This window comes from Sapajus apella, unplaced genomic scaffold (assembly GCF_009761245.1).
Source record: "Sapajus apella isolate SASKATOON/1434 unplaced genomic scaffold, GSC_monkey_1.0 scaffold115, whole genome shotgun sequence".
NCBI classification, from domain to species: Eukaryota; Metazoa; Chordata; class Mammalia; order Primates; family Cebidae; genus Sapajus; species Sapajus apella.
This window is the reverse complement of record NW_022437055.1, coordinates 5,477,054-5,549,142: the sequence shown is the minus strand read 5'-3', so window position 1 is coordinate 5,549,142 and position 72,089 is coordinate 5,477,054. Positions and strand designations below refer to the sequence as shown.

Here is a 72,089-nt window from a genome sequence, read left to right as displayed (position 1 = left end):
TTCTGTTTGTGTCCCTGACCCAGCTGTAGAATGGACACCACAATACTAGGACCTCTGTCATTGAATTTTTTGTATCAATGATAGGCATGCCCTTTCTTAGCCCAGTGCTTGGCACATAAAAGCACTCGACATAAATTAGAATAAACATAATTCAGTGCAGGGATGTGTTCCACCCCAGCAAACCTTCTCAGTTGTTATGGACTCACACCACCAAACGCAAATGCCTTCACATGCCTGAGTGTCCACTCAGTGCCAGACTCTGGAGCAGGCGTTTAGGATACAAAAGTGAATGCATTAAACGTGGCTTCTGCCCTCCCACAGGCAACACATATATGACTCCTCACTTGGCTTCAAACACATGCCCGTTTGGGAAACAAAATCAAATTTACCCTCAAATCAGGAAGATCCACTGCTATGGGAAATATAAAAAGAGAATCTGTTGCACATTCACATGGCATCCACATAAGAGAAATTCCAAAGGCGTCTGGGGAAATGCAAGAGTAAGACAGCCTCTCAGGGGTCCTCCCTACTTACACCATAACCACACTGGACAGCAGAGTTGGGGCGCGAGTCGATGCAAGTCCAGCACATGCAGACTCAAAGATTCCCGGAGCCACAAGGTGGCGCCGCCCTGAGCATGCTGAGCCCTTCTGAGCCCCTGAGGCCTCAGACAACGGGTTGGGATGGAGCGTGCGCCCCTACGGGCAGGCCTCCGGTGGGGTTGGGATGGAGGGTGCACCCCTACGGGCAGGCCTCCGGTGGGGTTGGGATGGAGGGTGCATCCCTATGAGCAGGCCTCCAGTGGGGGAAGGGATAAGTTAGGTACCTTCCAAGAGCTTCAGTTGCTGCGCCCTCTCTGCAGCCGAGACGGTCTTCCTCCTGAAGAAGGCAAGAGCCTTGGAAATCAGCTGGAGCATTGTCTTGTCGACGGGGCAGCCTGGATACTAAGTGACACTAGGTGTGAGGCCTACCCCCGTCCAGGTCTCTGCCTTCCAGCCACACTCCAAACACAGCAGCTGCTCAGGTGCCGTGCCTCCTCCTCCAGGCAACCCAACCTCTCACTCAGAGACTCTCACTCCAGCCACTGGGGGGCTTCCGCCGGAAGAGTTCTAACTTGCTCTGCGCAGATGCCCAGATCATCCAGTCAATGGGGGCATAGTGCTCTTGTGAAAGCCAATAAGATGCAACAGGCTGCTGGGTGGGACTTCATGGCTCCTCCCACTATAGGCAAAGCCCAAAATGCAATAGCAAGCAGAAAGTAGCTTTGCGTCAGACCCTTTTGTGCACTTCATTGGGTAAAAGGTCTCATCTGCGGAGTTCTGCAAGAAAGGCCTTGCGTCTGGCTTGAAAGATGGAGCAGCAACCTGCCCCTAGACTGGAGGCATGCTCCTAGGATCTGGCTCCCCAGATATCCAGCCCCCACTCCTCACTACCTCAGGGTCCTTTTCTCTGGGACCTCACCTCTAGTCCCCAACAGCCCCAGCTCCTTTTATGTACTACATCCTACAAAGAATTCAGTGGTCAACTCTAAGCAAGGGCCTTCTGTTCAGTGTTAAATAATACCATAGATATTGTGGAAAGGCCAAATTTTCATATCCACTTTGGCCTCAAAACATAGGCTAAGCCCAGCTCTGCTTAGGAGCTGGGGCTGACTGTGGCTATACAGAAAAGCACTCATTGTGCTCAAGAGTGACACTTTTTGAGTCATGCAGCCAGGTGTGGTGGCTCATGCCTATAATTCCAGCACTTTGGGAGGCTGAAGTGGGAGGATCACTTGAGGCCAGGAGTGAGGCCAATATGGAAAGACTCCATTTCTACAAAAAAAAAAAAATTATAAAATTTTTATTTTAAATTTATTTAAAATTTTATTTTTTAATAATTTAGCTAATTAGCTAGGTGTGGTGGTGAATGCTTGTAATCTGAGCTACTCCAGAGGTTGAGGAGAGAGGATTGCCTGAGTCCAGGAGTTCAAGGTTACAGTGAACTATGATTGCATCAAAAATTGAGTCATTGAATTGACTTGGAGATGAGGATGGCTAACTGAGCAGGGTCAGGTGGCGGAGCGCCAGGCAGGGAGTTTGGATTCCATCAGTACTATTTTCTTTGGGGGTTTTAACCTTCCTTATGCAGATTCAAGTGACTTCAATGTGCCCCCAAGGCTGTGGAACACTTTTAAAGGCAGGTCAACCACTTCCCAAAGCCCACCAATAAGGTAATGTAGTGGGTATTATTCTTCCAATGCAACCTTGGCTATTCAGGGGCTCTCCATGGTCTTAGGATCTAAGACAGAGCCCTGAATCAGCCTACCTGCCCCTTTTTCTCACCATCATCCATCCTGCATTTCAGGCAGCTGCTTACTTCCTGGGTTCTCCTTCCACACCTGGAACTCCCACTCCAAGTGCCCTATCTTGCCCTCATATACTCACCCTTTGGCAAAGCATAGGCTCTCCCTCCAGAAATTCCTGGCCAGTCAAGCACTCAGGACACTAGGAGATATCCTGTGGTGAAAGAGAGTGGAAGCATTTACCCATCTGTGATCCTCCTTTTCAAAGAACAGGCCCTACAGCCTCACTCTCCAATGCCCCCAACACTCCCTTGTCATGGATGTCTTCTCAACCTGGAGATTCCAGCTTCTTAGTTCTCCTAGGCTGTTGGCTGCCAGAGTCTCATCTCCAGTACTACTCTTCTGGACCATCCTCACCACCCACTGCACCTTGGCCTTATCAGATATATCACTTACCAGCCTGCCCTCTGAGGACCCTCTATGCCTCATCAGCCATCAAATCCCTTAAAAACCCTCCCAATTCTGTTCAGGTACAATCACATAAGCTACTTTTGCCTGTATATTTTGTTGCATGTATTTTAGTGTCATATATGAGAAACTATTGCCTAATCCAAAGTCACCAACAGTTACTACTATGTTTTCTTCTAAGAGTTTTGTAATTTTAGCTCTTTCATCAATTTTGACTTAATATCATATATGTCACTGTGGAAGGAAAATAAAGTAAAATAAAAATAAAGTTTTAAATAATAAGTATAACCTAGGTAGTAGTTAACATTAAGTAAAGGTCATTTAAAATTGTACAAAAGGATATGGAATTTGAATAGTCTTTCCTGGCATAGCTAAGAAGTTGCAGCTGTGAGTTTATCTCACATTCCAGGCTTCCAGGCTAAGTTAAAAACTGTATTTAGAGGTAAAGCAGACCCAGCACAGCCTTTGCCTCCCTTCTTACCCAGTTGTAAGTTGTTAGGTCAAGATAACTACGTAGAAAAATGTATATTTCCCAAGGTTAAAACTTGTCACAGGTCAATAATTTACTGTCTTTGTCTAAAACCTGTCTAAACCCACCTCATATCGCATATAAGCTAAGCTGCCTTCTTTGTTGGGGTTGGCAGCCATTAAGGTGTGAGCCTGCTGCCAGCCCAGGTGCCCAAATAACAGTTCTCTTCAGTCTCCATTGGTCTCTTTGTCTTCTTTGGCTGAAATTTTGCTACAACATTCTGGGGAACCAGCCAGGAGAGAGAGACAACGGGCTTACTGTTTTTGCCTGTGGGGCTTAGGCCTGGAGGTTGAGGTGAGGCCCGGTCCCTAGGCGCACCAATGGGAGACCTTTCCCGAGACAAGGGCTTGGCTCTCCCACATCCTGAGGCCCTACCCCTACCGGTGCAACAGGAACCTGGAAAGAGACCACAAGACAACTTCCCGCACAGCACACTCCAAGAATCATGGTAAGAAAAGAGGGCCCTACAGACAAAGAGAGGCTGTTGTAGAGGACAGATACAAATCCTGTCTTTTTAGGTGGGTGAGGGACTGATCATCCCTCAAAAGGGTTGTCTATTGGCCTGAACCAGAAAGTGGCTGAGGGCGGTGAGGAAAGGACCTCAACAATTCAGGTGAGATTCAACCCTAAAGCCAGGGTAAGAGCAGCAGGGTAGAGCCTGTTGAGGCAGGCTCTCAAAGAGAAAGAGAAACCATAAAGCCACCAATGTGAGTGAATCTAAGCTGACAGAGTGGCAAGTGCAGTGAGGTAAAGTTTGCTGACAGGGTGGCAAGGGCAGTTTGCCACCCCAGTGTGTGGGTGTGTGTTACCCCACCCAGGACACGAGAGAGGCTCATTTCTTCTGATGAGGAGTCCTGGGGCAGGGGAGGTGTATGAAAGTGCATGAAACAAATGGCTCCAGGAGGAGCCAACACGGGGGAGTGTAGTGTGGAGCTGCAGGTTCATTGGAGGGGACCATACACTCCAAGCAAAGTGTGGGACTGACCAGGACTATGGGCAAACGTCCTTTGGGACTACCACATACAGCTGAAGGAGGTGCCCCCACAATCTAGGGTACTGTAGGGGGAGTAACGAACTCTCCAATGCCAATTGGCATCTAAAACACTCCCTCAAGGGATGCGGTCTAATCAGTCTGAAGCAAAGGTGTGTAATTGTGTGCTGTGAGGGTGGACAAGAGAGAAGTAAATCAAAATGGGAAACAACAAGTCAAAGCTTCCCCCTACTCCTTTGAAGTGTATGCTAAACAATTTCAAAAGAGGCTTTTCAGGGGAATATGGTGTAAAGTTGTCCCCTCAGAGGTTAAGGACACTTTGTGAGCCTGAGTGGCCAGCCTTTGGAGTTGGCTGGCAGCCAGAGGGTACTCTTGATGGTTAAATTACTGGCCGAGTTTTTGAAGTAATAATAGGGATATCAGGCTAGTCCAGGCATCCAGATCAATTCCCGTACATTGCCTCTTGGTTGAGTATTATCCAGACATGGACCAAGTGGCTTGGCCCATGCATGGTTGAATATTGTAAAACTCTGGTTGCCCATGGAGGGCCAAAGGAAGTCAGAAAACCTGTAATACAAGGAATCCCAAGAGAAACAAAATTCCAAGGGAGCCCAGAGAACTCTATTTTACAAGCTCCCCCAGAGAAGTCAGAGGCACCTCCTCCCTATGCCCCCATATACCCTTCCCAAGCAAGCCTCAGACATGAAGAGGGGCAAATGTCTTTTGAGGAAACAAGTTCAGAAAGTAGCAGGGTTTAAGTATTGCCTTGGAGGGAGGAAATCTTACTCCTGCCATCCAAGTTAAAAGGGGAGAGGCAAAATAAGGAAACAGAGTGTCTTCAGTCTGGCCACCCATGCGCTGCAAATGCCACTCAGAGAGACTTGGGCTCAAATTTATCTTGATGAACCAGGCCAGGTGAGAGGAGGGAAACAGTCTACTCCTACTTGCCCTTCTCTACCACTGATCTTTTAAACTGGAAATATCACAACCCTTCATATACAGAAAAGCCTCAGTCAATAATTGATACAATAAGATCAATTTTTCTAACTTATAATCCTACATGGGCAGATTGTCAGCAGCTGCTTGTAGCACTATTTAGTACAGAAGAGAGACACAGAGTAGTGCAAGCAGCTCTCCGCTGGTTAGAAATCAATGTGCCTGAGGACACAAATGACCCGCGACACTATGCAAAAGCCCACTTTCCTGATACTGACCCAAATTGGGACCCTAATGACCCTGATCAATTTGAACGTTTACAAAGATATAGGGAAGTGCTCCTGAATGGAAGTCATGAGGGAGAAAACCAATGAATATAGGAAAATTTGGGAAGTCCTACAAAAGACTGAGGAGAGTCCTAGCCAGTTTTATGAAAGACTCTCTGAGGCTTACAGGCTTTATACTCCTTTTGACCCTGAGGCTGCTAAAAATCAAAGAATGGTAAGTACCGCTTTTGTTAGTCCCAGAGCAACATGAGGCAGAAGCTTCATTAGTTAGAAGAGATGGATGGCAAGAATGCCACTGAGCTAATATCAGTAGCTACTCAAGTGTTGATAAACTGAGATCAGGAAGAGGAAAAGAAGGGAAAGCAAAAACTAAAAGATGAAGCTGAGGTAATGGCTGCAGCACAGGCTAAAGTACTAGTTGATTCCCTAGCTAGTAGGGAAAATAACTTTGGAAGACGGCAAGGACATGACCGCAGCTGGGGCTGAGAAAGAGATCAGAATGAAGCAAGAGGCCAATTCAAACTGGGAAAAAACCAGTGTGCAATTTGCAAGAAATAAGGATATTGGAAAAAGGATTGCCCTAACAAGGACAAAATTAATACCCAGGCACAGTGGGTAAAAGAGGGAGCTCAGTCTGAACATGTGTCGATGACTAATAGGCAAATGTCTAATAGCCCATGTCTTAGGAACTGATAGTCCTTATGTTTTAAAGTCAACTTTAAAACTGGCTTAGCCAAAACTGAAAACTATACAGGCTGAGACAGATTGGGCTCCATCTCTCTAGGCCCCCAGGAGCCCATGATTAATGTGAATGTGGGTGGCCAGCAAATAAACTTTATTGTTGACATAGGTGCTAAGCATTCAGTAGTACCCACTTCGGTCACTAACTAAAAACTATGCTACAATTATTGGGGCCACTGGAATATCAGAAAGAAGGCCTTTTCGTAGCTCAAAAAAATGTAAAATTGCCAGTCAGAAAATTCAGCATGAATTATTATGCTTACCCGACTGCCCAGTGCCTCTCTTAGATAAAGACCTACTCCAAAAATTACAGGCACAAATCTCCTCTACTCCCCAAGAAAATGTAACTTTAAGCCTACGTCAACCTAAAGCTATGCTACTAACCCTCACTCATGCAAAAGCTGAGGAATAGAGGCTATTTGTTCCATCAAAACAACTTCCCTACCTGTACCCAGCAAGTAAAGTGGATAGGCTAATCATTAAGTTTCCTGGAGTCTGGGCAGAAAACAACTTGCTCAGGCTAGCAGTTAACCAGGCACCAGTCTTTGTGGAGCTGCTCCCAGGAACTTCCCCAGTACGGGTCCACCAATACCCAACTTCTACGGATGCCATCATAGGCATCTGGGAACATATAGAGCAGCTTTATAAACACGGAATTCTTGTAAAGCATAGTCACCATGGAACACACCTCTCTTACCAGTACAGAAGCCATCTGGTGAATACAGGCCAGTACAGGACTTCCACGCAGTTAACCAAGTTGTAGTCACAATCTATCCAGTAGTACCTAACCCATATGCCTTGTTTGGAGAAATTCCTGCCAGTGCTACTTGGTTTACATGCTTAGACCTAAAAGATGCTTTCTTTTGTCTTAGACTAGCTCCCACAACTCAGCCCATGTTTGCCTTCCCCTGGAGAGAAAGCCAGTATAGTTGGACTTGACTCCCTCAAGGATTCAAAAATTCCCCTACTTAAGGAGGCCCTAGCCTCAGACCTCAGTGCTTTTGTTCCACCTAACAATAAGTGCATTCTCCTTGAGTACATGGATAACCTTTTATTTGCAGCCCCTACTAAAGAAAGTTGCCAACAGGGCACAGAAGATCTCCTCCACCTTCTGTGGAAGGCTGGGAATAAAGTTTCACCAAAAAAGGCTGGCGTTTTTTGCAAAGGCTTAGGTATTTGGGTTTTATAATAAGCCAACAGAAAAGAGAGCTCGGTAGTGAACAAAAATGAGCTGTGTGTGCACTTCCTACCCCAACCACATGGCGAAAAATCAGAGAATTTTTAGGAGCAGCCAGCTTCTGTCACATTTGAATTCCAAATTTCTTGCTCATAGCAAAACCCCTATATAAAGCCACTAAGGTAAGGGAGAAGAAGCCCCTCTTGTGGGAAACAAATCAGGCAAAGGCTTTCAAGGAAATAAAAAGGGCATTCATTCAAGGCCCGGCCTTAGGACTCCCTAACCTAACTAAGCCTTTCTTCTTATATGTAAATAAAAAAAGGAACAGCTGTGGGAGTCTTAATGCGAATGCCAGGGTCATGGCACCAGCCCGTGGCATATCTAGCCAAACAACTGAACTCTGTGGCACTGGGCTGGCGCCATTGCTTCAAAGCAGTAGTGGCCACAGCCCTGCTGGCTCAAAAAGCCAGCACGTTAACTTTAGGACAAAAATTAATTATCCGAGTACCACACACCGTAATTACCCTGCTAGACCAAAGAGGACACCACTGGCTGTCTAACCCAAGAATAGCTAGATACCAAAGGCTCTTATGTAAAAACCCTAACATAGTTGTGAAAACAGTAAACACCTTAAATCCAACCACATTGCTACCCATAGAAGAGCTCAAAATACCCTCTGAACACTATTGCACAGATGTGGTGAATAAGGTATTCTCAAGCCGAAAAGATTTAACCAACCAGCCTCTAAACAATTCAGATACAAATTACTTCACAGATGGCAGCACTTATGTTTCAGAGGGAATCTGTGGAGCAGGATGTGCTTGCAGTAACATATAACTTTGGGCCCAGTGGAGGCTCAGTAGTAGAGGCACAGCCCTTGCCTGCAGGAACATCAGCACAAAAGGCCGAGCTAATTGCTTTAACAAGAGCCTTGTTGCTAGCAAAAGGAAAAATAGTTAAAATCTATACTGACTCTAATATGCTTTTGCTACGCTGCATGTCCATGAAGCCATATAAAAAAAAAAAAAGAGGGCTCCTCACAGCAGAGGGAAAAGAAAAAAAACAAGGAAGAAATTTCACAACTTTTAGATGCAGTATGGGCACCAGAAAAGGTAGCTGTCATGCACTGTAAGGGACATCAGGCAGGTGGATCCTATGAACCTAGAGGAAATAAAAAAGCAGATAGGGAAGCTAAGTGAGCTGCTATAACAGCTCCCCAACCACGGAACAAAATTTTAGAAATGCCTCTCCTCCCAGAACCTCTACCTGTGGAAAAGCCAAATTATTTCTCTAGTGGAAAAGCCTTGTTTGCTCAGGAAGCAGGACACTATATAAAAGGGGGTTGGTGGCAATTCTCGGATGGGAGGCTGGCCATCCCTGACATAATGACTCCTAAGTTTGTGATGCAATTTCATGCCGGAACACACATGAGAAAAACAGCTTTGGAGGCTTTAATAGGGCAGCATTTTTATGTGCCACGTCTCACTGCTGTAACTTGTACAGTACATGAGAAGTGTTTAACCTGTGCACAAAACAACCCACAGCAAGGGCCAGTTCGACCCCCAGGAGTTCAAGAAGTAGGAGCAACCCCATGTGAAAACTTGCTTGTAGACTTTATCAAAATGCCCCGAGCAGGGGGTTATTGATATATGTTAGTGTTTCTACCTACTCTGGGTGGGTAGAAGCCTTCCCCACTTACACCAAAAGGGCCAGGGAAGTGACTAGAGCATTATTAAAAGACATTATTCCTAAATTTGGGCTGCCCCTGACTCTCGGGTCTGACAATGGGCCAGCTTTTATAGCCGAGGTTGTCCAAAGCATTTCTCAGCTACTAAAAATTAATTGAAAGTTACATACTGCCTACCGCCCCCCAGAGCTCAGGGAAGGTGGAGCACATGAATCAGACATAAAAACAGCTGTTAAGAAAATTCTGCTAAGAGACCCATTTACGGTGGAATCAGGTTGTGCCCATGGTCCTACTCTGAATCAGGTTGCACTCCAACCAGACAAACTGGGTACTCACCTTATGAAATTCTGCTCAGGAGACCACCTCTCCTCATTACCCAAATAAAAGGTGACCTCAAAGAAATAGGAGAACTAACGTTAAGAAAACAAATGAAGGCCTTAGGTACAGCCATGAAAGAAGTACAAAGTTGGGTGCAAGAAAGATTGCCGGTAAACCTAACTACCCAGTCCACCCGTACCAACCTGGAGACTGTCTGAGTTAAAAAGTGAAACCCAACCACCTTAGGACCCATCTGGGACAGGCCCTTTATTGTAATCTTATCTACCCCCACTGCTGTTAAAGTTGCTGAAGTTGTTCCTTGGATTCATCACAATCAGTTAAAGCCAGCTGCTGCCCAGGACGCGTGGACCAGTCAGCCAAACCCTGACCAACCCACCAAACTAACCTTGAAACAGGTTGCAAACAATGACAAAACTCAAACCAGCCCGACCTCAGATGCAACCAATGCCGGAGAATCATCAAGCACTGCTCTAGTCACACAACCAGAAGCTGAGTAGTCAATGCATGGCCAAAGCTTAAGGAATCCCTACTGAATAAGGAAATGTGAAATAAAAATTTAAGTTTTGTTTTTATTCTAGCAATATCAACTATCTTGTTGCTGTGTTGTCATTGTTCCAAAGCTTTGCTCCCAGGAAAAGGCACTCCTGGCCTAGCCTTAGTATAAAATGTTGCCTTTCATTTTAATCATGTTAGCCCTTATGGCAAACTTAAAAAGGGCAGAAGCTTTGGATGGATGGCCTATGTGTACCACACTACATGGGTAGGAGATACACAAGTTAAAACCTTTATGTACCAAACCCATTATAATTGTGAAGGGATTCCCCTGGGAACTTGTGTATATAACCAAACTACTTATTCAATCTGTCATCTTGGTGATGATCAGCCTATAACCAAATTCCAGGGAGCAGGGGAGGCTCAGCTCCCCTGCTAGGATGTTCTCTTCCAGGCCATTGGTCTCTCACCCAAGAATGGGAGAGGGGACCACACTGGGTGTTGTGAGCAATTAAGTAAATATCAGACCCCAAAGAGTTTTGCGGAAAGTGATTTATTTAGGCAGAGAAAGAGAAAAAGGAGAGTGAAGAAGATGAGAGAGAGAAGCTTCCACATCTTGTGGAAAGGGATCCAGACATGGAGTCTGCACCGATGAGAGAAACCAGGACTTTTAACCTGGGAGGAATTCCTGCCCCCTTCAGGGTTTCTGGGCCTATGAAAGGAATTCCTTTTAACTTCTGCTGGAGTGACTGATCTCTGATTATTTCCCGCATGCTCGAAAGTTAAACAAAGACCTCTAATACCCGGAAGGAGAGGTGGTGGGGAGGTATGGCGCTGGGAAGTTCTTGCCTTTGAAACTATGCCCCCTTGTGAACCCAGGAAGAGAATACATTCCCTCAAGCCCTACGTCTGCTATGACCCCAAACTTCTACCTGGGACTTGGTTCATGCTTCATGATAAGTCTGGAAAAAAAACTCTCTACAATCCACTTGGGTACCCTCCTCTCATAAGCACAGTGTGTATCTATATTTAAACGCCTGCCAGATAACAAGAATGCTCCTCAAAACTAAGGTAATAGCAGTGAACCCAATCTGCTTTATGGAGTATTGTCCACATGTGCTTCTCATGCTTGTTACATTCTTAATTCATAAAAAAAAAAAAAGCTTAAATGTATTCAGTTTAACCCCATACTGGATTAGTGATGCCTCGTAGCCTCAGGACATATACTTCTCCAGAAACCTCTCCATAGAATGGTATAACTATGACAGTTGTTCAATAGGAAGTTCTTGTAGCCTCACTGAATTCAGTATTTCAAATCCAAGCTCATCCAACTGGACAATAGGCACTGAAGTCCCAATCGGGTACAGTGATGCAACCACAGAAGAAGAGGCAAATCCTGAACTAAATAAATTAGGCATTAAATATTCCTGGGTACAAGCTACAAATAACACTGTATATTTTTACATTATCAAAAAGATCCAAGCTCAAAAACCCCAGCAGTGATTTAGAATTTTCAAATCATTCAGTAAAGGTATTAACCAAGTAATCCCTAACCCCTCATTTGGCACCAAAAACCTGTTTGCACAGTTAGTCGAGCATATAGCAGGAAATCTAGGAGTTACCTCATGTTATGTATGTGGAGGAACTGACATGGGAGGTACGTGGCCTTGGGAGGCGAAAGAATTGCTTCCCCCAACTATATTTTAATTCTCTCTTCCACAGATGCTCCAGAATTAACCCCTACTGGCTCCTTAAATTAAGTACTTGGCTCTTAAAAACTATCATAGGAAGATACTGCATAGCTCGTTGGGGGGCCACCTATACACATTCTGTAGGTGAATTAGCTTGTTTAGGACAACAGTATTACAGTGAAACTGTAGAAAAGCTTTATGGCAAAGGGAAAGTAGGAAAAGTAAAGGCAGCTCAAAACCATGTCGTCTTAACCCATTTTCTCAATTCCCTTCTTTAAACCACTCATGGTACCAACTAGAAGCACCAAGCACATGGCAAGCGCCTGCAGGCCTCCATTGGATCTGCGCTTGATGAGTGTACCTGTGGTTGCCAGCAAAATGGACAGGAGCTTGTTTATTAGGTATTATTGGACCATTATTCTTTCTGTTACCCTTAAAACAAGGAAAAACTTTAGGATAACCTATTTATGATGAGCCTAAAAATAGGAACAAATGAGCAGTAGACTTAGAATATACAAATAGGAGGCTGGAAAGATATGGATTGACCTCCAGAGAGAATAATTATTATGCCCAGCCATCTAGGCGCAAGATGGATCTTGGGGATATCGTACTCCCATCTATTTGATTAACTGTATCATCAGGTTACAAGCAGTATTAGAAATTATAACTAATGAAACACCTAAAGCTCTAAATTTGTTAGCTGTACAATCTACACAAATGAGAAATGCAATTTATCAAAACAGACTGGCACTAGACTATCTGTGGCTTCAGAAGGAGGAGAGTGTGGTAAATTTAACTTAACTGTTGTTTAGAGATTGATGACAATGGACAGGCAGTTATGGAAATCACTGCCAAAATTAGAAAATTAGCCCATGTTCCAGTCTAAACCTGGAAAGGTTGGACAAGACTCTCTTTTTGGTGCATGGTTCTCATCTTTTGGCGGAGTTAAGACCCTCACAGGGAGTGTAAAATTTATATTAGGTGACTGTCTAATACTCCCTGTTTATTGCCTCTCCTGTTTAAAAGTATACAATCCACTATGGAGGCAATGGTGATGAGACACACCACCTCCCAAAGAATGGCACTAAGGATTGGCCATTACCCACAGAAGAACGCTCATCTCATGAAAAGGCTGAAAGTTATGAAACTAACATAGGTCTTCTATAAGGCATTTTCCTTTCCCATGCCTCCCCCTCTTTACTTTCTATGTGGCTCATAAACACAGATGTATGAGAATGAAGGAGAGAGGCTAGGCCTTAAACATCACCTGTAAAATAACTTGCTAAGGTGTAATCTAGCTCCTACCCGGACGCAGACAAACGGCGCAATGAAAGACTCTAACTTCTGACTGACTTACTCGTGCTTTTCTCTAAAGGAAAGGCCAAAGATCATGCCCCCCGGGTGGATGGCTGGTTAGTCAATGATGGGTAAGATTTCCTGAAAGATGGGAACAACCTAAGACAGGCCACAGCTGCGAGGAGGCCGACAGAGGCTAAAGTCAAGCCAAGAGCCAGTCTGCTCGCACAAAGTAAACAAGCAACACTAGAAGCAAATACGCTGGCAAGGTAACTTCCTAGGCAAACAAGTAAGTTGCCTATAACGGGACTTAAAACTCTCTCCTACTATCCTAGCATCCTGTGTATAAAAGGAAGAAAGTAAAAAAAAGAAAGCTTTAAAAAAAAAAAAAAAAAGAAAGAAAGCTTTTAGAATGTGGAAGGAAAATAAAACAAAATAAAATAAAAATAAAGTTTTAAATAATAAGTATAACCTAGGTAGTAGTTAACATTAAGTAAAGGTCATTTAAAGTTATACAAAAGGATAAGGAATTTGAATAGTCTCTCCCGGCATAGCTAACAAGTTGCAGCTGCAAGCTTATCTCACATTCCAGGCTAAGTTATAAGCTGTATTTAGAAGTAAAGCAGACCCAGCACAGCCCTCTCCTCCCAAAATAAGGCACCCAAGCATATCTCTGTACCTGCATCCCACGAGCATATTTCTGTAATTCCTATTTTGCTTGCCCAGCTGCAAGTTGTTAGGTCAAGATAACTACATAGAAAAATGTATATTTCCCAAGGTTAAAACTTGTCACAGGTCAATAATTTACTGTCTTTGTCTAAAAGCAGCATCCTGTCTTGTTTTCCAGCCTCTTGTTGCATATAAGCTAAGCTGCCTTCTTTGTTGGGGTTGGCAGCCATTAAGGCGTGAGCCTGCCGCCAGCTCAGGCGCCTGAATAAAAGTTCTCTTTGGTCTCCATTGGTCTCTTTGTCTTCTTTGGCTGAAGTTTTGCTGCAACATCATGAGATAGAGGTCAACTTTATTCTTATGCATGTGGGTATACAGTTGTCCCGGATGATTTGTTAAAAAGATTGTTCTATCCCCATTGAATGGTCTTGATATTCTTATAGAAAATTAGTTGACCTTAGATATATGGTTTTATTTCTGGAATCTCAATTCTATTCTATTATTCTATACATCTATTCTTTTGCCCCATGGTCTTCATTACAATACTTTGTATTAAACGTTGTCAGGTAATAGTGATAGCACTGGTGGTGAGATTCTCTTCTGTGTCCCAAGCACTGTGTCTTTGTGTTGGCAGTGGTTGCAATGGGCTGCAATGGGTGGCCTGCAGCCCAGTAGGTGGTACTTGCAGGTTGGAGCCAGCTGAAATGGTAGTGATAAGGAGTTTACATCTAACCTCCTTCCCCTGTTCGAAGTGCTTGGGTGTCCCAGGTAATGGGTTGGATTGTGGAACCCCCAGGCCCCTGGATCCTACACTCTGTCTCAGAAGTTGGAGGCAAAGCCTGGCAGAGAGAGACGCTGGACAAGCTTGTGCTCAGGCACCCCAGTGATAAGTATATGCACCAGCCATGACAGGGAGTGGGGTAACCTTCAGGCCCCTGATGAAATGCTTGGGCGAGGAGCAACCAGTGCTGAGGTCCTGCCACAAAAAGGATGGGGCTGGTCTCAGTGGTCACAGCTTTGGCTGGTGAGTGGAGGACTTGTGTCCCTGTCATGCTCCAGTCCTAGGGGGCTCCCTCCACCATCCCAGCTGTCACAACCAACCCAGTTGCTGAGTCAGCCCTACCTAGCCAACAACTCAGCCTCAGGCTGTAGGAGTCACTGCCCAGCTCAAGACCAAGACTTCCAGGCAACTCTTATCCTGCCCAGGCTCCAGGGGAGGTGCCTGGTTCCAGCACCAGTGGCTGCAGCCCATGTCACATTCACTTTTTAGTCCTGGTTTCAGGAGCCCAACCCCACTCACACCTCAGTTCTACAAGCAGCAGCCCAAGTTTCCCTATTACCTCAGACTGGCACCACTGGTACCCAGGATATTCATAATCAGTTAAGATCTAGGATCAAGAATAGTATCTTGCTGTAGCTGCTTAGGTCTCAGGAAGGCCATGGGACCCAGGACTTGTTCTTTGCCTGTGAGGTAGGTCAGCAGGATTTGTTTTCTGAGCACCAGTCACAACTCTGCTAAACAAAACAAGAGCTGACCAAAACAGAATGCAGCAAAGAAACTGGCCCAAACCAGATAAAACCAAGATGGTGATGAAAGCCACCTTTGGTTGTCCTCACTGCTCATTATATACTAATTATAATATATTAGCATGATAAAAGAAACTCCTACCAGCACCATCACAGTTTACAAATGCTGTGACAACCCCCAGAAGTTACCTTATGTGGCATAAAAGGGAAGGAACCCTTGGCTCCTGGAACTCCCTGCCTCTTTTCCAGAAAATTCATAAATAACCTGCCCCTCGTTCAGCATATAATTAAGGAGTAGTTATAAATACAGCTAGCCAGTAATACATAAGTGCTACTCTGCCTATGGGGTAATCCTGCTCAGTATTTGGAGCAGCTATTTTTCTATACTCTATTTCTTAAATAAGCTTTCTTTCACTTTACTCTGTCAGTTCACTCTTGAGTTCTTTCCTGCATGAAGTCAAGAACTCTCCCAGGCTAAGCCTCAATTTTGGGGTTTATCTGCATCATCTGGAGTAGTTCCTTCTTAGAGTCTCCCAGCCACTCCTTAAGTTAAATTAAGTGCTTGGAAGGATCAAGGCTCTCCAGTGACCTGGATTGTAGGATTTCCCAGTAGGAATGCAATGGGGAATCCATTCCCCAGTATGGGAGAGGGTGAGTGTCTTTTTGCAGTGGGCTGCAGTGGAATCACTCCCAGTTTTCATCATCACAGTTTTTCCCAAATTGATCTATAGACTGAACACAATCTCCATCAAAATTTAAATTTTTTTGCAGAAATTGAGTTTAGCATGCCAATACATTATAATTAGCATATGATTAGCATATAATTATCATAAGTGGAGTCACTCCCAGTTCCCTGATGGTACCAGCCACACAAGCTGGCTGTTTGTCTTCTCCTTCCTAGATTTTGGTGTTTCCTTTCACTTTTCTGTTGAACTCCTATGTTCCCTCTTAGATAATGTATTCAAAATTTGGTTTTCTACATACTATTTTGGTTCTTCTAAGTGGATGAGGTATGCTTGAAATGCTTCGAGTCAGCCATCTTGAAAACTTAAGCCAGAAAAATATTTGTTAAATGAATGAGTTACTGTCTCAGCTTGCTACACTAAAGTGTGAACTTCTTAAGAACAGTCACTCAACTGATTTTGTCTTCTGAGTACTCAAACTTTGTTCTGCTTTTTCAAGATTGCTTTGGCTATTTTGAGTCCCTCATATTTCTGTATAAATTTAAGGATTAGCTCAATGTCTACAAAAAGAAATTCGGAATTTTGATGGAGATTATGTTCAATCTATAGATCAATTTGGGAACTATTGTGTTGATGAAAAGAGTCAAAATCTGTAAAACTTTTGAAGAGATTTATTCTGAGCCAAATATGAGTGACCATGGCTTCAAATACAGCCCCAGGAGATCCCAAGAACATGTGCCCAAGGTGGCCAGGGTACAGCTTGGTTTTACACATTGTAGGGAGGCATAAGACATCGATCAATACATGTAAGATGTATGCTGGTTTGGTTTGGAAAGACAGGACAACTGGAAGTGAGGGCTTCCGGGTCATCGATGAATTCAAAGATTTTCTGACTAGCAATTAGTTGAAAGGACTTATCTAAACACCTGGAATCAGTAGAAAAGAGTGTCTGGATTAAGACAAGGGGATTAAGAGAAGGGTTATGGAGACCAAGGTTCGGATTATGCAGATGAAGCCTCTCCAGGTAGCAGGCTTCAGAGAGAACAGATTATAAATGTTATTTTACAACATTTATAAAAGGTGCCAGACACTTAGTTAATTCTCTCCTGGATTTGGAAAAAGACCTGGAAAGAGAAGATGATTCCCTACGGAATGCAGATTTTCCCCACAAGAGACACCTTTGCAGGGCCATTTCAAAATATGTCAAAGAAATCTATTTGGGGGTAAAATACTTTTATTTCTTTCAGGGCCTGCTATCTGTCATATTGGTATTTTATTACTACAAAGAGTCTGTTTTGTCAGCCTTAATGTCTCTGTTTTAATGTTAATGCTGATCACCTGTGCCTGAATTACAAAGGTAGGAAGGTTCAATGAGGCATATCCAACCACCCATTTCTATCATGGCCTGAACTGGTATTTCAGGTTTATTTTAGAATGCCCTTAGCTGAGAGGAAGGTTTCATTTCGTTATTTGTGGGGTCTTAGAATTTGATTTTTGGTTTATATTCTCCCCCTCTGGCCAAGATTTGCCAGAGGCAACCTCGATGGCTGCCAAACTTTTATTTTGTCCCATAGCATCGCCAGGGTGGCATGACTGCCTGCCCCAGGCCTATCCTGTCTATCCATAGGTCCCCTGTGGCCAAGGGACTTAGAGCCCATTTAAATGTTCTAGGCCAGATGGAAATGGAGGTGGACAGGCATTCATCAACCCTTAAAATTCATCAAGCAATATAAAAAGCAACAAACAAAAAGTCAAAAATGAGGTTACAAAGCAGACTTGTCTGTAACTTCTATGTTAGCTACCATAATCTTGGTTTTAATTACAGACTTGTAGCAATTAGCTATATAAAACATAAGCATTGTTAAAACCTTTTAAGCTAAAGAATTTAGAGGCTTTTGTTGTGCTACGATGCTCTTTGCGGTCTTTTGAATAGTTTGTCCTAGGGTGGCTGATTAAAATTTTGTAATATATATATATCTGCATAAATCTCATACCTGAGAGTATTATATCTAGGATGTCTTGTCACTAGATATGTTTATAGCCTCTTAGTAATTTTCTTTTAATTCTATAGGAACCAGGAAATTAATTATGGTTGGGATGGTTGAAAAGGCGCCATGTAATAACCCAAGGGACAAAGTCCCTTATTTTTACTAGCTGTTCAGGCATTTGTGTGCTTATCCTTGATTTGAAGGAGCTGAACTAATTTTGTCCATCAAAATCGGCCCTTACATTCTCAAGCACCCACCTCTTCCAAAATAGTCCCTGGATCTAGAGGGAGGCACTGGGCTTGAAAGGTTTTAGCAGCAGAGCATTTGCAGTACAAAACAGATCAGGTCCAGTGGGATTCCAAATGAGGGAGATTCACATCTCTAGTCTTTGGAAGACCATGATTCTGGTTTTCTTAGAGGTAAAACAAGGAGAGATAAATAACATTAGTAATTCAACAATCAAAAGAGAATTTTTGTGTCAGAACAGAAAGAAAAACCTATTCCATTAGGACACCAACTGAAAACACTATGAAGAAAATCATAGCTTGATTAATCTTTGGAGGATTATTATAGCCAAGAAATAATTCCTCACTCAATCTGCACTCAAAAACAGAAGTCAGGGCTGGAATCTAGTCACAGATATGTTATAGTTTTCCTTTGAAATATGATTTCTCTCTTTCTAGCCCTCCTTTACTAAAGAGAAATTATACTAAGAGCAATTCGTGTGCAAAATAAGTTTTATTACTATAGTTGACCTGATTATTTGCATAAAGTGCAGCAAAAATGGATTGGCCAAACAGGCTCTTTTCAGGTTGGCTTTGCTGGAACTTCACCTAAAAATATGTTATTCTAGTCAAAGCCTTGGTAAAATAACCAGTGTCTCCAACTGTGTCTTGTTTCTATAGAAAGGACTCTTACTAAACTTATGAAAATAACTATACTGCCATAAAATCAGAATACTAATGAATAATTTCCAGGTTTGATAACTGAGATGGAGAGAAAGATAAATTTTGCTCACAAAGACATAGTTTACCCAATTATTTTCTTTTCTAACCAGAGCAACAGGATAAAAATGACTGAGGGAAAGGTAGATGATAAAAACAATAAACAAGTAAAACATATAGTATATTAGAAGATAATAAATATTATGGGGAAAATATGACAGGGCACAAACAAGAGTGCTAGGACAGGTGAAAAGTTATATTTTAGAATAGAGGAATCAGAGTAGGCTTTATCAGGAAAGCAATAGTTGGGCAACGACTTGAAGGAAGTTGGAGAGGTAGCAAGCTAGATATATGGGGTAATGAAATAGTCTCTGCAAGGATCATGACAGTGAGAGAAGGCTAGCATGCCTGAGTCCATCTTGCTTCTAGTGTCATAGCCTGGCTGTCCTCATTCATTCTTGGGTGTAGGCCAAGCTAACCATGGAAGGAGCTTAATTTATAGTTTAACTTTGAAGCAAGGATGAAAATAGTCCCTCCCTAAAACTGACCCCCTCCTTGTTTGGGGACTAAAACTATCTTTGCAAAACTAATGAAATGTACAAGATTAGGATTATGGGAGGTGCCTAAATTCTGCTAAAATGCAGGCATAATTAAATGATAACCAGGCATTGTTCCCTAGCTTGCTTTTCTATAATTCCTTACTGCTCAGGAGTCATGCTACCAGGGGTCACAAAATTTGTGACTTCCACAAATGCTCCTGTAGATAACATCACTGTTGTAGAACCTAAAATTGGCCTTTTGAGATGTTTTTCAGACTTTTTCATTCTGGTGAACAACCAACTCACCCACTCTACCCAGACGTATGACTCATGACTCAATCAGTCCTATGGTCCCCACCCAGAGGCAGACTCAGTGCACAAGGACCGTTTTCCACACCTCTATGATTTTAGCTCCAAAAAATCAGCAGTACCTCTTCCCTACCCTGCCTCCTGCCAAAGGATTCATAAAAATCTTAGCCCCTGAGTTCTCAGGGAGGTTGATTTGAGCAATTACTCTCTTCTACCCACTTGGCTAGCTCTGTAATTATTAAACTCTTTCTTTACTGCAGTACCACTGTCTCACTGTATTGGTTTTATCTGTGCAGCAAGAAAGAACAATTCATCAGATAATTACAGTAAGAGCTATCAGCATGAACAATTCAAAGCATGCCCTTTAGGATCCTATAAAAGACAAAAGAAGCCCCCAAGACTGATGGTTTTAGCTAGGCTTATAATACAACAAAAATCAATATTATGGTCAGAAAGATACAAAACTGTCATTCTTTAAAGATAAGATTTTCTACTCAGCGCAGAAGAACCAGATATAAACCAATGTAATTAATTAGAGAATTTAGCAAGAATCCTAGATATAAAAATCAATGCAAAAACCAATTTTATAGCTGGACGTGGTGGCAGGCATCTGTAATCCCAGCTACTCGGGAGGCTGAGGCAGAATTGCTTGAACCCGGGAGATGGAGGTTGTAATGAGCCGAGATCGTGCCACTGCACTTCAGCCTGGGAGACAGAGTGAGACTTTATCTTAAAAAAAAAAAAAAAAGCCAATTTTATTTCTACCATCAGTTAGAGATGTCATTTTTTAAATGTAGGGTTTAAAATTACATTAAAAGAACACACAATTCAATAGATAAATGGGCAGAAGACTTGAAAGAAGCAGTTTTTAGAGGAAGAAACCAAATTGCTAAAAGATACTGAAAAGATACTCAACTTCACTGGTAATTAGAAGAATGTAAATTAAAATCACACAATGACATACCAATTCAAATCTGCCTGGCAAATATTTAAATCTTTTTATATCAACAATAGGGGAGGATGTGGTGATGAAACTCTTACCTACTGATTGAAGGTATATAATTGCTGCAGATACTTTGGAAAGCAAGTTGAAATTAGCTAGTGTGTGTTGAAGATACACATTTTGACTAAGGATTCCACTCCAGGGTCTATATCATAAAGAAACTCTTGCACATGTGCAGACATGTACAAGCATGTTCTCATCAGCACTACATATGCTAGCAAAGCACTGGAAATAACCTAAATGTTCACCAACAGCCTGGTTCCTAGAACAGTGCCTGGCATACAGTAGGCACCCATTAACTATAGTAAGAGAATTCATAAAATGGCACGCTATTCAGCCTTCCGCTCAAAGTGGTCCAACATCACAACATTTATTCTTGCCTTTCCTTCTTGCTTATGCATAATTTATTTTTCTGGCAGTGAAAAATCTGGCTTCCAGCATCTTGTGTATGTACTATCATTTTACCAAAATAGTGATTTGCCATAGATCTCATCCTATTTCTTACTTTGTTCCCTCTGCACATTTTTAAAGATCTATCCATGTTGCTGTATACCTGGTCTCTTGCTTCCGACTACTGTAGAGTATTATCTCATTGTATGTATCCACCTGTCTTACTAGCATGCATCTTTCTTTGCAGAAAAAAAAATATACATATATATATAATCTCCAAGAAGGGCTTAAGCAAAGACTTCATCAACAACCACTAGGGAGACTCTATCTCAGTGCCTTCACAATCACTGTTCCCTCAGTGTGGATTTCCTCTGGCTTTTTTCTCTGTGGTTGTTTCCTTCCCATCAGCAATTTGAGGGCAAAGGTTTTATTGTTATTGTTCTCTGTCATGCCTATAGGCCCTAGAAAAACTCCTGCCAGATAGTCAGTACTCAATTAATACTTGAAGAATAATTGAGGGAGAGAAAGGTAAGGCAGCTGGCAATTCCAGGAGACCCACAGAAAGAGTCTGGTTTCAAGGTGAGTCAGACCAAATCAGAATATTTCACTTCCCTCTTTCTAAACACTATTTGTCTTTACTTATGATAATGTTACAAATGGCTCTAAACATAAGGGGTGTTTCTCAGAAGACACGAGATCTCATTTCAACTCTGCCTCTTCCTGGTTTTGTGACCTGTTGACAGGGCTCAGGCTGTGGCAACAACTTGTAGGTGAATCACTTGATAATTTAAGGTTTGCGTAGTAAAATGGTGTTCCTAAAGCTACAAAAGCTCTTCTGCCAATAAATATTTTACTAATGTTTAGACAAACATTTCTCCAAACTTATAATAGCGATGCTTTAGATGACATATACTATTAAGTGTATTATTCATTATGATTTAATGAATGAAAGAAAAGTTCCCAAACAGCAGAAAAAGAAATCATTAACGAATTGATTAATGTAGTTATATCTTACTATTTTTCCCTCCATTCTTTATCTTTTATGCCTAAATTTTGGAGGAGGGGGCAATTAGCCCCCCCCCTCTCTCTCCCTCTCTCTCTCTCGCATGTACACGCACACACACACCATAGTTTTAGTCATACTGGGTCCACAAATTTTTATCCTTTTTTCCCTTAGCATTAAATCACCAGCAATTTCTCATACTTTACAAAAGGACATTTAAATGGCTTTGTAATTAACCTTCAAGTGGATGCATTGATATTTCTTGAACTATTATCCACTACATGGATGTGCAGGTTATTTTCAACTCATTGTTCTTATAAATGACTCCAGTTAATCTCCTAGTACATGTTCTATAGTACTCTGTAATTTTCTTTCATGGAACTCTTCATAACTTGAAATAATCATCTTTTTCATGTGTATCCTTTAAGTAATCAGCTCAATGAGAGCAGGGACCACATTTGTCTGGTTCCTCACAGTGTCCTCAACAAAACACACAGCACAGTGCCTAGTGCATAGCAGATGCTAAATAAATATCTGTTGAATTAATAAATGAATAAATGAAAGGCATGTTGTCTTAGTCAACTCCATCTGTCATAACAATATGCCATAGTATGGGTGTCTTAAACAACAGAAATTTATTTTCACACCATCCTGGAGGCTAGAAGTCCAAGATCAAGGCCCCAGCATGGTTGGTTTCAAGAGATCTGCTTGTTTGACACCAAAAGCATTGGCAACAAAAGCCAAAAAAGACAAATGGGATCTAATCAAACTCCAGAGCTTCTGCACAGCAAAATAAACAATCATTAGAGTGAACCAGCAACCAACAGAATGGGCAAAAATTTTGCAGTCTACCCATCTGACAAAGGGCTAATACGCAGACTCTACAAAGAACTAAAACAGATTTACAAGAAAAAAAACAAACCCATTCAAAAGTGGGTGAAGGACATGAACAGACACTTTTCAAAAGAAGACATTTATGAGGCCAACAATTATATGAAAAAATGCTCATCATCACTGGTCATTAGAGAAATGCAAATCAAAACCACATTGAGATACCATCTCACGCCAGTTACAATGGCAATCATTAAAAAATCTGGAGACAACAGATGCTGGAGAGAATGTGGAGAAATAGGAACACTTTTACACTGTTGGTGGGAGTGTAAATTAGTTCAACCATTGTGGAAGACAGTGTGGCAATTCCTTAAGGACCTAGAAATAGAAATTCCATTTGACCCAGCAATCCCATTACTGGGTATATATCCAAAAGATTATAAATTGTTCTATTATAAAGATACATGCACATGTATGTTCATTGCGGCACTGTTTATAATAGCAAAGACCTGGAACCAACCCAAATGCCCATTGATGATAGACTAGACAAGGAAAACGTGGCACATATACACCATGGAATACTATGCAGCCATAAAAAACAATGAGTTTGTGTCCTTTGTAGGGACATGGATGAATCTGGAAACCATCGTTCTCAGCAAACTGACACAAGAACAGAAAATCAAACACTGCATGTTCTCACTCATAGGTGGGTGTTGAACAATGAGAACACATCGACATAAGGAGGGGAGCATCACACACTGGGGTCTGTTGTTGGGGACAAGGGGAGGGACAGTGGGGGATAGGGAGTTGGGGAGGGATAACATGGGGAGAAATGCCAGATATAGGTGATGGGGGAATGGAGGCAGCAAACCACATTGCCATGTATGTACCTATGCAATAATCCTGCATGTTCTGCACATGTACCCCAGAACCTAAACTGCAATTATATATATATATATGGAACCATTGCTAAAAAAAAAAAAATAAAGAAGACCTAAACATTTGAAAAAAAAAAAAAAAAAAGAAGGAGAGATCTGGTTGTTTGAAAGGATGTAGCACTTCCCCCCTCATGCTCTCTCTCTCTCCTGCCAGGTATGTGAAAATGTGCCTGCTTCCCTTCATCTTTTGCCATGATTGTAAGTTTCCTGAGGCCTCCCCAGAAGCAGAAACCTGTACAGCCCACAGAATCATGAGCCAATTAAACCTCTTTTCTTTATAAATTACTCAGTTTCAGATAGTTCTTTATGGCAGTGGGAGAATGGACAACCACTACAGCTGGTTCTTGGCCCCAGATGATGACTGAGAAGTTGAGTGAAGGGACTCTGGGACTGCCCGCTCCTTGTCATGAGACTCTGGGATCCTAGCTGCAAGGGACGCCACCCTCTGTGGATGTTTGGGCTGACAGGGGAATCTCTCAGAGATTAGACAGAGAGGGAGCTTACAGCAGGTACAAAGCCAGGGACCTATGAGCATGGGATGGCTCCAGTAGAATCTGGCCATAAGCATTCACCCCCAAGGGCTGCTCACCTCTTTCTGAGAGGCTCTGGTCTCAACTAATTACCAGGAGGAATGCAGGTCCTGCCACCCCATGAGACTGGGGCATGTTTGTCCTGCAGGCTTATCTGCCCCTCAGCCCCTCACAGGGCCCCTGCCTGACCACCCCACAGGAATGTATACGCAGTGCAGCCTCTGCTGCCTGGCCTGGGTGCTTTGCTTCACCTGAGTGTGTTCTGGCAGGCTGGGAGTCCTTTGAATCTGCCAGTGCACCTGGAACCCAACCCCAAAGATCTGCAGGAGGGAGCTATGAGCAGGTCCTGGTGCCCCAGGGCTGCAGCCTACAGCTCAGGAGTGCTGAGCTAGGATCTGTGCTTAGCACTTGAGTAGAGGAGGAGCCCACACTCTCAGAAAACTGAAAGACGTGAGTTGTACAGGTTTTCCGGCTGGTGTGGAACATAGGGATACCTCTCTCCACAGGGCTTGTCTGGTAAGGATGCGGCCTATCTCCCTTCCAGGCCTTTCCCCAAGGGAGCCCTGCAGCCCAAGAGACATAACAACAACAAAATCAGGAGCACAGTGCCAGTGATCAGAGGTGGCTTCCCCAAGGCCCAGGAGTGGACTTGGTAAGAAGGTCACCCACTTCTCTCCCCTGGCACCACAGTACACAGCTGCACATGCAAGGATACACAGTCATGTGGCTAAGAGCCTATCTACTGCCCATTGCTCTCAAGTGCCATCTACTGGATCACAGCCCAAACTACAACAAAAAACTACTGATTCTCCCACTCAGTAGAAACCAAGGGCAAGAATTCAACAAAAAGCAAATATTCTGTACAGAGCCTTAGACCTCTGGGAACCTCCATAAATGAAGCCAGATGACTATATTCAACTTACACCACAGTTGAAGGAACACCAACCTTCCCAGATGAGAAATAATCAGAACAAGAACATTGGCAATTCAAAAAGGCACAGCGTCCCCTTACCTCTAAAGGAACCTACTGGCTCCCCAGTAGTGGTTCGTAACCAGTCTGAAATGTCTGAAATAACATACATGGAATTCAGAATCTGGATGGCAAGGAATCTCACAGAGATCCAGGAGAAAATTGAAACTAAATTCAAGGAAACCAAACAATCCAGTAAAATCATCCAAGAGTTGAATGATTAAATAGCCATTTTAAGAGAGTCCCAAACTGAACTTGAGCTGAAAAATTCATGACAAGAATTTCATAATATAATCAAAAGTATTAACAGCAGAATAGACCAAGCTGAGGAAAGATTCTCAGAGATTGAAAGCTGGTTCATCAAATCAGCTCAGTCAGACAAAAATAAAGGAAATTAATTAGAAAAAAAGAACAGCACCTCTGGGAAATATAGAATTATGTAGAGACCAAATCTATGACTCATTGGTATTCTTGAAAGGGAAGGAGAGAGAATAAGCAACTTGGAAAATATATTTGAGGATATTGTCCACAAAAATTTCCCTAATCTTGCTAGAGAGGTTGACATACAAATACAAGAAATACTGAGAGCCCCAGTCAGATACCATATAAGAAAACCATCCTCAAGGCAGATAGTCATCGGATTCACCAGTCAATGCAAGTAATTTTTTTTTTTTTTGAGACGGTGTCTTGCTCTGTTGCCCAAGCTGGGAGTGCAGTGGTACAATCATGGCTCATTGCAGCCTCAGCCTAACAGGCTCGTTCAATTCTCGTATCTCAGCCTTCTGAGTAGCTGGGATGTCAGGTATATGCCAACATGCCCAGCCAATTTGTACATTTTTTGTAGAGGCAGGGTTTCACCATGTTGCCCAGGCTGGTCTTGAACGCCAGGGCTCAAGTGATCCACCCATCCCAGCCTCCCAAAGTGCTAAGATTACAGATTTGAGCCACTGTGCTCAGCCAGAGAAAACATATTAAATGCAGTTAGAAAGAAGGAGCAGGGTTGGGTGCAGTGGCTCACGCCTGCAACCTCAGCACTTTGGGAAGATGAGGCAGGTGGATCACATGAGGTCAGGAGTTGGAGACCACCCTGGCCAACATGCTGAAGCCCCATCTCTACTAAAAATACAAAAATTAGCCGGGTGTGGTGGCAGGCACCTGTAATCACAGATACTTGGGAGGCTAAGTCAGGAGAATCACTTGAACCTGGGAAGTAGAGGTTGCAGTGAGCCAAGATTGTGCCATTGCACTCCAGCCTGGGTGACAGAGCAAGACTCCATCAAAAAGAAGGAAGGAGGGAAGGAAGGAAGGAAGGAAGGAAGGAAGGACGGACAGAAGGAAGGAAGGGGAAGTTCACTTACAGAGGGAACCCCATCAGGCTAGCAGCATACTTCGCAGCAGAAACCTTACAATAGAAGAGATTGGGGACCTATTTTCAGCATCCTTAAAGAAAAGAAATTCTAACCAATAATTTCATATCCCACCAAACTAAGCTTCGTAAATGAATGAAAAATAAAATACTTCTCAGACAAGCAAATGATGAAGGAATAGGTTACAGCTAGGCCAATCTTACAAGAGAACAATGGGTCAGGTGCGGTGGCTCACACCTGTAATCTCAGCACTTTGGGAGGCCAAGGCGGATGGATCACCTGAGGTCGGGAGTTCAAGACCAGCCTGACCAACATGAAGAAACCCCATCTCTACTAAAAATATAAAATTTGCCGGGCATGGTGGCACATCGTAATCCCAGCTACTTGGGAGACTGAGGCAGGAGAATAGCTTGAACCCAGGAGGTGGAGGTTGCAGTGAGCCAAGATTGCACAATTGAAATCCAGACTGGGCAACGAAGAGTGAAAGGGAAAATCCGTCTCAAAAAAAAAAAAAAAAAAAAAAAAAAAAAAAGATTAAGGACAATGAAAGTCATCACATAATGATACAGTACAATCAAACCAGAGCCTTAACTATCCTAAATATACATGCACCTAACATTGGATATATATGTTGGAGATATATACATATATATACATATATATATATATATATATATATCCTAAATATACCTGCACCCAGATTCATAAAAAAGTTCTTGGCTTCTGAGAAGATGTAGACAGCCATACAATAATAGTGGGAAACCTCTACACCCCACTGATAGTGTTAGAAACATCATCAAGGCAGAAAAAAAACAAAAAAACTCTGGAGATAAACTTGACACTTTATCAGTTGGACCTAATAAACATCTACAGAACACTCCACCCAACAACCATAGAATGTACATTCTTCTCATTTGCACACGGAACATATTCTAAGATCAACCACATGCTTGGTCATAAAGCCAAGTCTCAATAAATTTAAAAAATCAAAACCATACCAACCAAACTCTTAGATCACAGTGCAATAAAAATAGAAATTAATATCAAGAATATCTCTCAAAACTACATAAATACATGTAAATTAATCAACTTACTCCTGAATAAATCCCTGGTGAACATCAAAATTAATGAAGAAATTAAAAAATTATTTGAAATTAATGAAAATAGACGCAACTTACCAAAAACCTCTGGTATGCAACCAAAGCAATGTTAAAAGGAACGTTTATAGCCATAAATGCTATAGGTTAGAAGGATCTCAAATTAACAATCTAATTTTGCTTGTAAAGGAACTTAGAGAAAAAAAAAAAGAAAGCTAGTAGAAGAAAAGAAATAACTAAAGTTAGAGATGCACTTAATGAAACTGAGATGCAAAAATACATACAAAAGATCAATGAAAGCAATAGTTGGCTATTTGAAAAAAGTAAATAAGATTGATAGATCACTAGCTAGATTAATAAAGACAAAGAAAGAGAAAATTCAAATATGGACAATCAGAAATGACAAAGGCAATGTTACAACTGATATCACAGAAATACAAAAGATCCTGAGAGGTGACTATGAACAACTCTATGCATACAAATTAAAAATCTACAGGAAATGGATAAATTCCTAGAAGCATACAATCTCCCAAGAATGAATCAGGAAGAGTTTGAAACCCTGAATAGACCAATATCAACTTCTGAAATTGAATCAGTAATAAAGAATCTACCAACCAAAAAAATCCCTGGACCAGATGGATTCATAACCAAATTCTATGAGATGTACAAAGAACTAATAATACCAATCCTACTGAAACTATTCCAAAAAATCAAGGAGGAGGGGCTCCTCTCTAACTCATTCCATTAGGCCAACATCAGCCTAATACCAAAATCTGGCAGAGACACAATTAAAAAAGAAAACTTCAGACCCACATCCCTCATGAGCATAGGTGCAATAATCCTCAACAAAGTATTAGCAAACCAAATCTAGCAGCATATCAAAAAGTTAATATGCCATGATCAGGTAGGCTTCATTCCTGGGATGCATGACTGCATCATATGCAAATCAATCAACAAGATTCATCACATAAACAGAATTAAAAGGAAAAACCATATGAACATCTCAATAGATGTATAAAAAGCTTTCAGTAAAATCCAACTTCCCTTCATGAGGAAAACCCTCAACAGACTAAGCACTGGAGGAACAAACCTCAGAACAATAAGAGCAATCTATGACAAACCACAGCCAGGATCATACTGAATCATCATCACCATGCTTCTGTGTGTGCCAGCTGGCATGGTACCTGGGGAAGACAAATGAGACTACAACAATTTTTTATCTCAATTCTGAATCCTCCCTCAGACAAAGTGACCACTAGAGCTGGCTACAAACAAGAAATTCAGTCTGTGAAAACTGAAGAATTTGTAGCTTTAATAGCCGGTGAGCAACAATTTTTCATACATTTACAAAAATGTTTTTTAAAATTCTAAAAAGAGGAGGAATGTTCTCTTACTCTCAATAAAATATTAGAAACAGACACATAAAATGACTTAAACTGTTCTCTTGATGGATGGCAATAGCCACCTTCTGGGTTCCACATAACTCTTGGGTTGGGGGCAGGAAAAGCCATTAGTGCTGGAAAGGAAATGGAAGTTCCATAGCTTCTGCCAGAATTCCAGAATTTCAGAAAGAACACTATAAACTGAAGGAATGAAAAGTGAGGAAGAGAGGTTTTCTAAATCTCAATATTGACCAGAAAATTGGTGTGCTATAGGGCTCCATTTGCTATGGCTGGACAGAAGAAACTTCACTGGCTGTTGTGTTCTAAAAGCTACCTGCAAAGTATCCCTTCATCCAGAACACAGATTACTCCCCCATACAGGGGGCAGGAGGCAGATGCAGGCAGGCAGAGCCTCAGTGGCCCCAGCTGCTGCTGCTGGGAGTGCAGTCTGGTGTGCAAAGTGCTAATCCATTAGGAAAAAATATCCAGTTGCTTATGAAGCAGGGGCATTTTCCTCTCTCCAGCTGTTATGCCCCTTTGCTGGAGCACATGATGTGCTATGAAAGTAGCAGAAGCAGAGGAAGACTTGGGTTACTTTTTGGAGGGCAGGGCCATGTTGACGTGCAGATGCTCCAGCCAGGGCTGTTTCACTAAAATCTCACTAAACCAAATCTGTTCTGGAACAGTGTAGTGAGCTTGAGGGATTTCAGAGCTGACCAAAGAAAAAGATATGACCATGAGGACGACATAGCACACAACAACCTTCATTTACATGACTTGTATGTAAGGGGAAGTCTCTCACTGAATGAGACCTTCCAGAGGCTAAGATGAAGGGAGATGGGCAATGTGCACCCACTGTGAAAAACAATTTAGCATTTCCTTAGAATGTTAAATGCAGAATTACCATGCATTTATCCATTTTGTGTTGCAATCAAGAAATACTTGAAGCTGAGTCATTTGCAAAGAAAAGAGATTTAATTGGCTCACAGTTCTGCAGACTGTACAACATGACACCAGCATCTATTCACCTTCTGGTGATGCCTTAGGAAGCTTACAATCATGGTGGAATGTGAAGCAGGAGCAGGCACATCACATGCAAAAGCAGAAGCAAGAGAGAACAAAGAAGGAGATCCCAGACTCATTTAAACAACTAAATCTTACTTGAACTGAGAGAGAACTCACTCATCAACAAAAGGATGACACTAAGGCATTTATGAAGGCTGTACCCCCATGATCCAATCACCTTTCATCAGGCCCCACCTCCAATATTGGGGATCATATTTCAACATGAGATTTGGAGGGGACCAACACCAAAACCGTATTATACCATATAATCCAGCAATTTTTCTTTGAGGTAGTATACCCAAAAGAATTGAAAACAAACATTCAAACACATACTTGTACGCAATGGTCATAGTAGCAGTATTTACAATAGTTAAAAGGTGGACACAATGCAAATGTCCTTAAATAGATGAATAGATAAAATTGGGTACATGTATACAACTGAATATTATTCAGCCATAAAAAATGAAGCACTGAGACATGATACCACATGGAAGAACTTCAAAAACATGGTAAGTGAAATAAGCTAATTATAAAAGACACATACTGTATGATTCCATTTATATGAAATATCCAGAATAGACAAATTTAAAGAAACAGAAAGCAGATTTGTGGTTGCCATGAGCTAGGAACAGGAAGAGGATGGGCTGTGACTGCTTAATGGGTATCACTTGAGGTGATAAAAACGATCTGGAACTAGATAGTGGAGATGGCTGCACATCATCGTGCCAAAGATGGCCAATAAGAACACAACAACATACTCAACATAATTAGTCACTGGGTACATAAAAATCAAAATCACAATGAGATGCACATCCACTAAGATGTTACAATACAAAGAACAGGCAATAAAAAATGTTGGCAAGGATGTGGAGAAATTATAACTTTCATACATTGCTGATGGGATTGTGAAATGGTGCAGCCATTTTGGCAAGCCCTCTGGCTGTTCCTCAGAAAGTTAAACATTGAGTTATCACATAGTCCAGCAGTTTCACCACTAGTTATATACTCAAGAGAAATGAAAACATATGGCCACACAAAAATTTGTACAAAAGTATTAGCAGCAGTGTTATTCACAATAGCCAAAAAATGGAAACCACCCAAATGTCCATTGCAAACCAAAAATAAAATTCTTAGGTGTGGGTAACAGCCCCCAGGGGCACCGAGGAAGGAGAACTGTGCAGACCCCAGGCACAGTTAGTGCCTGAAGCATAACTCACTGCTTACTATATCTAGCTTATATATATAATCATACTTAGTCCCATATAATCTTTCTATATAATCATATAGGTATTGTAGTTGGAGCTGTACTGACACATTTAGTGCTGATTTGTATAATCCTTCCATATAACCATATAGTAGTTTGTAGTAGGAGGAATGCCTGGAGCAGTCACAGAACAGAAGCAGTACGTGGGAAAACAGCCACAACAGGACAAGAACCAAAGACAAGACCCAGGCGGTGGCATCCCTGCCTGAAAGGGCATACGCTATATGGCAAGCTTGGAGCAAGAGCCTCTCCTCCTGATAAAGGAGTTGTAGTACCTTACATCCAGTTCCTGTGGAAAGTAGGCCTCAGGCCTGAGATCCTGGAAATAAACAAGGAAGAAGAACCCCTCTAGTGTGACCAGTCACGGCGGCTATACACTCTGTCAGTCTTTTCTCGCTTCTGTGCTAGCTCAAATCATCCTCCCATAAATATCTTAAGAGAAGAGCACAAGTCCGTCAGCTCCCACTGCACTGGCTTACAGTATCCTTCTATTATAAAACCTTTGAAGTCTCCAGCCCCCAGATAAGAACTGTTGTGCATGACACCTGTTGCATACAGCCCACCTCCTTGCCTCGGTGAACTAATGGGGGTGGACCCCTTTTCTGTACACAACCCTCTACTACCGCACATGGCACAGCCTCCTACTGCACACGGCCCACCTCTCTGCCCAGGTGACATAATGGGGTGGCCCCCTCGCTTGTGACTCACGTGATTATGTATGCCCTATTACTAAGCCTATAGATGATGACCTCACTCACGACCCTACCCCCTGCTTGTACCTAATAAATACAGATGCTTCTGGGCATTTGGGGCTCTTGCTGATCTCCACTCACAGGTTGTGTGGCCCCTCCGAGTACAGCTGCTCCTCACCAGTTCTTCAGTGTCCTGTCTCTTTACTTCTCAGATCCTGCACCTCAGCACTTCATAAGAGACACCCCACAACCCTGTGGGGCCCAAAAGCCCTATATCAGGCCCCACAACCATCTGAATGGATTCCTTTTCTCATCCAAAAGCATTCCAAAGTTAACCTGAAAAACTAATTCAGGCCATGATTGCAAGGGGGAGCCAGAAATACCTCATTATACCTTCCTCCCTTTTGGAATTACTAATAGAACAAACTCTTTAACTCTGATAAGAAACATTTACAATCTATTCTCTCTGAAGCCTGCTACCTATAGGCTTCATCTGCATGATAAAACCTTGATCTCCACAACTCTTTCTGATAACCAAAACATTCCTTTCTATTGATAATAACTCTTTCAAGCAATTGCTAATCAGAAAATCTTTAAATCTACATTTAACCTGGAAGTCATCCACACCCCTGCTTCTAGTTGTCCTCCCTTTCCAGTCCAAAACAATGTCCATCTTAACATGTATTGATTGATGCCTCATGTCTCCCTAAAATGTATAAAACCAAGCTGTACCCCAACAACCTCAGACACGTGTCATCAGGTACTACTGAGGCAGTATCATGGCACACGCTTAACCTTGGTAAAATAAACTTTCTAAATTGATTGGGACCTCTCTTAGATACTTTTGGTTTACACCAAATTTGCTCTATCTATGCAATTAAATGTTATTCAGCCATAAGAAAATGAAATATTGATATATACTACATGATGAACTTCAAAACTTTCTGCTAAGTAAAAGAACCAGTTCACAATATACCAAATATTGTACGTTCCATTTATATGAAATGTCTAACATAGGCAAATTCATGAGATAGAACATATATTAATGTTTGCCAATATAGACCATCCTCCTCATGAGTTTTTAAAATGGTGTTTGATGGTTGAAGCAGAAACTATTATGTCATCTGACGTGATGCTCAAAACATGTAGAGGACATACCTAAAATAGTTGTATTAAAAGTGAGGAGGATAAACATCACTAAGTAAAATATTTCTACACCTTACTGGAAATGGTTTAAAATGTCCATGCCAGTAAACTGTTATAAGTTAATATGTATATTGTAATACCTAGGGTAACCACTAATGTAACTATAAAAAGACATATATATTAAAAAACACTACAGATAAATCAAAATGAAAGATAGCCCCTTACAAGGGGATGGGGGAGTGGAGAATCGGGGATTCACTACCAAGGGGTACAGAGCTTCCTTTTGTGGAAGAAAAATGTTCTAAAATCAGATAGTGGTAACGGTTGTACAATTTTGCAAATATCCTAAAAACTCTTGAGTTGCACACTTTAAAAGGATGAATTTTATGATACATAAATTATATCTTTAAAAAGCTGTTAAAATAAATATTAGTTTGTTATAACCATGTTCTAATCTCATTCTTTCTGAAGCCAAACATCTATATAGAAAAAATAAAATAAAACTGGTACTCCACATATGTAGTATAGAGTTCCTTTGCAAGTGCCTCATTTTAAGAGAGAGATTGATAAAATGGCATATTTCCAGAGGACTGCAATGCAGATGACAAAGGAACTGACCTTATGAAGAACACTTGAAAGAAAAGTTTGTTGTTTAAAGAACAAATATTTAGTAAGAAGATATAAGTGTTACTTCAACTATCTGAAAGTCTACCATGCTAAAGGATTAACCTACTACTGTGTTTTCCAAAATTTAGAATTTATACCAATGGATTGAAACTGCCTCTGTTTGACACAAGGAATGGACCATCTTGAGAAGCAATGAAGTTCCTGTCAATCATTCTAGCACCAGCTGGAAATTGATCATCGGTTAGGGATATTGTTAAAATACGTCCTCTATGGGGGGGGATATTAAAATGATCATCTTAAAGATCTTCTCCAATTGTAAGGTTTTGAGCTTCCAAGTTCAATTTCTAAAATTTATTTCCATTATAAAATTATGTATAGTTTTTGGGGAAAATGGTTTTTTATGAGAAACATTAAATTATGCCTAAGAATGAGTAAATCTTTAAAATTAAGAAAGTTTGAAGTGAGTTTCTCATAAATAGGATATAGTTGAGTCATGGTTTTTGTTTTATATTCACTCCACCTATCTCTGTCTTTTAATTGGTATGCTTAGACCACTTACATTTACATTAATTATTGATATTTAGGACTTGAGTGTGACATATTACATGTTTTTTTCTTCATTAATTTTGTTTCTTGTTCTTCTGTTTCCATATGTTATCTTCCTTTGGGTTACTTGAACATTCTTTAGAACTTCATTTTGATTTATCCATATTTTTTTAATATATGTCTTTGTAAAGTTACTTTAATGGTTACTGTAGGTGTATTAGTTTGTTCTCACACTACAATGAAGAAATATCCGAGACTGAGAAATTTATAAAGGAAAGAGGTTAAATTGACTCACAGTTCTGCATTTCAGGGGAGGTCCCAGGAAACTTTCAATCATGGCAGAAGGCAAAAGAGAAGCAGGCACCTTCTTAACAGGGCAGCAGGACAGGGTGAACGCAAGCAGGGGAAATGTCAGACATGAACACTTATAAAACCATCAGATCTCATGAAACTCACTCATTATCACAAGAGCAGCATAGGGGAAACTGCCTCCATGATTTCATTACCCTCACCTGGTTCAACCCTTGACATGTGAGGACTATGGGGATTACAATTCAAGGTGAGATTTGCGTGGGGACACAGAGCCAAACCATATCAATAGGCATTACAATATACATATTAACTTCTCACATTCTACTACCGTCGATATTTTAAACACATTCAGTAAGTTGTAGAAATCTTACTTCCATTTAGATTTATTTACCTACCTCACTTTTAATGCAAATGCTTTTAAGTATTTCCTCTATATATATTAAATATTATATCAGATGACATAACAGTTTCTGCTTCAACCATCAAACATTATTTTTAAAAAACTCATGAGGAGGATGGTCTATTCTATCTACCCCTATATTTACTCATTCCAAATGTTCTTTTTCGTTCCTGAAGTGCCATCATCTTTGCTATTTCTGTTTAGGAAACTTCCTTCTGCCATTCTTTAAGGATAGGTCTGATATTTACAAATTCTCTTAATCTTCTTTTATCTGAAAATGTCTTTATTTCCACTTCATCCTTAAAGGATGTACTCATGGATATAGAATTTGTAGCCCCACCTATTGTCCTAGCTACTCCAGGGGCTGAGGCAGGAGGATCGCTTGAGCCCAGGAGTTCACGACTGCCATGAGCTATGACCACACCACTACACTGCAGCCTGGGCAACAGAATAAGACCCTTTCTCTAAATAATTATTTTAATTGTGTTTGGCAGCAGGTGGAAAAGTGGACTACCGATCAGCCCTGCTCCACACCATCTCCTTCAGTTTCCTCGATGCTCAGTTTTGACTTTTTTTACATTCCCATGTACGAAGGACTATTGTCCAATCAGTGTATATGAATCTACTGCGTTCCTTCAACAGTTACATGGGATACCATAGAGATATCAAGTGTGACGGCGAACAGGTATTTTGAGAGTTCTTAAATACCCACATCAATCTTTCCTGTGAAAACTGGAATGGGGTCGGGTGAATCTACTTCTTGCAGTTTTTCAAAAGTCATGACCATAACGAAGTGTGAGCATTTCCTTGCTTCATTAAACAGTCTGGAAAAACGCTTCTGCGTTTGGATTTGTTTACGTTTAATAAAGATTGAAGGAAACCACGAAAGGGCTTTTAAGCTCACCGGCAAACAAACAGGTCACAAACGAGCAAATGAAAACCTGAGACAACTTTGTGCAGCCACCAGGGCAAACAATGGATTAAGAACAGCGCTTAGAAAGGGAAGGACAACGGGGAAATTCGCCGATAAAGAGATATATGTGACCAGCAAATATACCAAAAAGGGAAAAAGGCACGCGTGTGGGTTTGGTGGCACTCTGTGGCTCAGAGTTTAAAGAGAAATGCGAATAAAAGAAAGGTACAGTGGCTTGGCTGGCCGGTTTTCGGGAAAGACCGTGGGAGAAGAGGGGTGATATGAAAAGGCAGAGGCTTCTGCATGTGCTTTCTGTACCGAATCAGCGTAGCGGTCCAGATTGTCCTCCTCCACTCTCGCCCTACCCGAGGAAATGGTATCAAAGCGATCCCTGGCCGCTCCGCCCTTCAATCCGCTCTGGCCTAGGGAGGTGCCCGGAAAGAGGAGGGGTTGTGTGGGCGGGACGATGGGCGGTGGGCGGAGCCGAGCATGCGGGGAGTGTCTAGTAGGCGGGGCCTCGGCTTTGACGGCCTCACGGCGGCTTCCGTTTTGGGGCGTGGACACGCTGGGGACGCAGCTATGCTTGGGGCGTGGCCCACAGTGAGTGGGTATGGAGGGGGCGGAGCTGTGCGGGCTCGAGGAGGAGGGGTCGAGGCTGCGGCCACTAGAGCCCGGCTTGGTCTGGGAAACCTGGGGGCGGGGCGGACAGGGCGCCCTGCGGCCGGCTGGGCGCGCTAGTGCTCTGGTCCCGCGGCCCTGAGGCTCGCGCTCGTGCGGGTCAGTCGGTCGTCTGGGCCTGCGCGGGGCCCGGGCCCATGGCGGCGTCAGCGGCTCTGTCGGCGGCGGCGGCGGCGGCGGCCCTGTCTGGCCTGGCGGTGCGTCTGTCGCGCTCGGCGGCGGCCCGCGGCTCGTACAGCGCCTTCTGCAAGGGGCTCACGCGCACGTTGCTCACCTTCTTCGACCTGGCCTGGCGGCTGCGCATGAACTTCCCCTACTTTTACATCGTGGCCTCGGTGATGCTCAACGTCCGCCTGCAGGTGCGGATTGAGTGAGCGGCGGCAGAGGCCCGGCTGGAGGGGCGCCCTTGTCCCCGCCCGCCCCCGGCCGGGTCCCAGGCATGAAGGACAGCTGGGCCGCGGCGGGGGGCGGGGGCGGGGCAGCACGGGCTCCTGGACTCTAGACCTCCGCCGCCCCAGCACGACCGCCCAGCCCTGGCCCTGGCCCCGGGGCCCAGCCCCGGCTTCAGCCCGGGGGGTACCGGATCGCGCAGAAACGCACTGAACAGGCCCCTGCCATCGGGCTCCAGAAACTACCTGGGCTCGGCCGACCTGTTGCCTCACATTGGCCAAAGAGGGGGAAACCGGAAGGAGGGAATTCTGCTGCGGCGACTTGACTTTCCAGGCCCCGAGCAAAAAGGTAGGAGGCGACAGGTTGGAATGAGGGAGGGGCGGTGGCTCTGCCCTCCAGATGTCTGGGCACCTTGGCGGTCAGGGGGAAATATGAAAGGTACCGAGGCAAACCAGCCCGAAGAGCTGTGGAGCCCAGCTGGGGAAAGGAAAGGCAGCCGCAGGCTCTCCCCTCCTCCCCAGTCACGATTCCAGGATAGGGTGAGGGGCGGCCCCCTCCCACCCAGGCCCCAGTGCCCGCCTCCCTTTCCGCACAGGCCTGGAGGGTATCCCCTGAACCCTGGGGAATGGAGGGGAATGGGCGGGGGGTGGCCCAGGGAAGGGCCTAAAAAAGCAACGATGCCTCCACCCTTCTCCTCCCCCAATTCGGTGGGCATAGGGAGGTCAGTTCTCTTCTAGGCCAAGTCCCACGTCTGTTCTCTTAGCCATCAGCCCTGGGCCTCTCTGCAGCTCCTGCACAGCCCTTGGTCAAACTGCCTCCTGTCCTGTCTTTGAGGCCAGAGGACTGGTCTGTGCCTGCTCCTGCTGTCCCTCGTGCTCCCCTGCCCCTCCCTGAGTGCACCCCCCAAGCTCTGCATTTGGAAACAGGGAAGAGTGGGAGAGACCCATTCCTACCGTCCCCTCCCCCACAGTCTTGCTCTTCCGCCATGTCAGCCCATGCTCCCTAAGACCCTTAGCAAGGCCCTCCCAGGGCCAGAGTCCCATCCTCCCGCCCCAGACGGCCTCTAGAAGCCCACTGTGTACTGAAGTGATCTGGGAAAAGGAGACCTGTCTGAGCACACAGCAGGTCTCAGCCTGGGCTGGGCAGAGCAGATGGAGGAGGGACTTGCAGAGGACGCCATTCCTGGGGGAAGCAAGGACCTCTCTGGTGGCCAGGCAACTCAGGTCCCCATCTGTCTCTTTTTTTCTCTTTCAGGCATTGGCGTTTGTAGACCGTGACTCGCCCCTTCTCCGGCCTTGCCTGGGGGCACCTCTGGCCCTGGACCTGCCTGGGCAGAGGCCGAGTGAAGGGCCTGAACGGGAGGAGAGGAAGGGCCTAGTTCCTAGGAGAGGCACAGCACGGACAAAGGCTCATGGGGTGGGGGTGCCCAGTGATCCAGTCCTGGCTCGGGAAGGGAGGCCCGAGTTCCCTGGGAACTGAAATCTGCTAGCAGCACTGTGAAGGAGTGCATTTCCCCCTCCTAATGACAGAGGAAACTGAGGCTTCGGGGAGGTTGGGGATTTGCCCTTGACACGCAGATAGGAGGAGGAGGAATTGAGCGTGCCCCTGGGCCTGCAGGCCCCCACACCCCTCCCCAGTCTTCTACAAGACCTGGCATGGTGGGAGGAGAGAGGGGGAAGCAGAGAGGAAGCATAGGGCTCCTAGGGCACCAAGGGAGACAGGCACCCAGGGGAGGGAATCTGGGGGTCTAGCTTTCCTTGGAGCAGTACGGAAGGTAACAGGGAAGATCAGGAGGACAGACAGCTGAGATGGGAGACCAGAGAGATGGGCTCCAGGACCCCTGGGGAGCCAAGCTCTCCCCCACAGAACCTAGCTTCCCCACCCTACCTGGAGCTTCACCAAGGGCTCCTCAGCAGTGAAGTGGCCCAAGCCTCCCAGTTTGGTGGCCGAGTGGAGGTGGTGGTGGTGTCGTGGCTCCTGGAGACACGACATAACCAGGAGGTGAGAAGGGATAAACCAGGGGTGGGCCTGGGCTGGGACTCATGGCATGACCCCAATTCTCTCTCCTGAAGCTCGACCCACCATCCCCAGGATCACACAGGAGAATCTCATCCTCACAGCTTGGATTGGTCCTGGGGGCCCCCTGGTGTGCTGCTAACTGGTGTACCACAATGGTCAGGAGCAGCCCAGAGGGGAGCCAGAAGAGACCCTTGCCCTCACCTTCTATCCCCATTTCTGCATCTTTTGCACTGGTATCCCGGGGTCCACATTCCCAGTTCCTGGGACTGAAAACCGCAGCAGTCCAGCCAGCTCCAGGGACAGAGTGGCCCAGCCACCTACCATGTACCCTCCTCAGCTGCCCACTGGACCCAGGTCCTGAATGAAGCTGTCCACCTGCCTCACCCCAGAAGAGGCTGGACGGTGACTGCCTCGTGCCCCCTGCAGTCTCCCACAGCTAGGGCCTGATGGCGTGCCTCCTTGTGCTAAGTCTCCTGAGAACCCCTGACCCTGCTGGCCCCTCTCATCCACCCCTACCCTGTCCACCCTGGACCCCCTCTGGGGACCTGTCAGCCTGCTGGTTCCCCCCACAGATCTCTAGGGGGCAGCCTCCGTGGGACAAGAGTGGCACAGTGCTGGAGGAGAGGAATGAGGGGCCTTCTGGTGTCTGATGCACAGATGTGGCCCTTTCAAACCCTGGTGTCACCCTCTGGGTTACTGGATCCCCAGCGCCAGCCTCTTCCTGGGCCAGTGAGGAAGGGTGGAGGAAAGCTCTTCTCTGAGTGCATGCGTGGGAGTTGGGGGGTGCCTGAGCCTTCCCCGTGCAAGGGGCTCCGCTTGGGACCCTGGAAACTGCTTCCCTACTGGGAGAAATGCGTGTTGGAGTCACAGGGGTCCCTACCCTCAGAGATCCCCCTCCCACTGCAGGGAGCCCCACCCCATAAGAGGGGCACGGAAGTCCACATCTGCCCACCCCGGTGGCCTCTGCTGTGGCTGTATTGGCCTAGAGGGGCTGGTTGGGGAGGGGCAGGGCTGAGCCCTCAGCATCTGCTCCTGTCCCTGCTTTTTCACTTCTGCTGCCTGAAGTGGTAGCCCCGCCTGCTGCTCCTCCACTCCCTCCCTTTCTCTTCTCTCCCCAACGGGGTCCATGCTGTGTGACAGGGTCTCCATGCACTTTATTTATTTGCAGTCTGTTTTCCAGGCAGCAGAGCTTCTACAAATGCAGACACCGACCGGAATGACTTATGCTTTTCTGTGTGTGATTTACTGTATACTGGTCAGCACAGGCTGGCCAGAGAGATGTTCTTGTTTCTGGTGTTGTCACGTCTTGTTTTCTCTAAGTTTAAAAAAAAAAGTCCTTGATTTAATACACTAAAATCCCAACTGGAGGCCTTCTGTGTCTGGTGGGGGATGCAGTGGCCCCGGGTGGAGAAAAGCCCCATGGTGAGGTCACCGTCTCCCATGGCCAGGAACTGGCAGGGAGAAGCCTCCAAGAGGGAGGGCTTGGGGAGGCTGTGGCAGGGACTGTGTTTCCTGTTCAGAGGCTGTGCTGAGACCCAACTTGACCCAAACCACTGCCCCATGAGAAGCAGGCAACAGCCTAGCCTGGCCTAGAGAGGTGGCTGCTTGTCCAGTTTACAACGTCTGTTCAAACGACCCAAAACATAAGTCCTCTTCCGCTTTAGAGTCTGGTTATCAAAAGTGCTGGAGTCAGTAGAATCCTGAGGGTGAACTATGGTGAACTGAACTGAAGCAGACTCCACACAGGTCATTTTGTGTAGTGCTGAGACCCCCCCCCCCCGCCCGAGGCCACCTTCCACTGCCTCCCTACCATCCAGGTTACTGCAGAATCTTGGAGAAGATAAATGACCTGGTCCCGGAAGCCTGCTTCCCTTCCCTGACCTTGGAGGCAAACTGTCCCATCAGAGCCCTCCTCCCTAGTGACTCCCACAGGAGAGAGAGCTCCCTAGTGGCTGCTGTAGGGGTTGGCAAGTAGGCAGAAGGTGAGGGAGGGAGGGCTGAGGGGAGTATTAGAGGAAGGCTTACAGGGCCCCAGGAGGGAGGCATCAGAGGACACCGGGAGGTGGCAAAGACTCAGGAGTGCAGCCTGGGTTTAGGGGCCCTGGGGGCACTCCTGTTGCTAAGGGCTACCCAGGGGCCAGAGCACCCTGACAAGGAGGACCCCCTCCAAAAGCACTGGCGCCAACACCCTATGGCATCTGCCACCACGGGAGAAATGGGCCCCAGTCCCTGAGCTTCCCACCCCTTTGTCTAGATGGTCTTCTTCAGTCCCTGATGGTCCCACTCCCCCTCCAGGGATCAAGTGACTTGGCAAACCAAGATGGGGGATGATCCTCCCAGAGCCTGGCTCCAAGGCCTCCTGAAGAGGGAGGACCACCCCTCCCATCCCTGCTACAGAGGAAGGGAAGGTGGGAAGGCCAGTTCTGCTCCGATGGGAGCCCAGGAGACCTAAGCCCTAAGCCCTGAGCCCAGCTCTTCCTACTGTGTGGTGCCAGACAAACTGTGCACAACCTCGAGTTTTTAGTAAGGCTCCTTTGGGATGCTTGTAAGCGGCGAATACGATGATGGCTGTTCAATGTTTGTCATCAGATCTCGCCTGGAGCAGCCTTGTTACTGTGGGGAAAAGGAACCAAGTGAAGGTAACGGACCTCTGATGAGAGCCTGCCATGTGCCAGGCGCATTCTAGGTACTTTGCATTCTAATCTCATGATAATCCCACAACCACCTAACCATTATCCCCATTTTACAGAGAAACCAAGGACAAGAACCAAGTCTAAAATAGAACCCCAAGCAGAAGATCTTTTCCTGAGCTCCCAATCCCCCCTGGAGAGGCAGGGAATTGGGCTGGAATAATGGTGGAATGGAATGCCAGAGAATTGGGCTGGAGTAAAGGTGGAAGATGATCTTGTTCTTTCTGGGTGGGGTGCAGGAGGCAGATAAGAAATCCAGGTGCAGCTGGGCACGGTGGTTCATGCCTGTAATCCCAGCACTTTGGGAGGCTGAGGCAGGCGGATCACAAGGTCAGGAGTTCAAGACCAGCCTGATCGACATGGTGAAACCCTGTGTCTACTAAAAATACAAAAATTAGTCGAGTGTGGTGGCACACACCTGTAGTCCCAGCTACTCGGGAGGCTGAGGCAGGAGAATTGCTTAAACCCAGGAGGCAGAGTTTGCAGTGAACTGAGATCATGCCACTACACTCCAGCCTGGGCAACAGAGCAAGGCTCCATCTCAAAAAAAAAAAAAAAAATGAAAAAGAAAAGAAAAGAATCCAAGACTTGGAGGGGGGACAGACCTGGCGGCCTTCTCCAAATGGAGCTCCCCAATGGGAGCAGCTAGGGCCACCCTGAGATGGGTTCACCTGTTTTTTCTCCATCCTACCTCCAGAGATTGATTGTGAGCTAAGAGATTGAGTCAGAAGGAGGCAAGAGAGCAGCTAAGCGGACAGTTCCAGGGTCACCAGAGCAAATACATTGAGAAATGGGAAATATAAAGAGCATGCAAAATCCCATCCTACTCCTATTCACCCTATCCCCAAGGGAAACTGCTGCGTTTTGGACAAATTTCTGCTTTGTGTTGGTAGAGGGAAGAAGAAAGAACATACTACTTTGAAACTTTGTCCTCCCACTTCATATTTATCTTTCCATGTTTATTTTTCTATATTCAAAGCCACCTAGTAGTCTCTTGTATGAAGGTATCGTGCATTTCTCAATGCCTCTTTGCTATTTCCCATTGTTGTTTATTTGGGAAAGTTTGCTTTTTTGGTTGTTGATGGCGTTTGGTTTTCTTTCTGTTGCTTTGTTTTTATAAACATTGCAGTAACAGATAAGTTGGACCTCATCAAAATTAAAAACTTTTGTGCATAAGAGGTCACTCTCAAGACAGTGAAAACACACCCTGCAGAGTGGGAGCAAATATTTTAAAATGTATATCTGCTAAGAGATTTGTATCCAGGAATATAAAAATAACTCTAGCTACTTAACAAAAAAGGTGACCCAATCAAAATATGGGCAAAGATTTTCACTATACATTTCTCCAAAGAAGGGATACAGATGGCCATCAAGCACACAAAGAAGCTCATGTCATTAGGAAAATGCAAATCAAAACCACGATGAGTTACCACTTCACCCTGACCCACTTCACGCATTAGGATGGTTATTTATTTATTTGAGACAGAGTCTTGCAGTGCCCAGTCTGGAGAGCAGTGATGCAATCTCAGCTCACTGCAACCTCTGCCTCCCGGGTTCAAGTGATTCTTACGCCTCAGCTTCCGAAGTAGCTGGGATTACAGGCGTGCAGTACCACACCTGGCTAATTTTTGTATTTTTTGTAGAGACAGGTTTTGCCATGTTGGCCAGGCTGGTCTTGAACTCCTGGCCTCAAGTCATCAACCCTCCTCAGCCTCCTAAGGTGCTGGGATTACAGGCGTGAGTCACCACACACAGCTCAATTTAAAAATAAATAAATAAATAACAAGTGATAGGATGTAGAGAAGTTGGAACCCTTGTTCATTACTAGTGGGCACATAAACTGGTACAGCAGCCACTGTGGAAAACAGGTGGTTCCTCAAATAGTTAAACCTAGAATTATCCTATAGCCTGGCACTTCTACTCCTAGGTACCTACTCAAAGGACTGAAAGCCGGCACTCAAATAAATATTTGTACATGAATTTTCATAGCAGCACTATTTACAATAGCTAGAAGGTGGAAACAACCCAAATGTCTATCAACTGATGAATAGATAAACAAAACTTGGTATATTTATATACTGGAATATTATTCAGCCAAAAAAAACTCACAAGGAAGTATTTTATACCTATTACAAGAGAAAATATTACGCTAAGTGAAAGAAATCAGACACAAAAGATTACCTATTTTATGATTCTGTTTATATGAAATGTCCCAAATATGTAAATTCATAGAGGCAGAAAGCAGATTAGTGGTTGCCATGGCCTAGGGGAGGGAAGGATGGAGAGTGGCTGCTTAATGAGTACAGGGTCTCCTTTTAGGGAGATGAAAATGTTTTGGAACTAACAGTGGTGATGGTTACACAACATTGTAAATGTACTAAATGCCACTGAATTATACATTTCAAAATGTTGATTTTATGTTATGTGGATTTCAACTCAATAATGACAACAAAATTTGTTGACACATTTTGTTATCTCACCACTGGGCCTCTTCCATAGATGAACTTCTTTCCTGGCCTTTCATTCAATCCCCTGCAGCCCTTGTCCTGATCCTGTATTATAAAAAGCTTACAAAAGTAGCCCCATCCCATTAGTTCCCAAGCAATCCTCACCCTCTATTCCTTCCCCATTAGGGTGGCTCAGAAAATGGGAATCTCCAGTGAACGATGGGATCATTGAGTACTGATCCGGCCAAATTCTTCAACTGCCTGACCAGTGGAGAACAGCACAGACTTCTTGATTCTTCCTCCTAGCCTCCTGTTTTGGAGAAAAAACAGAGCATTCCTCTCCCACCCCGGCAGGCTCACCCACACTGCCTTTAGTCTGGGCTCCTGGCTTTAACCCTGGGACCTTCTTCTTGGGTATGGATGTCTTGGCCTTATAGTTACATTTGGATGCCACAAACACATTAATGCCCAACCCCTCTGGCTGCAACCCTACATCATCTCACATTCCCAATTCCTCCCAGAAAGAAGATCATGGGACAAGCAGGACCCCAGGCAGCAGAGAGCAGCCGAGGCTCAGTCATTTGCCATAATGCTTCAAATATGATGTTGATGGAGAGCAGACATTGAGTCTGTATTAGTCCATTCTCACACTGCTATGAAGAAATACCCAAGACTGGGTGATTTATAATGAAAAAAGGTTCAATTGACCCACAGTTCTGCATGGTTGGGGAGGCCTCAGGAAACTATCAGTGTGGAAGGGGAAAAAAACACATCCTTCTTCACAAGGTGGCAGGAGAGAGAAGTGCTGAGTAAAGGGGGAAAAGCCCCTTATACAACCATCAGATCTCATGAGAACTCACTCACTATCACGAGAGCAGCATGGGGGTAACCAAGCCCATGACTGAATTACCTCCCAAGGGTCCCTTCCACCACATGTGGGGATTATGGGAACTACAATTCAAGATGAGATTTGGGTGGGGACACAGTCAAGCCATAACATTCCACCCTTGGTCCCTCCCAAATCTCATGTCCTCACATTTCAAAACACAATCATGCCTTTCCAACAGTCCCCCAAAGTGTTAGCTCATTCCAGCATTAACCCAAAAGTCCACGTCCAAAGTATCATCTGAGACAAAGCCATTCCCTTCTACATAAGAGCCTGTAAAATTGAAAGCAAGTTAATTACGTCCTAGATACAATGTGGGTATAGGCATTGGGTAAATACACCCATTCTAAATCAGAGAAATCGGCCAAAACAAAAGGGCTACAGGCCCCATGCAAGTCTGAAATCCAGTAGGGCAGTTATTAATCCTTAAAGTTACAAAATTATCTCCTTTGACTACATGTCTCATATCCAGGTTATACTGATGCAAGAGGTGGGCTCCTATGGCCTTGGGCAGCTCTGCCTCTGTTGCTTTACAGGGTAAAGCCCCGCTCCCAGCTGCTTTCACAGGCTGGCATTGAGTGTCTGTGGCTTTTCCAGGCACATGGTGCAAGCTGTCAGTGGATCTGCCATTCTGGGGTCTGAAGTCTGGGGTATGGTGGCCCTCTTCTCACAGGTCCACTAAACAGTCAGCAAGCCAAAGAACCAAGAAAGCTGGTGTTGTAACTCAGCCCAAAGTTGAAGGCCTGAGAACCAGAGTAAGCCCTGGGGTCTGAAGACCCCAAAACCATGAGCTCTTATGTCCAAGGGCAGGAGAAGACAGCTTATACCAGCTCCTGAAAAGAGAGTGGATTGGCCTTTATCCCATCCTTTTGCTCTATTTGGGCCTCCAAGGGATTGCATAATGCCCACCTACAAAAGAAATCAAGGGATTAGAACATTTACAACAAGAGATTCTTCTAAAAGTTCACTGAGTCAACAGAGAAATTACCTCTTACTTTTTATATTTATAAAAATATGGGAAACCTTTCAAATTAATTGGTAGTCTGCAGTCTAACATTCTGCTCCGTTGCTATTAACATTTCTTAAACCAGTACACTAGCATGAGTGATGAATCTCATCATCAGAATCTCTCCTTCCCACTCTTGTTCCCTGGGTCGGTGCATCTCACCTCTATCATTAGTTATTTGATGACAATCAGTTGCCTGGAGTATTTATTTTAGGCCAAATCATCACCCTGGGGTATTTTCTAAGGTGGAGGTGACTAATTCATTTTTTACAACGGATATCCTGTTGAACTAGCAGTTTTATTTTCCAACTATATTACTCTATCGCTTTATCATAAGTCAAGTAACCTTATGTGTGTGAGTCTATTCCTGGATCCTCTACATTCTATTCCACAGGAGTATAACAATGTAAATGTCATTTTTCCGGATAGTACATTTCCCTGTCAAATTTACAGAATAATCTTATTGTCTTGTTTAAATGGTGTTGGCTTTCTCAAATTTATCTTTTATTTATTAGAGTTTACTTTGGAGCTGGCCTGGTTGTTACATCACACCCAGGAAGTGGCACCAAGAGATGTGCTGGAGCCAACAACTGTGCCCTTCATACTTCCATGAGAACTTTGACCTCCTCTTGCTCCAGAAACTGAGCCCTGTCAGGGGAAGTATTCATTAGCAGAGAGAAAATGCCCTGTAGAGCAGTAAACAGTTATCTTAGGTAGAGTGACCACAACTGTATAATGCAGGAAGCAGACCAAAACATCTGGACAGTTCAAAGAGAAATGAATAACCGTTCAACGATTGGAATTGGGTTCATCGCAACAGTGGTCACTACCCACTTATATATAATATAGTCATTTTAATATATTAATCAAAGGTGAGGACAGTTTGAAGACCTTTTCAGAAATGCACAGTCTCAGGAAGTTCACATACCAAGATTCATTCAGGGAAACTACTTAAAGATGTATTATTGGCCAAATGGGGAGAAAAAGGAACCTTGAGAGTGTAGGGACTAACAGGAAAGTGGAAAAGCATCAGAATGACAGCTTGTGGTAAGTCTGGATGGCAACCACTACGCAAAAAGAGGAGTGAGGGTTAATAGAATAAATATTATGCCTGAAGGTCTACATGCTAATTATTAACATTCAGAATTATTCAATCCGATGGCAACACAAGTTTTGAGCACACACACTGTTAACCTAGTGCCACCCTTCAAGAGAATTGGATGGATTTACAACAGAAATAACTGGAGGAAAATATTTACATAGCACAATATTCTTTAGGGATTTACCACAGAAATCCTAGGAATCGAGTCTTCACTACTGTGATTTTCAAATTATTAACTGCATTCATAGGCCACTTAATGTCTGCCAACTGGCCCTGACCACTCCATTCACTCCCTCTGGGCACTCATTTCAGACATCTTCATTTAACACATCTTGCCCAGCTTCCTGACTAGAGTTGTATCTCCTTTGCCCCTTTAACTCAATATGGTTCTGGAGTTTAAGACATTAAGTGGCCTATGAATATTGTTCTGGTCTGTTCCGGTGTGGTAGAAGAGAAGCTGCATTCATAAACATTTAAAACATCAGTGCCAATAACTAAAGATCCAGTTTCTACTCTTCTTCCATGTCTATACAGTTTGTGGATTTTGATGCCCTCCACCCCACTCTCCACTACCCAAACCTAGACCCTGCTTTACTTATGCGCTTTGGTTTTTTTTTTTTTTTTTCTGTTTTGTTTTGTTTTGTTGAGAGAGAGTCTCTCTATGGCCCAGGCTGGAATGCAGTGGCACAATCTCGGCTTACTGCAACCTCCACCTCCTGGCTTCAAGTGATTCTCCTGCCTAAAGCATCTTGAAGAATTAGAATTCACAATAAAATTTACTGGCCAGACAGAGTGGCCATGCCTGTAATCCCAACACTTTGGGAAGCCAAGGCAGGAGTATCGCTTGAGCTTAGGAGTTGGAAACTAGCCTGGGAAGCATAGCAACATCCCACTCTACAAAAAAATCTTTTAAAAACTTAGCCAGGTGTGGTGGCACACACCTGTAATTCCAGCTACTCAGGAGGCTAAGGTGGGAGAATTGCTTGAGCCCAGGAGATCAAGGCTGCAGTGAGCTATGACGGTGCCACTGCACTCAAGCCTGGGCAATGAATGAGACTCATACCCAAATAAATAAATTAATAAATAATAAAATTTACCTCTAAAATGTTTATTTAATTAAATTATAATTATATTACAATTACTATCAAAACATGAAGAAAATCAGAATTAGCTCAAAAAATTGTCAAGTATAAAATGCTGAAATTGAATTTTAGCAAGGGGCATTTAAGATATGCCACCCTGATGAGTTTACATACAATTCTTCCTGAGCAGGTTCAAGGAAGTAGAAAGGCAATAAGGATACTCAGAAGAGATCTATATATATTAGCACTGAAAATCTGAAGCATAGTAGCCATACATATAAAATTGTGAAGGGAAAAAATCAACCAGTTCATTGGTGAAACTCTTTAAAATGCTGTAAGTGAATAAATAAATAAATAAATAAATAATATGATGTTGGCAAAACTGAAAGTGGTCACAAAGATTGGAGAAAAAGCATAATCTACAAACATCATGATGAAAATGCTGAAAATTTTACTAGAAATATACAGAAGTATAATTCAATAAGCAGAAATATATATTTCACCTTCTGTCATGAGAAGTGAACCATTCCTGTTAAAGCTGTTTTTAAAAACATTCCTATTCTTTTGCCTCAGTCTTGAGCTCTAGCTAGCAGCCTGACATGTGTGCTTCTGTATCTTCGGTAATCTCCAGTCACCAACAACGTTGTGTGGACTCTTCTGGGACCCACTGTGACACACAGCACAGTCAGAAGCGACTATAATGGTGAAACTTAAGATGGGTGGTTAAAATTAAGACACAATCAAGAAAATGGCTCAAACTCCAATGGAGATAGAAGAAGATAGTAAAGATGAGGACATGTGAGATGATAAAGATAGCAATGAAGAAGAGCTTATTATACCTCGGCGGGGAAAGGCAATAAGACACAACTGCATCATAAGCAACAAGGTTGCAGTTGCCACACCTGTCAAGAAAGCAGCTCTCATCCCAGGCAAAATGGCAGCAGATATGTCAGCCAAGAAGATAGTTGCGCTGGGCAAAGCAGCAGTAATATGTGGCAAGAAAGAAGCCACACTGGGAAAAGCAGCTGAGGCAAGCACTGGCTATAAGGGAAACACCACTCAAGCTAAGCAGGCAAAGAATAGCAAGAATGCCAAGAAGGCAGACAATGATGAGGAAGATGATGAAGACAGGAAGATGATGTGGATGAGGATCAATATGCACCAGGAGCGATGAAAGCAGTAGCAGCTGTCCATAAATCAGAGGATGAAGATGATGAGGAAAACAAAGATGACAAAGACAGCAAGGAGGACAAAGGTAATGAAGAAGAAAATAGCTCTGAACAAGATGCAATGAATTTTCTATAATTTTGATACGAATGAAAATTCATGCAAAATCTCTCCCTGTGAAGGCCAAAAGCATGGTTGAGGACAAGGAGAATGAAAGGGACAGGGACGATGATGAAGATGATGAAAACAATGAGGAAGATAGTGAAGATGAGGAAGATGAGGAGGAAGACAATGACAATGATGAGGAAGAGCCTGCAAAGAAACACCTGGAAAATGGAAGAAGGAAATGTCCAAACAGCAACCAGCTTCCAAAGCCAAGAAATAGAAAGTGGATGTCAGTATTCATGGATCCTAGGAGCTTACGTGTGTGAATTTTCAATCTTCTGACCTGGAAAAAGCTTTGGAACTCACTGGTTCAAAAGTGTTTGGCAATAAAATTTAACTAGGGAAACCAAATAGAAAAAATAAGATTGAAACTCCATAAGACTGTTATTCAAAATTCTGCCTTGCAGTCATTCAGGATGAATTTAAAGAAGTGTTTGAAAATTCTGTGGCTATCAAGTTACTCAGCAAGGATGGAAAAAGCAAAGAGATGTCCTACATTGAATTTAAGACAGAAGCAGATGCGGAGAAAACCTTGGAAGGAAAGCAGGGAACAGAAGTCAAAAGGAAGTATATTCCCCTCTACTAAACCAGAGAAATAGATCAAAATCAGGACTATAGAGGTGGAAAGAGTACCTCTTGGATTAGTACATGGGAAACTGATTTTAAAAACACCTCTTCTAAAATGTAACAGAAGAAACTTTGCAGGAAGTATTTGTGAAGGCAACTTCTATGCAAAGTGCCCCAGAACCACAGTGGCAGATCTATAGGGTATGCATTGATAGGATTTGCTTTATCTGAAAATGCTAAAGAAGCTTTAAATTCCTATAATAAAAGAGAAATCAAGGGCAGAACAAGCACACTGGATTATTGCAAGGACCCAGAACAACTAATGTAAAAACCAGCCATCTGAAACTGTTTCTCAGGGTCTATCTGAGGATACTACGGAAGAAACATTCATTGATGATCTGTTCATGTCAGGATAGTCACCAGCCAGGATGGGTTTGGTTTGTAGACTGCAGCAGTGAGCAAGATGCTAAATCCACTAAGGAGACCATGGAAGATGGCAACATTAATGAAAACAAAGTTACCTTAGACTAGGCCAAGCCCAAAAGCAAAGGCAGCTTTGAAGGTGTTGAAGAAGACAGAAGAGTATTTGGAGGTAAAGGGGGTGGAAGAAGAGGCCAAGGTGGATTTGTTGGCAGAGACCACATAGAATTTGGAGGGCAGAGAGCCTTCTTTTTTTTAGAGACAGACTCTCCCTCTGTCACCCAGGCTGGAGAGCAATGGCACAATGTTGGCTCACTGCAACCCCTGCCTCCTGGATTCAAGTGATTCTCCTGCCTCAGCCTCCCAAGTAGCTGGGATTACAGGCATGCACCACCATATCCAGCTAATATTTTTGTATTTTTAGTAGAGACGAGGTTTCACCGTGTTGGTCAGGCTGGTCTCCAACTCCTGACCTCAGGTAATCCACTCACCTCAGCCTTCCAAAGTGCTGGGATGACAGGCATGAGCCACTGCACCCAGCCGGGAAGAGAGACTTCTGAGGAGGAAAAGAAGGAGGATATCCCAGCCACAACGAAAGAAGATCAAGTTAGAATAGTTTCTTCTGTCCCTCAGTCTTTTCCTCTTCCACTTGAAAGTAAGGACTCTAGAGTTTTATTACCTGAACAATGTCAGAGTCTTCAGAGGACATTGCAAGACAACGTACAGACTTGCAGCGTACTTGGAAATCCATTTATATAAAAGTTCAAGGGAGATCTCCCATTGGTTTTGACTGGATATTCATATAAATTTTTTAAAGAGATAAGATCAAGACAATCCTCGCATGTAAAATTTGAATTTATGTATGTTTCATCTCATGTACAAAAACATTTTCTTTGTAGACAAATTTTTTTACCTGGGGAGCTGGTAAAGGAAATCAGACTTAGGGACACATTACAAGTCCTGACCTCTGATGCCAGAAAAAAAAATCTTATTAAATCTGTTCTAAAAACCACCTTTCGAAGATTTGTAATTCAGCAAACTGACCTAGGAATGCCTTCTTGTGACTACTTTCTCTCACAGACATCAATATTTTTAAATCATTTATTTTGCATATTTTGCCTTCTGTTCTTCCTTTATAGACACTGTATATGTATGGTGTTTAATGGCTTACAAACATCTTTCACGGGCATGGCGTCATTAATATACATGAGTGAAGCAGTAAGTGCTGCGCCTACTTTGTAGTTGAACAAATAGGGTCAGAGAAGATTATAAATATTTCCTAAGGCTCGCAGCTACTGAATAGTAAGGCTGAAGGCCAAACCTAGGCCTCGAGACTTTAAATTCAGTTTCCTTTTAATGTATCCAATCTTTAATAACCCATGTTGCCTATATTATGTGTTCTCTCTCTTTTTTTTTTTTTAAGAAAGAGTCCCGTTCTGTTACCCAGGCTGGAATACAGCAGTATCAGCATAGCTCACTCCTGGGCTCAAATGATCCTCCTGCCTCAGCCTCCCAAAGAGCTGAGATTACTGACATGAGCCACCACACCCAGCCAAAACCTCAAAAATTTTTTTAAAAAATTAGGCAACATATAATTTAATCTTTTTAATTATTAAAGATAGCATACAGAAAAGTACATAAAGACTAAATGTACAGTTTATCAAACTATTGTAAAGCAAACATTCCTATAAAAACCACAAATATATGTATATATACAGCCAGTGCTCGACTTACAACCATGGTCGGGACTGCAGACTGGTCGTAACACGATTTGGTCGTAAGTTGAGTAGCCTATATGTACAGTTGAAATGGTGCAGACGGAGATGGTAGTGCTGCCGGAAGCTGGTCCGCACTGTCGTACGCCCAGCTGGGCAACATTTGCGCTGCCAGACGCGGAGCAGTCGTGGCTAGCGATTGTGGTCGTAAAGTCGAATGGTCGTAAGTTGCATAGGTGGTAAGTCGATCAATACTTGTATATATATATAATATATATATATGTATATTTGAGACAGTCTTGCTCTTCTGCCCAGGTTGGAAAACTCTGCCTCCTGGGTTCAAGTGATTCTCCTGCCTCAGCCTCCTGAGTAGCTGGGACTACAGGCATGTGCCACCACGCCTGGCTAATTTTTGCATTTTTAGTAGAGACAGGGCTTCACCATGTTGGCCAGGCTGGTCTCTAACTCCTGATCCGGTGATTCACCTGCCTCAGCCTCCCAAAAGTGCTGGTATTACAGGCGTGAGCCACCACGCCCAGCTCCAGCCAGATATTTATAGAAATACATCAGCAGCAGTCAGAATCCATTCCCTTTGACAACTCTAGTATTCTTCCTAGAGGAAATCATGATGTCCTTTACAGTAAACAGTTTCTTGTTTTTCTCTATAGAGTCTACCTTCTAAATACACATCTCTAAGCAACATAGTTTCTTCATGGCTTTAAAATGTATAGAAATCTTTGTGGTGTTCTCTGTATTTCCTGGACTTGAATATTGGCCTGCCTTGCTAGATTGGAACAACAGATGCTGGAGAGGATGTGGAGAAATAGGAACACTTTTACACTGTTGGTGGGAGTGTAAATTAGTTCAACCATTGTGGAAGACAGTGTGGCGATTCCTCAAGGACCTAGAAATAGAAATTCCATTTGACCCAGCAATCCCATTACTGGGTATATATCCAAAGGATTATAAATTGTTCTACTATAAGGACACATGCACACGAATGTTCATTGCAGCACAGTTTACAATAGCAAAGACCTGGAACCAACTCAAATGCCCATCGATGATAGACTGGACAGGAAAAATGTGGCACATATACACCAAGGAATATTATGTAGCCATCAAAAACGATGAGTTCGTGTCCTTTGTAGGGACATGGATGAGCCTGGAAGTCATCATTCTCAGCAAACTGACACAGGAGCAGAAAATCAAACACCACATGTTCTCACTCATAGGCGGGTGTTGAACAATGAGAACACATGGACACAGGGAGGGGAGCATCACACACTGGGGTCTGTTGGAGGGAAATAGGGGAGTGACAGCGGGGGGTGGGGAGTTGTGGGGGGATGGCATGGGGAGAAATGCCAGATATAGGTGAGGAGGAGGAAGGCAGCAAATCACACTGCCACATGTGTACCTATGCAACAATCTTGCATGTTCTTCACATGCACCCCAAAACCTAAAATGCAATAAAAAAAATAGTTAATGCATGCTGGGCTTCATATTTATGTGATGGATTGAAAAGTGCAACAAACCACAATGGCACACATTTACCTATGTAACAAACCTGCACATCCTGCACATGTATCCTGGAACTTAAATTAAATTAAATTTAAAAAAATAAACAAAAATAAAATAAAATGTATAGAAATATAATCATACTAGTGCATACTTTTTTTGGTCTGGCTTCTTTCATTCAATATTATGTTTTCAAAATTCATCCAGGATTTTCCATGTGTGATTTCAGTTTTTCATGTTTGTTACTGCATAATGTTCCATTGTACAAATCTATCACGATTATTTTATCCAGGTTACACTCAATGAGAATTCAAGTTGTTTCCAATTTGGGGTTATTGTAAATAATGTTGACATGAACATTATTTTACTTGTGTCCTGGTGCACATATGCATAATTCCACTGGGATAAATATTTAAGAGGGAAATAGTTGGGTCATAAGGGAATATGTATCTTCATCTTGAATACATAACAAACAACAAACTCTTCCCTAACGCAATTCAACTAATTTGTGCTCTCAACAGCAGTATATGAAATTGCCTACTTTAGCATTTATCAGTTTCCAAAAGAAAAAAAAAGAAATTGCCTACTGATCTGCACCCTCACCATCTCTTGATATTCCTAGACTCATTAAGTTTAGTCAGTTTGGTGGGCGTATAATGGTATCACATTGTGGTTTCACTGTGCATTTTTCTAATGATTAATAATGTTGGCTATTTGGATTTCCTCTTTAGACAATGTTCTGTTTAAGTCTCTTGGCCATTACTATTGTGTTATTTGTCTTCTTCTCTTTGATTTGCTCTGGAAATAAGCCATTGTCACTTAAATATTTGATAAATATCTTCTTATACTCTGTGGCTTGTCTTTTCCTGCTAGTAATGTTGTCTTTTGATGAACAAAAGGTCTTAATCTTAATGTGGTTTCATAATTTTTTAACAGTTCCTACCATAATTAGTATTTTTTGACTTGTTTGAGAAATCCTTTCATACCCAGAGGGTGTGAAATGCCCTTCTACATTTTTTTCTACTAACTTTATTATTTTGCCTATGACATTTTGGTCTAAAATATACCTGAGATTGTTTTCCCATATCTGGTGTGAAGTAGGGTTCTATTTTGATTTCTTTCAAATGTATAACCTGTTGTCTCAATACTACTTGTTGGAAACATTTTCTTTTCTCAAATGTTCTGCAGTGCTACTATTGTCATACATCAAGTAGCCATGAAAGCAGGCTCAAGGTCAGTTTTTGGGCTGTCTAGTCTATCTATTCATCTATGTGTACATCATTATATTGGTACCAAAGTGTCCTAATTACTATTGCTTTATAACTTTACCTGTGCTAATGCAAATCCTTCCTCCTGTTTCTTTAAGAGTCTTTACAATATTGAGTCCTGCAATCTATGAGCATAGTGTAACTTTACATTTATTTAATTTTTCTAAATATATGTAAATAAGCACTTAAAGTGTTTTCTTTAGAAGCCTTGCATACATTTTTTAAACTTAATCCTAAATACTTGATAGTTTGATACCATTTAAATGGTGGAGTTTTTAAAAATTTTTATTTATTCGATGTTGCTGTTATACAGAAATACCAATTGATTTTTGCATATTGATTTTATATCCAGCAACAGTGATACACTCTCTTATTCTAATGATGCATCTGTGGATAATTCTGGGTATTTTACACAGCCAGTTGATGTAGAGCAGTTCCTTGGTTTTGCCCAGGAACAAATTCAAGAGCAAGCCAGTGATGGAGAAAGCAGCTTTATTGAAGTAGCATTGTTACAGCTCAGTGACTGCTCATTGCAGAGCGGGGCTAGTATGTAGGCAATGCAGCATGTATAAAAGGATAGTCACCAGAGGCTGGGAAGGGCATGGAGGTTGGGGGAAGTGGAGAGGGTTAATTGGTGCAAAAAATATTTTAAAAGAATGAATGAGAGAAAATATTTGCTAGCACAACATAGTGACTATAGTCAAAAATAATTTAACTGTACATTTTTAAATAACTAAGAGTATTACTGGATTATTTGCAAAACAAGTACAAATGCTTGAGGTGATGAGTATCCTATTTACCCTGATGTGCTTATTATGCATTGCATGCCTATATCAAAATAACTCATATAACCCATAAATATATACACATACTATGTATCCACAAAAATTAAAAATAAATTGGCCGGGCGCGGTGGCTCAAGCCTGTAATCCCAGCACTTTGGGAGGCCGAGGCAGGTGGATCACGAGGTCAAGAGATCGAGACCATCCTGGGCAACATGGTGAAACCCCGTCTCTACTAAAAATACAAAAAATTAGCTGGGCATGGTGGCACGTGCCTGTAATCCCAGCTACTCAGGAGGCTGAGGCAGGAGAATTGCCTGAACCCAGGAGGCGGAGGTTGCGGTGAGCCGAGATCGTGCCATTGCACTCCAGCCTGGGCAACAAGAGCGAGACTCCGTCTCAAAAAAAAAAAAAAAAAAATTAAAAATAAATTTAAAAAAAAAGTAGTGTGTGGGCTGTTGGCTAACTGTATAGCCACTTTTAATTACATGCAAATTAAGGGGTAGGTTATTCAGAAATCTCTAGAAAATGGGCAGTAACTTCTGGGTGCTGCCATGGTGTTTGTAAACTGTCATGGCACAGGGGGGAGGAGTGTCTTATACTGATGGGCAGCAAGGGCAATCAGAAGTTGCTTTTGGTGCCACTTGCTTGTTCTGGCTGTTTTTCTATCTGGTCCAGAAAACAAGTCCTACTTTTCTCCTACCTCATTCCCTCCTCAGAGATTAGATATGCCTCCTTAATCTTAAAGGAGCTGCAGAAGGTCGGAGATCCATCTTCTGTAACTGCTTCCTGCTGTTTTTATGGGCATAGGCCCTGCCAAGCATTGGAGAAGTAAAAATTTCTAGATACCTGATCTAAGGGGCCCAAAGGCAGGATGTTTTCATTCTCCAGGTCAGAATACAGGATGGGTTGGAAGCCTTGTGCCAGCACTCTTTATATGGATTTACTATAATCTGGAAGATACAAACTGTACTAAGTGATTAAACAAGCAAGCGCCAAAAATTAATAACAACAGGATAGTTAGCAAAGGTCCTAGGAAAGGTAAAAACCAGGCAAGGCTTGGGAGGGCACCTTTGATAAGTGACGAGATATAGCTAGGGTCAGTGCCCTGCTTATATCTATCTAGCCAGGTAGCTTGTTCGTAGATTTCTTGATGTTAACCTTGATTTTCCAGAATTATTAATGTACATGATATAGGTCATATTAATAACTGCACAGACTCCACCTTGTTCAGCTAGTAAATAATCCAATGCTAGTCTGTTGTCAAGGACCACATTTGTCAAGAATCTAGGAATTCTTGAATTCCCTTTAATGCCTGGCCTATATTGGTGGCCAATGATTCTAGGGTTTGAGTCAAGTTCCTCAGGATTGACTCATGGTAGGCAAAGCCACCCCAGGGGGCCACTAGTCCTATTGCTGCCTTGATTCCTGCCAGAATTAATCCTATTGCTCATTTATTTCTGACATTCCTGGGCCTTATGAGATTATAGATGGTGACCCCTAGAGGGGCAGTGGTGGCCAGTATACATTCACCTCATTGCAAGTTTTTAATATACAAGGGAAAGCTACTCCTAAAAACAGGTAGCTCCCCAGAGAATCAGGAGTGGTTATGGGGTGGGACTTCTTCTTATTCATGGCCACAGACAAAAATAAACGCAGTTGGGGCACAAATTGAAGTCCTATGAGATGTGATGCATATCCTTTGTTACCCAGTCGTGTCTACAGATGTACTGCCCTTGCTCCAGTGGGGGTAGTCAAACATCCCCTGTTTTGTAGAAGGGGTCAGTACTCCTGTCTTTCTAGATTAGGCAGTTGTTTTTCCCTTGCATGTTCTGATCGAGGAGGAAGCACCATGTGTGGTTTTCTCTCTTACAAGTGGGATTCCATTTACCTCTCTGTGGCCTCAGGAATTTGACAACTAGGATTGGATCAGAGCATGTCAGGGAATCTTCCACTTTTGTGTCATTAACACAACAATGAGTGCAAAACATAGTGTCATTAGGACACTTGAAGTATAGGTACCCAAACTCCCAGGTCAAGGTAATGGTGGCAGGGGAGGTGGGGGCGGTGGTTAGGACAAATTCATTGAGTGAAGAGTTACTCAAGGCTCCTCTGTGGAGATGGTAAGCTGTCCAGTGGGAACCTTAAGGGACCTCAGGCCTTGTCAATCCTCTGTTCTCTCAGCTATTATGGGTCTGGGTGGCTCAGACTCTCTTTCAAGCCTGGGGCAGTCCTTCCTTCAGTGTTCCTCTTGCTTATAGGGGCATTGATTTTGGCCCAGGGGTCAAGAAGTCGGAGGCTTTCATTTGGGCATCTCAAACACCACTCTTGCAACACTTTCTTGGCATTGGTAACCCTAAGGCAGTATGGGGCTTAAAGCAACCATGAACAGTAGCACTTTTGGCTATTATTTTTGGTTTTCACCTCTTTCTCCACATTGTCCCTATTATTGTAAATTACAAAGGCCATATTTAAAAGTTGGCTCATGGGGATTTGGGGTCCTATCGCTGCCTTATGTAAATTCCTCCTAATGTCAGAGACAGATTCAGTACAAAACGCATGCCTAGGAGAGCTCATCCTTCCAAGGAGTCAGGGTCTGCATTAGCATATTTCCTGAGGATCTCCAATAAGTAGCCCTGAAATAGAGTGGTATTTTCATATTTTCCCTGAGTTACTTCTCTAACCTTGTCATAAATAATTGGTTTAACCACACACTTTTTCATACCTTCTATTAAACAAGTTAGCATGTGATTTCTGTGTTTGAGTTCTTGGGAACCCCTCTGGGAATCCCATTAAAGGTGCAAATAAGGAACTGCATCTCCCCCCACATTATAAATGGCATGGCCTTGGATATTACTGCCCACTCCATCTGAAAATTCATAGGTAATACCTAGAATCCTTTGTTTCTCCTCTATGGTACAGCAAGTGGATAATAATATGCACAAGTCATGTCAAGTTAACTCACAGGACATGGTAAATGTATCAAACTACTCTATAAACTTCCATGGATCCTCCAAAAACCAGCCAAATTTCTCCTTGCATAAAGCCAAATTTGATATAGAAAATGGTAGATATACTCTGATTGTTCCCCCATCTTCATCAGCCACCTCCCGCAATGGAGACGTGTTCACTTTTAGGGGCTGATATGGGGTCCCACTCTTGGTGGTACTGGTTGGGCTTACTTCCTCAGGCAACAGGGGTATAGGCTAGGGCTAGTTGGATAAGGGAGAGAGGTACCTGATGACCTTAGGGTGGAATCCTGTGCTGGAGAACTGGCAGAATTCCACTCAGAACTGCAGGACTGTGGAGGCTCCAAGCGGGGTGTGGACCTCCCAGTGGGAGCAGCTAGGAGGGGGTCATCTGTGATATCTAGCACAGGTTCTTGGTGCCTGGAAGTAACATGAGTCTGACACATTCTACAGCTATCCCTTAGATCAGGATCCTGGTAGAGGGCATTTAAAAGCCTTCACATAAGGAACTTCTACCTGTTTTCCTTCTTTTTTACGGAATAAGTCTAATTGTAAAATAGTATTATATTTTAACATAAAGAACCACTTTTAGACCAAATTTCCTGGTCTCCCAATTTGTATTAGACCCAAATGATGTTGCAATAGAAAATGAGTTCTTTTCCTCTTTATAGCCTCTAATTTGAATTTGCTCCAATTGCCCAAAAGACACCCTACTGATGAGTCCTCCAGGATGCTCACCATTGTTCCCAATGTCCAATAAAAATCGGTACAGGAGGTTTTCAAGTTTGCATAAGTCTAGCAAGAGCCTTACTTTCCGTTTCAAATTCTCACCTCCTGCAGAGAAGGTATAAGTATAGGTAGCAAAGCATTACAAAAGTAGATTATTAGATATGAGTGGGCAGTAGAATGATGGGTCTGAATTCCAAAAAGAGTGAAGAAAGCATTTCAGTTTGGGCAAAGCAGGATTAAAAACAATAGCCAGTGATTGTGGAAGGAAGAAAGGGTATGGGTGAACAGCGTGGCTCAAAGGGAGACCTCAGAGACCCTCAGTTACTGGATAATTACCCAGCAATAGAGACACCAAAGAAATTGTTCAGGAGGCCACTCATCCACTGCTGTGGGTACTCACCTGTCAGGCCAGGGGTCTGGGAACCCCTGGTCCCTTCAACTAAGAGTCCAAGATGGGCTTGAGCAAGGCAGTTTATTGGACAGAAAGGAAGACAGCACACAGGGAGAGGCCTACAACAGGCTGTTATGGAAAATGATAATTTCCAACTTCAGTGCAGTAAAAAACAAGACTGTACTAGTCCATTCTCACACTGCTATAAAGAACTACATGAGACTGGGTCATTTATAAAGAAACGACGTTTAAGAGACTCCCAGCTCCTTAGGCTGTGGAGGAAGCATGGCTGGGAGGCCTCAGGAAGCTTACAATCATAGCAAAAAGTGAAAGGGAAGCAAGCATGTCTTATCAAGGCAGAGCATGAGAGAGAGAGAGTAATGGGGGAAGTGCCACACACTTTCAAACAACCAGATTTCATGAGAACTCATTCACCATCACAAGAACAGCAAGGGGGAAATCTGCCCCCATGATCCAATCACCTCCCACCAGGTCCCTCCCCCAACATTTGGAATTACAATTCAACATGAGATTTGGATGGGGACACAGACTAAAACCCTATCAAAGACCAAGGTTCTCCAAAGGGAAAGGGGCTATATAACTCACAATCCTAGAGGGAACGCAAATGTCAAAAACCCCAGAGCATCCAGGGGGCAAACAACAGCACAAGGCAAAAAATGCAACGCACCCAAGTAACAGCTATTAAGGATCCTCTCCCTAATGCCCCAAATAAAATAGCGTTAGAGGAGAAAGGATCAAGAGAAGAGGTGGCAAGAATGTAGGTGGTCAGGCATGCTTCTCTCCTGAGCACCCAAATGATGAGGGACTTTGAATTGACCACCTAGCCAGAGGCCTTATTTCCTGGTTTACCTGATATTGAAGGAGGGACAGAGGGGACACTCATCCATCCTCAGATGCCTAAATGGTGCTGACCAGTCTCCAATGTGGGGCCCGGGTGAAGGTCTCCCCCGGTTCCACCGGCTCTCGCAAGTTCAGCTGTTAAGAAGGTCCAGCTCAAGCACCAGTGACCTGCCAGCCAAGACAGTCGGTCTCACACAAGGTGGCAGCACTGCGCAGCCACTGGCCCATCCACACAGCTCTGCTGCCTCCACCTGTCAGGAAAGATGATGGCTCTGAAAAGAGCCTTTGACTAGCGTTACAGCTCTTCAGCATTAGCGGCTCTTCAGTGTTATAACCTCTGTTACAGTTCTTGCAGCCTCAATCACAGATTGTCTCGCTGTCTCTTGCCATTTGCTATCTCATCTCCTCTCACTGTCTTGCCTCCTCACTAACGTCTCTCTCCAGCCGCTGCCTCTCTACATCTTCCCTAGCCCCACATCAGGCACCAGATGATGTAGGGCAGGTTCTTGGCTTCATTCAAGAAAGATTTCAAGAGCAAGCCAGCAATGGAAGAGAGCGGCTTTATTGAAGTGACAGTGTTACAGCCCAGTGGCTGCTCCTTGTGGAGCAGGGCAAGCCCATAGGCTTGCCATGCAGTGCATTCAACATGCATTCAACAGGACAACTATGTGGACAGGGAGTGCTACCTAGCAAGGGACGTTGCAGGGTAGCAACCAGATTATTTAGCAAACAATAATACAATCTACCATAGTTATATTTTTCTTCTCAGTATATTATACAAGAGTAACACTATCAGAGACAATGTTCAAAATTGCCTATTTAAATTTAGCAGAGGTATGACTGCAGTGGTGAGGCCATGAATCCACCCAGAATACTACTGACTACATATCTGAATGGATGCATGTACTCTTATATGCAATGCTATATATAATGTGCCCTTAAGGGGTCAGTGCTGACATGGGACCAGTCAAGCAGAAGAAAAAAATGTTGCCTGAATTACAGTGGTACATACTGGCTTATCACCACAGTTATGTATTTATATTGTATCAACTGAGCATTAATGGAACAGCACTTTTCAGAACAGCTTTCTTTGAATATTTCTGCCTTAATCACGCCTGCCAGATCTTTTACATGTGAAAGGTTATGGGGTCACCAGGCACTGTTGCAATTCACACAGGTGAAGGCAAATTTGCTGTGTCACCTTGTTGGTATCGGCAATAGCTGGATCTGTAGTTCATCTATCCCTGCTGCGTCTCTTCCTTCAGCTTCTCCAACTGCTGGGGCAGTATGTTCCTGGCATAATCTACAACTCCTATTATATTCTCACATAAAGAAAATTAGCATCTTTGTAATGTTGAGTCATCCTACCCCACATCTAGGGATATCCTTCCATTTCTTGAGTATTGTTTTCCTCTTCAGCAATAAAAAAGCTTCATGTAGCAATTTATAATTTTCAATGTTTACTACTAAATCCCTATTTCTTTTGAATTGCTTTTCAAATTGAGCCTTTAACTAAATTGTATATTTTGATAGATTATTTTCTGCACATGTGAAAGCTGATGAATTACTTTTCATTTTTTACTCAGCCACACAACTAAATTAGGATACAGTGTAATGCTTAATTTCCCCTCTCCCTTTCCAATTTGTGAACTTCGTTATTTCTTTCCTTTATTCTTATGTATTAACACGTATAATGTCATGTTTGGAAAGCATCCAACCATTCTTATTTTCTCGTGCAATTCCTCTTTTGATAATCAACTAATTGTCCTCCTTTTGGTGTCTTAATACTGCAAAAAAAGAGATTTCTTAATATCGAAACCACCTTCCATTAATTGCTCATGGCATATTACACTTTGAATATGCCACTCTGGATTATATTTGCTAATATTTGAGATTTTCCCATTAATGTTGCAAAGCGACCACATCTGCGGCCAGGGAGCAAATAATCTGACTGAGACATATACGAAGAAGCAAAAAAATGTGTCCACAGAGCCCAACTCAAGTGGCGTCCAGAGCCCAGGGTTTTGAAAGGAATGTCCGAGGACTAACGAGTGAGGGGTCAGCGGGGTGCGGCAGGAGGCCGCAGCAATCTCCAGAACATGGATGCTCTGCTCTCCAGGAACAACAGGCTCAGCCTTCCCGCACACCGCCAGCTGTCCTGAGAGCCCCACAGGCGCGCCCTGCGTGATCTCCACACCTCGAGAAGGTGATCCTGCCTTCTCGACAGTATTAGCCCCGCCCCGAACTCCCTGCATAGCCCTGCACTCCGTGATGCACCTGTGCACTACTGATCACTAGGCTTTGTGGGCGGAGTTCGCGCAAGCGCCTGGGCCCTCCGCAAGGCTCCACCCACAGCCCGCCCCGGCCCGGGTCCCCTCCTTCGACATGCACTTCCGGCGACGCCTCGGCGCTGACCCCCACGCAGCCCAGCCAAGCCCAGCTGAGCAAGGGCTGCGCCATGGACGGTCGAGTGCAGCTGATGAAGGCCCTCCTGGCCTGGCCTCTCCTGCCCGCGGCGCGTCGCTGGAGGAACCCGATTCCCTTTCCCGAGACGTTTGACGGCGATACCGACCGGCTCCCGGAGTTCATCGTGCAGACCGGCTCCTACATGTTCGTGGACGAGAACACGTTCTCCAGCGATGCCCTGAAGGTGACGTTCCTCATCACTCGCCTCACGGGGCCCGCCCTGCAGTGGGTGATCCCCTACATCAAGAAGCAGAGCCCCCTCCTCCGTGACTACCGGGGCTTCCTGGCCGAGATGAAGCGGGTCTTTGGATGGGAGGAGGACGAGGACTTCTAGGCCTGGAGACCCTCGGGCCTGGGGGTGGGAGCTCTGGAGAGGGCCCGCTGTGCCGGTGGCCACCACTAGGGTCTCCTCGGGCGCCCTCCCTCCGCACCTCCCCCCGCTCCGGCCGCCGCAATGTCCACTACGCCCCTGTCCCTACCAGCATAGTGCTTGCCTTTGTTCCAGGAATAGCGTTCCAGTCTCCCGCTGCCGCCCCTGGGCCCTACTCTGGAACGAGCCGCCGCCGCCCTCTCTTGCCAGCCCAGCCCCTCCCATGCATATTTGGACTCTGTCCTGCGCTCCAGCTGCACAAAGCTGGGCTCCTGTTACACACTGGACAGACCACCCACAGCCGCTGCTGCCGACCCCCCTCCACTCCTCCAGACTGCCAGACGACTACATCATTCTGCCCACAGACCATCGCCATCCACCGCATCCCACCGACAGACTGCTGCTCCTAGTGACCTGGACTCACCTCGGAGGTATCTGAGCTGGCCACAGCCCCTGGACAATGATYCAGACAGCTGACTGCCCCGCAAGGGGCCTGTCACCTTCAGTGAGACCCATTTCCTCCCCATCCCCAGAGACCTCTTGTGTTCCTGCCACATGGCTGCCAGGGCTCAGGTGTGCCTGGCAACCAAATCAGATCTCTCATTTTCTCCTGTGGACCAGTTGGTTTACCTAGAATCCTGTTTTCTTCTGAGTTTGCAGCTGTCTCTCTGATGGGTGCCTTTTGTTCAACACAGTAACGGCTGCTCCCTGCCCTGCTCTAATATACTACCTGTACAAAGGTGTTTTCCTTATTTTTAATAAATGTCAGACATTATTAAAAAAGAAATGGAGTCTCAATGAATATGGCACCTTTTCCTCCCTAGTTCTGTAAATAGGGTCCATATCTTGTTCAAATACTATGTGCCCTGTCATGCTATGGCTGAAGTTGACCCTTACATTATAAAAACAAAAGATTGAGTCCTGTGGTATCTCGTAGGGATGGAGATCTTACTGGCAACCATCTAATGCCAAATGATGACCCTTCTAAACCAGGCAGTTTCATGCCCCTTTTGAAGTAGACCTTGATCTGATTTTGGCCAAGATGATGTGGAAAGGTTTTTTTGTAAAAGGTTTCCTTAATTTCAAAAAATGGCTAGGAAGCACAAATCTCAAATTGCTACAAACCATAAATCCCACACATTTGTTCTTGAACACCTGTCAAGGTTTTATCTAACCAGAGATTCATTAATGAAACATGATAATTGCAGAGGTACTTCTATTAAAGCATTTATATTTATAAAACCTTGAATATGGAGGTAATGGGGAAAGGGATGTATGGGGGGAGATCCCATAAGTGCTGAGGCTGGAGCAAAAGGCCTCAGCCTATTTCCACATAAATAATGAAGAAGAAAGTAACTAGAAACATAACCGTAGTAGTTATTAGTTATTCATATGTGATCTTAGTTATTCATAGGTGATCTTAATTCTTTTGCTAATACCTCTCAGGTCAGAAGTGTGAACCTGGGGTGACATTTTGAAATGAATGACACTAAGGCAAGATGCTTTAAGCTCTCTGTCACGCCCGCATAAGGGCTGCTGGAGGGCGCTGTGAAAGCGCCCACTGTTTAGCCAGCTAGGGAAGGAGATGTCCAAAATGGCGGAGACGTCTCCTTCCTGGGGAAGTTAGGAGAAAACTCCGCTTCTCCAAGCTCTTGTGGTAAGGCCTGACGGCTGTCAGGTAGGCCCACAGACATCTGGGGGCTTAACTGTCTCTGTGATGCTGTGCTTCAGTGGTCACATTCCATGTCTACTCTCATGTTCTGCTTCTGCACCTGGTTCTTTTTGTCTTAGAAAAGATAATCAGTAATAATAATATAAATCTTAATGTTTTAGTTCTTTCTTGATAAGTATGGAAAAGGTGCTTATGAATTATTCTCCTTACCTTACTTCGGGTGCCAGAAATTCCTAAGCCCCTACCTGAATGGCACGTGATGTACTTGACCCTATCACTGCCACACCCTATCTACCCTGCCCCCAGTCTTGGACCATCAAGGCCACGTCCCACCTACCCTGACCCCAGATTTGCAACTCAATAAAAGTGAGGGCATCCCAGCATTCGGGGACACTGCTGGTCTCCGCTATCTAGGTAGCAGTGGACCCCGGGCCCAAACTCTCTTTTCTCTATCTCTGTGTCTTGTGTCTTTTATTTCTACAATTTCTCATCTCCACACCAGCCAGGAGTGGCTCAGAATCTGTAGGGCTGGACCCTACAGGGATGCAGAGCTGTGATTATTAATTAGGTACATACCTGGTTGATGACCTGCAGGACAATACAATTATAATGTTCTCTAATGAGCAGAATAAAAGCTAATACTGATTACTGTTTCTCTGCAGGCTAATCTCTTAAATCTATAGTGCTATAAAAAGCCTCTGTTTCATCAACCGTCTGATGTTCAAATTCATTGGTGAAACTTAAACATTCTAATAGAATCCAATAGCACAGCACTCTGGTATTAAAAGATCATGCATCTAACTCTGTCCCTTATTTCTAATTTGTATGAATTTTCAGAACATGTAAAGAGGTGGGAAAAGGCTGAGCTTAGTGTGTAGATGGATTTGCCTGATGCATGGGTAGAAAATCAAAACAGACTGTGATAGCACCACAAAGAGGACTGGTGCTTACAGGTCCAATCCTTATACTTTTCTGTCCTCTGCCTTGGGGAGATGAGACTTTGTCTTTCAACTTTAACTTAAATTGGTGATCAATCACCCTTAGCCTTTCACTGTCTCTCTGCAATTCAATAGCTTCTAGTAACAACCATATGATTGCATAATCTTTATAATTACTACTTCCTCTTAACCTTTCAAGTTCTTGAGATATTGCACCTGTCAGTAAATTTCCTTCCATTGGTACCCTATCTCACTTCACCACTGGTGAAAGTTTTGACAGTTGCACCACTACCACATAGCAGGTTATCAGTACTTCTTTACCAACAGTGATGTAGTTCCCGTTTCTAGCCAGCTGGCAGGTAATAAAGTTCCGAAATCCAAATTTTATAATCTGCCTCTTAGGACCACTGCTAACACCAAATATTAAACTTTAAGTTCCCTCAGAAACATTCTGATGAACAACACTTGTAATGGAGTGATAGAAGTAGGATTAAGCAGAGGGAGAATTTATGAAGAAACATACAGTTCCAATAGGTGCCTCACCTGATCCCACAGAGATACCTAAAGTTGAGACGGCCATTCAGAAATGTTCTAAATTGAGGCTGGACACAGTGGCTCATGCCTGTAATCCCAGCACTTTGGGAGGCTGGGGCAGGAGGACTGCTTGAGTTTGGGAGTTGGAGACCAGCCTGAGCAACACAGTGAGACCCTGTCTCTACAAAACATTTAAAACTTAGCCAGTTGTGGTAGTGCACACCTGTAGTCTCAGCTACTCAGGAGGCTGAGGTGGGATGATCACTTGAGCCCAGTAAATGGAGACTGCAGTGAGCTATGATCGCGTCACTGTACTCTATCCTAGGTGACAGCAAGACCTTGTTTAAAAAAAAATTGTCTGAATTGAGGAGAGGCCACATTGACTAGTCTTTCATTTTGGTGTTACCTGGAGGAGGTGATGCACTTTTTTTACATCATTTAAAAGGAATAAGATAGACCTATGCTAGCTGCTTTGGACAGATTTTTGCAAGGTTTTGTTAAGTAAGAAACACAATATGCAGAAAACTGCATAATGTGGCCCATTTTTTATTAAACAGATGTTAACCCCAAAGGCCTACATATGAATACACACACAGTCACACACACACACACACACAAAATAAGCTAAGTATGAAGAAAAATATAGACACATACATACTAGGGTGTTAGTGTGGGTCACAAGACGTAAGGAAATGTTGATGCCAGAGATAGAGTAGGGCCTTGGAGAGGGGGATGCACACAACAAAATGAAAGAAAAAAAGGCTGCTTTAAAATGCAGGGAGATTAAATGTATGGCATTGAAAACTGAAAAATCTATAGAAATTTGTGAGGGGTATATAGTATCAGTCAGGGTCCCAAAAAGAAACAGAAGGTATACACATATGGAATAATTGAGAATTAAAGGAAGAGACTATATACAGATGTGTGGGTAGGATTCAGAGAAATTATGATAGATTGGATAATTGTTCTATAAATATTCACTCCTCACTTCCCCACATCCCTATGGTGAACGTACTTCCCTGCTTCACTGGCTCTAGGCTTTGCCATCATTTGTTATTGTCAATGGAACATGAGCAGACATAATGTGAATTTAAATATGCTTGTGTGGTTTTACTTGTTTTCTGGCCCTCCTATGATTGCGTTGAGAAGAGCATGCCCCCGGTTGTTGCTGATCCCTTAGCTTGGGCTATACAGTGATTCACATGGAACAGATCTAACACAATCTGAATCCTAGAGCAAAGCCCACCCTAACTGCATCCTGGAGAAGAATGCCCCCAGATGGCCCATAGCACATGAGCAAAGAGAACAAATGATTGTTAATAAATTTGAGGGAGATTTCTTATACAGCATTACTGTCACAATAGCTGACTAATGCTGAAACCAACAATGGATTTTAAACTATCCTGGGGCTAGCAACAGTAGCACGCTGTTGCCTCCCACCAAGGCATGAAAGGATAAGAGAGTGGTTACTGGAACACAGAGAGAGCTCTAGCTATAGAAGAGAATCCCTGAAAAGGACTTGTGGCCTTTGATAGAGGAACTCAGCCATAGCCACCTCTCAATCTGGTAGAGATGGAGCTCTCCCATTGGCCAAATTCAACCAGAAGCCAGGGAGCAAGGGAATGGTTTATGCAGTCCATAAAGGTCAGCCTCTGGGAACAGGGCTGACCCTGTTCCAGGGTAGAGGAGGGTGGAAAGCGAATCTGGAAAAGCAAATGGAAGATATCCAAAAGATATGTGAAAAATCAATTCCGAGTGAGAAACATTTGAAAAGATGCATAATTGCTCAGAGAGATTTTAAATAGAACAAAAATAAGTATCAATTTTTTTTTTAGATGGAGTCTCTCTGTCACCCAGGCTGGAGTGTAATGGCATGATCTGGGCTCACTGCAACCTCCGCTTACCAGATTCAAGCGATTCTCCTGCCTCAGCCTCCTGAGTAGCTGGGACTACAGGCATGTGCTATCATGCCCAGCTAATTTTTTTGTATTTTAGTAGAGACAGGGTTTCACTGTGTTAGCCAGGATGATCTTGATCTCCTGACCTGGTGATCTGCCTACCTCAGCCTCCCAAAGTGCTGGGATTACAGGCATGAGCCACCTCGCCTGGCCTCATTTCAACAGCATTAGATTGCCAAAAGTAAAATGACCATATTAAGTGTTAAGGGGATATGGAGAAATGAGAATTCTCATATACTGCTTTTAACAGTGTAGAATAGTACAACAAGATTAGAGATGAATGTGGCAGCACCTTGTAAAGTTTAAGACAAACATACCCTACAACCAAACAATTCCAACAAGGATCTTGACTATAGCATTTTTTAAAATGTATGTATGATTAGTACTTCTGCTAAGCTGCATAGTGCCTTTATCTAAATTAATAAAAGATGCCTCCTCTTGGGGAAAGCAGCCCCGTGAATGCAGAGTTTGGTAAGCTGTTAATAATTTTGTGCTTCAAATAAAGCAAGCCTTATTAAGTGTGTTTGCAGTCCCACTGGTTGACATGGTGGGCTGAGTAGGGTCTAGATTGTAGCCTCAGTCACTCATTTGGTAAGGGGCACTTCTGAAGTGAACAACTTGTAGATCATAAGCAGCAGCCCTGTTTGCAGTAGCCAAAATCTGAAGCAATGTAAGTGTCATCAGTACGAGTTGGTGAGTTCCTCAAAATGTTAAGCAGAAAGTTGCCATACAGCAATTCTCCTCCTAGGTATATACCCAAGAGAGCTGAACATATATGTCCTCACAAAAACTTGTACATGAATATTCATAGCAGCATTATTCATAATAACCAAAAACAAGAAACAACCCAAAACTCCAGAAACTGATGAATCAATAAAATATAGTATATTCATACAATGGAATATTATTCAACCATAAAAAGGAATGAAATACTGATACATGCTACAACATGGATGAACCTTGAAAACATAATGCTAAATAAAAGAAACCAATCACAAATACCACATATTGTATGACTCCATTTACATGAAACTTCCAGAATACACAAATACATAGATGTGGAAAATCATTTAGAGGTTGCCTGGGGCTTGGGAAAGGAGAAAATAGGCGTAGGATATTTTCTTGGGGTGATGGAAGTGTTCTAAATTAGATGATGGTAATGGTTGGACAACTCTGAAAATATACTAAAAACCACTGACTTGTATTGTTGAGAGCAAATTCTGATGTGTGTGAGAAATCATATTGTTTGCTGAGAGTGGCAGCAAGAAAAACCTAGTCGACCCCCCAAAGCAGAACACTGCTCAAAGCGTTATAAAACAGGAACCAATATGAATATGTCTCACACCAGATGAGTGAGTTCTTTGAACACAGGATATGTGACTCTTTCCTTTGTTCCCTTGTAAAGAGTGCTTTCTAGTTTGTTTTTAACCTATAGTAAACATATACTAGCTGCCTAGTTAGTTTATCTTTAACCTATGAAAGAACACAGAGCATCTGCTTGTTAAACTTGTTACTGGAAGTAAAGAATAAATACGTGGGTCAGAGTCTGCTCTGGGCTCTCAGCTGGAAATGCTGTGAGACCCCTGATGCCTCACTCTGAACCCACCTTTTGCTTTCTATCTCTGTGTCTGTTTCTTAATTCTTTCAGCACCGCCTGGCTTGGGGTCTCCACAGCTGAGCTGGTCTCGGCATTGCATATTTTAAAAGGGTAAATATTAAAGTATGTGAATCATATCTCAATAAAGCTGTTATAAAAAATTAATTGTATTTCTAATAACAAAATAGGGGAAATAAAATTTAACAAAATAATACCGTTTATGATAGTGTTATAAAGTATCAAAATATCTAGAAATAAATCTATAAAATAGCTGCAATACCTCAATACTAGTAACTACAAAATATTACTGAGATGAATTAAATGACTAAATAAATGGAAGGATATAAGATGTTAATGAATTGGAAAACTCAAAATTGTTACAGTATATATTCTCCCTAAGTTTATTTTTAGATTCAATGCAACCCCAATAAAAATCAAGCAGATTTTAGAAGAAAATGCGAGTAGAGTATATCTTCTTGATATTGGGTTAGACAAAGATTTCTTACACAAGAGACATTGGTAAGTGACTCTAAAATGTATATGGAAAGGCAAAGGATCTAGAAGAGCCACGGTAATATTCAAGAAGTAAAAAGTTAGATGACTTAGATACCAGATATTAAGACTTACTATAAAAGAACATAAATTAAGGTGTACGGTATTGGTGCAAGGATAGACAGAATAATGCAATACAATAAACAGCCCAGAAAGAAATTCACATATATATGGTGACCTAATTTATAGCAAAGGCACCATTGCAATTCACTGGGGGAAAGAATAGTCTTTGCGATAAATTCTGTTGGATCAGTTAGATACCTATATTGAAAAATGAACATTGGCCACTACCTCTCAGCATACATAAAAATTAATTCAATGTGAATCATAGACTTAAATCTGAAAGCTAAAATACAATATTAGAGGAAAATATAGGAGATGATTTTATGATATTAGGTTTGGCAGAGATGTATTAAACAGGACACAAAAAAATACTAATAATGTCTGCCCTCCCAGATAAAATGTTTATTAAGACACTCAGCAATACAATTAGCCCTGCTTCCTGACAACATCCAATCCAGATCAAAGCTTCACTTCCTTAAACTCTCTTGAAAATCACCTAATATATGCCCAAACACTTCAAACATTTTTCTAGCACATTTTTGCTGAGATTCCCAACAGTTCTCCATCGCTGCAATGAATAATAAACTCAATGTTTGTTCAATGACAAGATGTCCTTAGTGGTCTTTGCTTGGAAGATATGAACATCAAGAATACGGGAGGGCCGGGCGCGGTGGCTCAAGCCTGTAATCCCAGCACTTTGGGAGGCCGAGGCGGGTGGATCACGAGGTCAAGAGATCGAGACCATCCTGGTCAACACGGTGAAACCCCGTCTCTACTAAAAATACAAAAAATTAGCTGGGCATGGTGGCGCGTGCCTGTAATCCCAGCTACTCAGGAGGCTGAGGCAGGAGAATTGCCTAAACCCAGGAGGCGGAGGTTGCGGTGAGCCGAGATCGCGCCATTGCACTCCAGCCTGGGTAACAAGAGTGAAACTCCGTCTCAAAAAAAAAAAAAAAGAATACGGGAAGTTCTAGCAAGAGCAATCAGGCAAAACAAAGACATAAAAGGCATCCAAAAAGGAAGAGAGGAAGTCAAACTGT

General features: G+C 43.3%; 1 protein-coding gene across 1 annotated transcript; it reads left to right on the top strand.

The window, feature by feature from the left end:
• The first annotated feature begins 36,604 nt into the window (after nucleotides 1-36,604).
• Nucleotides 36,605-40,499, top strand: LOC116538007 (small integral membrane protein 10-like protein 2A). Its single transcript, XM_032260278.1, has 2 exons — nucleotides 36,605-37,466; nucleotides 38,373-40,499. Exon 1 carries the CDS (start codon nucleotides 36,866-36,868, stop codon nucleotides 37,100-37,102), a length of 237 nt encoding a protein of 78 aa, XP_032116169.1. The 5' UTR covers nucleotides 36,605-36,865; the 3' UTR covers nucleotides 37,103-37,466; nucleotides 38,373-40,499.
• The last annotated feature ends 31,590 nt before the right edge of the window (nucleotides 40,500-72,089 follow it).

What these genes read in the sequence shown, in the direction of transcription:
- LOC116538007 (XM_032260278.1), top strand. Translation starts at nt 36,866, where the DNA reads ATGGCGGCGTCAGCGGCTCTGTCGGCGGCGGCGGCGGCGGCGGCCCTG.